General features: G+C 47.8%; 3 protein-coding genes across 5 annotated transcripts; all 3 read right to left on the reverse strand.

The window, feature by feature from the left end:
- Positions 1-15,037: 15,037 nt before the first annotated feature.
- BUB3 (BUB3 mitotic checkpoint protein) lies at positions 15,038-30,711 on the reverse strand. 3 transcript variants are annotated; one of them, XM_048219059.2, is made up of 8 exons: positions 30,494-30,603; positions 29,831-30,025; positions 29,217-29,286; positions 27,266-27,417; positions 24,522-24,680; positions 22,712-22,889; positions 22,043-22,259; positions 15,038-16,941 (listed from the first exon to the last, which is right to left on the reverse strand). In XM_048219059.2, exons 2-8 carry the CDS (start codon positions 30,023-30,025, stop codon positions 16,815-16,817), a joined length of 1,098 nt encoding a protein of 365 aa, XP_048075016.1. In that variant the 5' UTR covers positions 30,494-30,603; the 3' UTR covers positions 15,038-16,814. The 3 variants fall into 3 exon arrangements, with proteins under 3 accessions (XP_048075016.1, XP_026350117.1, XP_026350118.1); XM_026494332.3 differs by lacking the exon at positions 15,038-16,941 and adding an exon at positions 19,476-21,065 and having other exon boundaries at positions 30,494-30,711; XM_026494333.3 differs by lacking the exon at positions 15,038-16,941 and adding an exon at positions 19,476-19,822.
- A 4,077-nt stretch (positions 30,712-34,788) lies between these two features.
- Positions 34,789-36,520, reverse strand: HMX2 (H6 family homeobox 2). Its single transcript, XM_026494331.4, is given in 3 exon segments — positions 34,789-35,382; positions 36,252-36,276; positions 36,278-36,520. Coding segments are annotated over 3 exon segments (822 nt in total). The 3' UTR covers positions 34,789-34,828.
- Positions 36,521-46,829: 10,309 nt separating this feature from the next.
- On the reverse strand, positions 46,830-48,711 carry HMX3 (H6 family homeobox 3). The gene is made up of 2 exons (XM_026493669.3): positions 48,312-48,711; positions 46,830-47,689 (listed from the first exon to the last, which is right to left on the reverse strand). Exons 1-2 carry the CDS (start codon positions 48,709-48,711, stop codon positions 47,016-47,018), a joined length of 1,074 nt encoding a protein of 357 aa, XP_026349454.1. The 3' UTR covers positions 46,830-47,015.
- Between the last annotated feature and the right edge of the window lie 22,084 nt (positions 48,712-70,795).

Here is a 70,795-nt window from a genome sequence, read left to right on the forward strand (position 1 = left end):
TCTCACTTAAGGAAGAAGAGTCTGGTTCCCTGATTGACCCACTAGGATCACACAGCTAATAAGGGTGGACCCAGAATCAGAACACAGATCCACCTGCTTGCAAAATCCTTCCCTTGGGCCACACTGAACTATCTCCTCCAATGAGAATTGCCGAGGAGTATTAATAATAACACTGTTCACTGTGGCAGAGGACTTCCAAATGTTTTTCAAAGTGCTTTCACTCCTACAGTCTCCAGTGAAGTAAATCAGGAGAGCACCATATCCACTTCACACCAAAACAGAAAATGATCTGGAGGAATTCATGCTGCCAACAGCAGCCAGGACAAGAGACACTTCCTCCTGACCTGTGGTCATACTGGTAGTGGTGGGAAAACAAATTTGGAGGAGATACACCTGGCCTAAGATGTGTAAGTCCAACCCCTTGGTTCATTTCACCGACCAAAATTAATCCTCTCAATGTAGGCAATATCAGGAGACTGTAAATATTTGAGCCACTACTTTTATTTTTCTAATTGTTTTTTATCAGGTCATCTATCTGGTGCAAATAAAGCAAAATGTGTAAACCCCATGAGCCAGCTCATCACGAAGACACATCAAGTGCACATTCTGATCACCCTCTGCCCCAGACACCACATCAATGAGGGCTAAATTATAAGAGAAACCAAAATTACAGATTTTGACCCTAAAGCCAGAAACCGACATTTCCGTGGAGTTGAACAGCTGATCTCTGGGACTGGCGGCAGAAAGCAGCAGCAGGGAGTTTAGCATCTGCTGGGTAAAGGGAACTGGTAGACAGGAAGAAGGAAGTATAAAGAGAGAAATACCAGCAGTAACAACAAAGGGCCAAAATTAAGAACCTCTACTCAAAACCTTGATGAGGGAATTCCTGCCACAATGTATACATACATCAAATCATCACCTCGTACACTTTAAGTATCTTACCATTTCATTTGTCAACTGTACCTCGATAGAGCAGGGGGAAAATAAGCCCAAAAAACAAAATTATAAGTCAGCCATCAAAATCAAACTGAAACATATATTTACTCCAGATGACATTAATTTTATAGCTCTGTCAAACAAAGACTTTATTTAAGTCTAAAATATTCAAGGAGGTCAAGGAAGGCATGACTTCATCAAAAACAATTCAAGAAATTACGTGTCAAAAATAGGCAAATATAAAACAAGAAGAGGCAGATACAAAAAAACCCAGAAATCCTAGAAATAAAACACACTTACTGGGTGGAATAAATTCTACACTAACTACAAAGAGAAAATTAATATTGGAAAGCGTTCTGAGGAACTCCCTCAGAACACAGCACGGAGAGAAAACACAACATCCAGTAAGCAGGAGTGCCAGAACAAGGGAATGTAATGAATTTGGGGCAATACTCACAAATATAAATGTGGCAAATTTTCAAGAATTTAAAGTTTGTACACTTTGAGTACCAAGCAGATATAAATACAATAAATCACAGTAAAACTATGGAATACAAAGGATCAGGAGACGATCTTAATAGCTCCCAGAGTGTAACAGTTAATTTTATGTGTTAAATTGGCTGGGTCACAGTGGCCAGATACTTGGCCAAACATTATTCTCAATGTTCCTGTGAAGGTGTTTTTGGATGAGATTTATATCTGAATTGGTGGACTTCGAGTAAAGCAGATTACCCTCTATAAAGTGGGTGGGCCTCATCCAATCAGTGGAAGGCCTGACTAGAACAAAAGGTTGACCTCCCCCAGGCAAAAGGGGATTCTACCAGCAGATTGCCTTCAGATTTCATGCACAACCTCAGCACTTTCTGGTTCACCAGAAGACTGCCTTTGAAGTGCTCTCTTTCCTGAGTGTCCAGCCTGCCAGCCTCCCCTTACCATTTTGGACTCACAAGCCTCCACAAATGCATGAGCCAATTCCTTACAATAAATCTCTTTATATATACATATACATCTTATTGATTCTTTTTCTGGAGAACCCTAATATACAGACAGAAAAAAGACAGATATTCTATATAGAAACAATAGTTACACTTACAACGGGCCTCTCAACAGGAAAGTACAGATGCTAACAAAAAACAGGCTGAGGGGGTGCCTAGGGGGCTCAGTCAGTTAAGCATCCAGCTCTTGGTTTCAGCTCAGGACATGATCTCAGGGTCATGGGATCGAGCCCCGCATTGGGCTCCATGCTCGGCGGGTTGTCTGCTGGAGATTCTCTCTTCCTCTCCCTCTGCCCCTCCCCCCACTCTCTGCCTCTCTCTGTCTCAAATAAATAATTTTTTTTTTTAAATAGGCTGAGAGGCGGCGCCTGGGTGGCACAGCGGTTAAGCGTCTGCCTTCGGCTCAGGGCGTGATCCCGGCGTTACGGGATCGAGTCCCACATCAGGCTCTTCCGCTATGAGCCTGCTTCTTCCTCTCCCACTCCCCCTGCTTGTGTTCCCTCCCTCACTGGCTGTCTCTCTCTGCCGAATAAATAAATAAAATCTTTAAAAATAAATAAATAAATAAATAAATAGGCTGAGAGAAAATTAACTGTCAACCTAGAATTTTATATACAGCTAAACCACCCTTCAAGAGCAAGAACAAAAGACATTATCTGGAATACAAATAAATACTCATGCTCACTACGGGCAAAGATTTAAAAAAAGTTAATATATGTAATTAATTAACTATAAAAAGAAAATAACTAAGTTTGGTATTTTAAAGTTGACTAAAACTAAAATTAAAACTGTAAACATCAATTAAAAGATAACGGGAAGGAGTGGTCAGTGAACAGGTAACATGTGCAAGACCACTGCTGTTGGGAGGAGGCTAGCGATACTGGTAACTATAGAGTTTGATATAAAGTTTTATATTTATGGTGCCTCGCTCAGTGTGACCCTTGATGTCGGCATTGTGAATTCAAGCCCTACATTGGGTGTAGAGATTCCTTAAGAATCTTTTTTTAAAAAAAGAAAGTTTGGGGCGCCTGGGTGGCGCAGTCGTTAAGCATCTGCCTTCGGCTCAGGGCATGATCCCAGCGTTCTGGGATCGAGCCCCACATCAGGCTCCTCCGCTAGGAGCCTGCTTCTTCCTCCCTCACTTCCCCTGCTTGTGTTCCCTCTCTCGCTGGATGTCTCTCTCTGTAAAATTAGTAAATTAAAAAAAAGTCTAAAAAAAGAAAGTTTTATATTTAATCATGAGTATTTAAACTTGAAGGGTAGCTATCAATCTATAGCCTTCAAACCGAAGTGAAATGGAGGAGACAGGAATATGAAAATCTTTATCAATCCACAGAGAGCAGAGAAAGAGAAAAGAGAAAACAAAAGCATGGTAAATAAAAATACTCAAATTAATGAAACTATAGAAATAAACTCAAATAAACTATAGAAATAAACTCATATACAAATTAATGAAACTATAGAAATAAACTCATGATTACATAAAAATCTAAATGGATTAAGCTCATCAATTAAAAGACTGAAATTATTAGACTGTATTTGCATTTTAATCGAGCTGTATGATGCTTAAAATATACATAAAACCCACAAGAAAGGCTGAAAATACTGGAATATAGATATATATCACATGCAAATGCTAACCAAAATAAGCCCACAGAGTAATATGACATCAGATAATACGTAAAGCAAAAGGTATTCATAGGGATTAAGAGGCATACTTTGTAATAATCAAAGGGAAAAAATCCACCTAGAAAATATAATAATCACAAACTTGTATATACCTAATAACATAACCTCAAAATAATGTAATTCATAAAATATATAAAAATATGTAAAGTAAAATTTACACAAAGCAAAAACAGAATTATAAGCAGAAACTGACAAATCAACTTAGTGGGAGAGCTTAACACATCAGAAAATTGATAGCTAATGTAGTTCAAAATTTAATAAGAACATAAGAGATTTGAACAACAAAATTAACAAACAATCCAATAAATATAAAAATTGAACTCTACACCTGACAGAGAAAATTCTTTGCAGATGCACATGAGTCATTTATAAAAACTATTTGTGTCACAACGGAAAACATAACAAATCACAAAAATTGGTATCATTCAGACCACTCTCCCTGACTACACTGTCATTTAGTTATAAATCACCAAATAGTCCACATGTTTGGAATTTAAAATGTACATCTCAATAATTCGTGACTAAAAGGAAATTCTCAGTGGAAATTATAAAGTATGTGGAACCAAACAACTATGAAATAACTCATATCAAGACTGGTGAGATATAGCAAAGAATATACTTAAAAGTAAACAGTGTATAGCTTTATATATTTATTTTACATTGAGAAAGACTGTGTATTAGTGAGCTTTGTGTTCAACTCAAGAAGCGAGAAAGACAACCAAAGAGAAAACCTAAAGAAGTTGGAAGAAAGGAGAAATTAATGAAATAGAAAAGTATCAGAAGACAGGAGCAGGGGCGCCTGGGTGGCGCAGTCGTTAAGCGTCTGCCTTCGGCTCAGGGTGTGATCCCGGCGTTGTGGGATCGAGCCCCACATCAGGCTCCTCTGCTATGAGCCTGCTTCTTCCTCTCCCACTCCCCCTGCTTGTGTTCCCTCTCTCGCTGGCTGTCTCTATCTCTGTGAACTAAATAAAGAAAATCTTAAAAAAAAAAAAAAAAAAAAAGAAGAAGACAGGAGCAACAAAACCAAAAATGTTCTCTGGTGGGGGCAATTAATAAAATAGACATTCTTGTAGCAAGGCCAGTCAATAAAAGTCACAACCAATATTAGGAATAATAAAGTCGTAAAGACTTTTTTAAAAAATCATAAGAGAATGCTACAAACAATAAATTTGGAAATTTACATGCAACGAAGTACTTACACATATATTACCAAAATTGACACAAGAAGAAACAGAAAACTGAAATAAATCGAATTGAATTGCCAATCAAGTCTCCCCACCATGCCTAGCACTTAAAACCTACAAGGTCCAGATGACTTTCTAGGTAGCTCTTACCAAATCTTCAAAGATCAAGTAATTCTTAAATTTTTCAGAGGCTAGAAAAATAGGGGAAGCTACCCAATTTGTCTTAGAGGATGAACAATAAACTTGTTATTCCAACTGGACAAGACCCAGGCAAGAAAGAAATCACGGAGCACATAGGAATGGCACTTTAATGGAGGGGGGCAGCACAGGCCAGGAAAAGCACAGAGAACCCACAGCATCTGGAGCCCCCCAACCCCAAGCCAGAGAGGTTACACCCTACCAGCTTTGTGAAAACTTCAAGTAGAAATCCAGCAAGAATTCAGATTCTCTTTTTTTTTTCCCCTCCTGTACAATCTAGAAGCCATGTTTTGCTTGCTCTTCAGAACAACTGGGTGAAGTCAGGTGGTTGGGAAATCAGTCAAACTCTACCCAGAAAGCTACCACCCCCATCGTCATGCACACCCAGAGGGACTTTGGTTTTCTAACAGCCAGTGTTTATTCAGACTGTGTGCTGGGTGCTATGCAGACTTGTGTGTAGGGTGTGATTGTGGTAAAACATTCATAAAATTTACCAGTTTAGCCATTTTCAAGTACACAGGTCAGCAGCATGAAGTACCTTCCCACAGTTGTGCAACTATCACCACCATCTCCAGAACTTTTTTCATCTTCCCTGACCCAGTTCCCATCAAACAACAAGCCCCAAGCTCCCCCTCCAATGGCAACCACCATTCTACTTCCTGTCTCTCTGTATTTGACTACTCTAGGTACCTCAGGTGAACTGAATCACACAGTACTTGTCCTTGTGTGACTGCTTTATTTCACTGAGCATACTGTCTTCAAAGTTCATCCATGTGGAGAATGTGTCAGAATTTCCTGACCGAATAGTATTCCGTCGTACGCGTAGACCCCATTTTGTTTCTCCGTTCATCCGCTGATGGATGCTTACTTGCTTCCACCTTTTGGCTATTGTGAATCATGCTGCTGTGAACAGGGGTGTACAAACGTCTCTTCAAGTCTCTGTTCTCAATTCTCTTGCGTATATACCCAGAAGTCGGTGTACTGGATTACATAAGAAGTCTATATTTCCTCTTCTGAGGCTTAAACCATACTGTTTTCCAGAGGCTGCACATTTTCCATTCCTACTAGCAGGGCACAAGGCTTCTGATTTCTCCACACCCTCGACAACACTTGCAAGTTTCTGGTTTTTTTTATAACTGCCACTCTCATGGGTGTGCATGGCATCATTGTGGCCAGAGAGATTTTCACAACACCAGACACATGGCAGGCATCCTTGGCAGAGGGCTTCTGTTCCCACAGTAACAGCTCCGTTTAGAGCTCAATTTGTGTTTTAAAGGAGTCTAGGAAATTAGGCAGGGCTAAGGGGGGATGCACGGCCTGAAATAAAAGTCCTTTTAGATTAGAAAGAGAATATTCGATTACTGAGTCCCATTAGAGTTCACCACTACACAATGGCACTCCTATGGACCAAAAGAAAAAATAAAAGGAAAACAGGAATTTGTGTTTATTTTTGGCTTTGTGGGTCAAAGATCACCTTCCAAAGGTATGTATTTTATATAATAGCCAATGTAACATAATATTACCATATTATATATTATGGAACTAATTAGCATGAATTGAGTCCTCACTGTATGTCAGGCACTGGGCGAGGCAATTTTCATATCTTTTCATGTCATCCTCCTAATAACCACTTTTCCAGACAAGGCGGGTGAAGCCTGAGACCTAGGAAACTTACTCTGGATCACGTAGCTGGTCACTTGCAAAGCCAGGATTTGAGTCACAGGCTGTATGGTTTGGAATGTTCCAGCCTGTAAGTCGTAAGACCTCAGGACTTCTTTTCTCCCGTTCCAATTTTCTCTCTTATAAAACTTAAGTTTAAGCTCAGCTTTGCTCAGCAAGTTAGCTGCCACACACTTCAGAAAATGGGAGCCCCTCTGAAGAGGAAGGATTTTTTTCAGCCACGCCGCAGTTCTCTTACGTACTTGCAGCTTCCTGGGTATCGACAAAACTCTTCCTTCAGTGGAAAGCATGGATCGCACACAGCCAACTGCTTCCCTTTGGACTATGGCACGTGTTAAATGCTGAAGGTTCAGGATTGGACCACCTTACAAACTCACAAGGCAGCTGGATAGGGTTTGAACCTCCAAAAATAAAGTGCCCGATTTCTAAATGTAATAGCATTTATCTGACAATCAATAGTCAATTGATTTATAACTACACTGCAGAACAGAAAAAAAGGCCTACAGATGAGCCAGTAGAACTTCACCCCAGAGACCCCCACAAAGTTAAGGACGCAAGAAATGCAACAGAAGACACAGCCTAGATGCCACTGAACAAATGTCTCAATGAAGCAAGGTCTCCCTTTCTCGGGGGCTCCACGGTCTCTGCTCCTCAATGCACACCTATGCTCCCTTCTCCCCACTTACTTACCTGCTTGCATGTGGACCAGAAAGCTCTTTCCCAGCCGCCAAATGTACAAGAGCCTCCATCCAGCTGCACAGCCCACCACCAACTGGCTCAGTCTCTTTAACGCCCTAGGAATGAATTCCAGTTGATCCAAATCATCTTTCTTGAGCAGGACAATGAAAGTCCAAGGTCACTACCCTATTTCCAACCAGAAAATCAGATGCCCTTGGGTCAAGTATCCATCTCAAGTCCACTTAATGTGCCAGGAAGGAGGGGGAGGTGGTGTATATAGTTCTGTCACTTTAGATACCATCCCAAGGAAGGGGACTCGGTCTAGGACTGAAAGAGCAATTGTGCAGAAGATATGTTGGGGAGGTGATCATTTGGGAGACTTTTTTGTTTTAAACATGATTATGATTATATATTTAAATATGTCTGTAGCCACATGATGCTTGTCCACATACACTTTCAATTATCTCTAGGCTTAAGAGAAAAATACCTAACCCTTGTCCCTTTCCTCTCAGCCTCAAGCCACTTTGCTGGCTTATGTGCCTGTCCCACCCCAGTAAACTGTAAGTTTCTTGAAGACAAAGATTCCATGTGATTCACTTTGATTAATAGTAACAGTTAATAGATCAATTCCATCTCAATAAAGCTGGGGAAAAAAATAACAGCAGTTAACATTGTGTACTATTAACATACCACATACTGGCACAAATCACTTTACGCCCATTAGCTCATCTAATCTTTACGACTATTCTATAAAATAAGCACTGTTATTATCACTACACAGACTAAGGACGTGAGGATCAGAAGTTAAATAACAACCCCAAATTCCATACTTAGTGAGTTACAGCCTCTGCATTCAAACCCAACAGGTCTACCACAGAGCCCACCCAATGTTATGTCCAGGGCAGGTCATTCAGAAGGATTAAGATCAGGAGATGGATGGATGGATGGATGGATGGATGGATGGATGGATGGGTAAGCGGGCGGGTGGTTGGATGAGTGACTTTGTTAGGAAAACAAAAAAGTGACCCACAAAGGGAATACTCTGGTGGCTGATGGGCTTAGCAGCATTAAGACATGTTCCTGAGTGAGGTAAAGGGCATGGATTTGCTGTATTTCTAGCCTTGCTAAAACTTTAAATCCCCACCACTAGTCCTAAAAGCATAAGAGGTCATATGACAAGGAAAGGAGGCATTGATGAAGGACAGAAATAAACATGTGAGTGTCTACTCTCTCTCATGAGCTTTCACAAATCTGAATTTGTCTGGATCGGCATGAACCTACCTTCACAAATGGTAGTGAGTCAGAAGGGTCATCTTCATATGAAAAAGGACATCTCATTATATCCCAGAGACCACAGAAGGAAGGCAGAAAGGTTTTAGCACTTTTGTCCACCACTAAACACTTGCCCTTAACAACTTTAAAAGCAAAAGGCTTTGAAAGAAAGAGAGCCCTTTTGAAAAAAAAGACTTCACACTTGCTTCTAATTTTCTTCCTCCTTGTGTCAGTCAGGGTTCAGTCAGGGAGCAGAGACACCACAAAAAAACGGAATGGGATTTTATTATAGGAATCCGACTGTATACAGTTGTGGGAGAAGCTGAGAGGGGGGTGTGAAGGTCCAAGACATGCTGGCAGATCAGCAGTCACCAAGCAGTCAATCAGAGAGGGCAGGCATGTGCAGCCACAGAAGGGACTACAAAGGGGAGCCCTCTGTGCAGCTGCTGTCCTCAGTCTACAGCCACACAAGTGGTGGTGGGTCTTAGGCGCCAGTTGGGCATCAGGACCAAGAGCCAGGAAGAAATGCTGGAAGCATGTCAGAAGAGAGCAAGGACAAGCTGGCCACCCATTAGACACCTCTGCTGCCATCCATCTCTGCACCTGACAGACAACAAAGCTTGAAGAATAATGGCCATGTGTCTAGTATGTGTACATTCCTCTTTGGGCCAACTCTAACCCGGAACCATACAGACAAGGGGATCCTGGGAAATGTAGTTCTCAGCTTAACCAAGGCAACCTGCATAGTCCACCAGACTCCTTTAATTAAATATAGAATACTTAACGTTATTATTCATATCTTTGGGGAGACTGTACATTTTAATCATAATTACATGATAAATATTTCATGGTATATATCTTTGTCATATAATTAGGAATAAAAAATGTAATCTCAAAAAGATGCTAAATAATTCAAATGGCTGAGGATGTGATTAAAGCTATGATTGAAATATGGTCAGAAGGTAACTCGAGGTCTTCAAGTATGATCTCCCAAGAAACATGTCACAACTAGGTGTTTTAAAAAGTGCATTGAAATGGAAATGACCCAAAAGGAAAAAATTTGTATGGCTGTTTGGGGTAAAAACCTAAAGAACCTAGCCAGCTCACATTAAAATCTGGCAAGAAATATTTTAGCCAGTTTATGAATAAAATCAATATCTATTCTTCTCTGGCCATTGCTAAGGCAGTGGTAATCATTTCATTCATTGTGAAAATTATCTTCTTTTTCTCAAACCCCTTGAGGTTATGGACTGTGCTGTTACTTCTAAAGGCCCTTACAGCACCTAGTGCCAGGAAAACTGGCACTGGGGATATATCTCCTGATGAATTTCAACCCAATTCCATATTTACTGCACCCTACTTCATACAGCACTATGTTTGATGCTGGGTTGCTGCGAACTAGTGGGGTTCCTGACCTCTAGGGGCTCGTTAGCCAGTACAAGAGACAAGAGACTACTCGTGCACAAAATTTATTCTGAAACGGAAACAAATTGAACTTTGAAAAGTATAAGAAAACATGCCTTGGAGAATTTGGGAAAAGGGGAGATTAATGTGATGCGGGAAATCTGGGAAGGCTTCTAACAGGAGGTGGTGGGAGAAGACCTTGAAGATTAAAACATCAAAAGAAGGTATGTGTGTGAGAGACAGGTAAAGAGACAGATAGGGGAGGGAAGAAGGGAGAAGGAGGGGTATAGCTGAAGATAAACTGAAGAACTTGGGGGGGGCGGTACATGGGGGCATGACTTACCAGTAGATCAGTGAAAACATTCTAAGTGTCTCCCTTAACCTACAGCAAAGTGAGTGTCCACGGCTTCCACCACTAAATCTCAAACACAGTAATAAACACTTCTATCAAGTGTTACATCCTGGTTTGGTTTTGTTTTTTTTTAAGATTTTATTTATTTACTTGAGAAAAAGAGAGAACGGGAGAGCACAGAGGGAGAGTGAGAGGGAGAAGCAGGCTCCCCACTGGGCAGGGAGCCCGATGCAGGACTCAATACCAGGACCCCGAGATCATAACCCCAGCCAAAGGCAGACACCCAAACAATGGATCCAACCAGGCGTGCTACAACCTGGGTTTAAAGAACTCATGCCTATGGAGGAAACTCTTGGATGGATCAAGCAAATTCTTGTACCATGACCTATGTCCACCCTTGCAGGCAGTCATTCATGTAGCATACACAGACTTACTGAGCACCTACTCTAGTCCAGAAACTGTAGAAAAAATGAAAATCAAGACACCATCCTTATCCTGAATGTACTCCCTACCTAGCAGAGTCTGGAACTCAGTATGGGCCAATAAATATTTATATAGAGAATGAATGAATGAATGAATGAATGAAAGGAAAAATAATATACATCTTCATCAACTATATAGAGAAACAAAATAGTGTAGCAGGTTAAGTGCTCAGGCCCTGGAATGAGGCCAGGTATGAATGCTGGTCCTACAGATACTAGAGGTATGACCTGGAGGATGTTGCTTAATCTCTTATCGCTCTGGTTTCCTTGTCTATCGAACAGGTTAATAATATCACCCTCGTTGATTTGAGAGGTAACACTATGCAAGGAAAACTATGATCCAGTGTCATTTAGGAGATGATACAATCACTGAAGGACTCTGAGCAGGTAGAGGTAAAGCACTTCGGTTCTTCTTAACCTTCATCCACTCATATACTTAAAAACAGTACAAGTCCATACCTGTAGAAGTTGAGAACCCCTGCCTTTCAAAGGCAAAGGGACAGCAGGTCAGGCCATGTCAGCATGGGTAGGAGCCTCAGAGAGCCTTTCAGAAAAAGCTGGAACCTCAGGTCCCCCCCCCCCCCCTGCACCCCAAGGCACCCTGCTAAGTGGGCCAGAGGCCTGTTCTGCTAACCAGGAGCCACGCTGAGAAGCAGGAATGAGAGTATCTCCTAAGCTACTGCCTGGCAGAATCCCTCCGCAATGCTTGTGTTTTTGTGTTTGAACGGACTGAAAGTCAAATGTGCTCTTTCACTGTGCCCTCAAATGGCCCAACGATTTCACGGCATAACGCATACAGTGGGCTGACTTACCCACTGCCACCCACTACCGCCTGGACCAAATGGCACAATGGAGTCTTGAGCGTTTATTTCAAAAATCCACCAAAGGTCTTATTTTCCTAAGTCAACTTTTACACAAATACCTTTTACTATCTGCCCCTTGATTGAAGGAAAGAAGGGAAAATGAGATGGAAGTGAGAGAGGAACGAGGGGGGGATGAAGGACTGTATCCCCTGGATTACGGATCTGCAGGATAGCTCTATGCAGTGGCCAAGAGACCTTGAATGATGTGCCATTCGAACATGCAGCCTGGCATAGGCTTCTGATCTCTGAGGATGAGGAGACTATTGTCAAAGACCCCTGACATTTTTTCCAGCAAGTACTTGGCAGTGATGGATGATTCCATTAGAATGGCCACGACTCAGTGTTTCCTATGAGGCCCTCAACGTTCAATAAGAGGCCAGACCTGAAGAAGCTTTTCAGCTCTCCATTCTCCAGATGCCCAAGGATTTGGGATACCCCTCATTCAGCAAGTTCTGACATAGGTCGAAGGAGGCTTGTTTCAAACTGATTCCTTCAGTTTCTAATTCCTGACCTTTGTATATCTGGAGGGCTAAGAAAAACAAAGACGAATCCCCTTCTGCCAGAAGTAATGACAATTCCACCCACAAATATTATAGGCATAGCCTCTGGCACAGCTGTCACCCCTTCCCTCATGTCCCCTTCCCTCTGTTGCCGCATTCTTCTCCTGAGTTGCCAAAAAAAGAGAACCTTTTATAGGCATTTTTGTCTCTTTAATTCCAAATCTACAATTAGATATGCTCAAGGCAACAAGAATTCAAAATAACTTTCCCTAATTTTTTCTTCTCATCCACTCCACCAAGTTCTAGTCAAGGAAAAACCATAAAAAGATGAAATCAATCAAGGAAGTTGCTGAGAGGGGTCTAAATGCTGTCTAAAGAGGAACGAGAAATAATCCTCTCTCCTGGCTTTCATCTTTTCTAAAATTTTCTCTGGTGGCCAAATTAAAATTTTGCCTTGATAGCCCAATTTAAATTTCGGGTTAGTCCTGTTTGTCAATTAATCCCAAGAAGCCGGTCTCTGCATGTTTCCACAGGTTTGTCCCCAGTCACCAGCTTAGAGGGCTCAGGTAAATCGAACCGTTTCACCGTTTTCAGCCAAAAAGTGTTTAGAAACATTAAAGGCGCCCAGCCTCAGGAATGGGGACAGCTACTCGAACTTCTCCAGGAGGAAGCCCTGTTCAATGTATAGATCAAATATTCCACTATCTCTAGCAATGTGCTGAATCGTCATGAAGAATTCACCTTTCAGGAGTTAAATATCCCTCTGATCTCATTTGCTTTTTCTCCTAAGTCAAGTGAATTGATCACAAATTCTGTTAGTGAAGTCCAAATAAATGAGAGGCCTCTTCCTCTTCAACAGCTTCAGATTGGAGCCAAAAATAAAACCCTGGATAACGGTGGGCAGCACAAGCGTGAGATGTTTTGTCATAGTACATATTATCGCAAAGCAAAGGTGAAGTCCAACCTTTCCAAGTGCATTTAACATGCTATTAACACCGGCAGAAAGCCAGGCCATTAAGGAAGGACCAAGCTCACAATGAACAGTACCCGTTCTCGACTTCAGCTAGTAACTGAGTCAGCGTTCACCGGACAGACGACGGCAACAAAGGGCAACGTGCTGAGAGGCTGTTAACGTACTTGTCCCTCCACGTCCGGGACGACCGTTACGTGGGTCCCGTATGGAAAGCTGGGCTGGCTCCATAGTATCCCCAGCGATCTTGATGAACTAACAGTGAACCCGGCGAGAGCTGCTTCCGCAGCCGAAGCTTGAAGGCGTACACGGCCATTATCCCAACCAAGGGTATTTCTGTAAATGGAGAATGCTAATAACGGACTGCCATGTTAAGCTGTGAAATAATGGAAGAACCGAGTGCTTTTTGTCAGGCGCTTCAGTAAGAATGTTAGGTCTTACCGGCTGAGGAGATATGGCTAATAAAACACCGAAGACAAATCGTCTGGCCTCTTTAAGAATACATGGCTGGTACTGAGAAAATCTTCGAGAGCCAAGTATTTTGAGAATTATAAAGTGATGTTATAACAAGGTCAGGAGTCTAGGTACATAGGGTTTAAATTACTACAATAGCCTGTAACACAGTCCTATAAAGGGGATGAAAGGTACTTCATTACAACATTGGAAAAGCAAACTTCGGTGCTCGAGAGACCAGTAGGTATAATTTGTACGGCTTCTTCAGCTTTGTTGGCTAGGATGGTCAGAGGTGAAAGAATACTTCTTGGGAAATTAGTTAATGAAATAAACCACTGGAAATGAGCCTTCAATTACTTCAGCGTGACACCCTGCTACATTAAAGCTAAGGAAAGCAAAACATTTCTTTTTCCATTTCTCTACTCAAAGTCAGGTGATTCGGAACGTCAGACCACCAGTGGTATGTTCACGGAAGGCAAAACAACAAAATAAAACCAATTGCTTTTCATTTAAAATAAGTTCTGAGAGCTGGTTGCCAAATCATAAGTTATACGAATAGGGCAAGCTAACTTGTGTTGTATTTGCTCAATGACAGCTCTCCATAAATCACAGTCCCATTTTTACCTTCAGATTTCTTCCCTCAGGATATAAAATACTTCCCAACGAAGAAGCCAACGCCCCACGACAACCCCACAATTTCTGTGGGTATCCTTCAAATATGAAAGCAATGTTGGGACGCCTGGGTGGCTTCGTCAGTTAAGCCTCTAATTCTTGGTCTCAGCTCAGGTCTTGATCTGAGGGTCCTGAGTTCAAGTCCCATGTTGGGGTCCACACTGTATGTGGAACCTACTTAAAAATAAAAAATTAAAAAAAAAATGAAAGCATTGTTGCAACACACCCCTCATCAAGGGACAAGTGCCTTTATACTCAATGGTCCAATGGGTATTTGTGGGCACCAGGCTTGGCAGCAAGTTTCTCTTTGTGCTAGTTCCGAAGCAATGGAGCCAGCCAGGTGCCATTTTTTTTTTTAAGGAAACTGCGGTAACTAGACCTAATAGCTTAAAGTAAGTTCGTTCCCAAGTGAAAGATAGTGGCTGATCTCACTCCTAGGAGAAAAGGGGCACTCAGTCACTCTACTGTATAACATTGCTGCTTTGCTGTTTCCCTACAAATGATCCTGTCTTTGTCCTTTTCCTTCTACATCTTATGAACGACGCTTGATGAAAAATAGGGGTGGACTCATTCCAGGATAGAAACAGTATACCATTTCTGCAACTTTTAAAAACACATATGCGGACACCATATGAGCCTAAAGGCATAAATGGGTACAACTCGAAGAAAAGTGGGAATGGGGTGAGAGAGGTACAAATGAGGCCTCAGGTATGTGCAAAGCTTTATTGTAAAAATAAGCAATTAAGTAAAGATGGCAATATTAACTTTGTAAAATCTGGATGGTGGGCTTCTAAGTGTGACTGTTTTTCTGAATGCTTGAAGAAGCTTATAAATTTTTTAAAATGATATATACATATACTGGCAAACTTAAGAACTAGGAATCCTACAGACCCGTGAGAACTACCTTGATCTACTAAAAAGAAAAAACCTAAAATAAAAGTCAGCTGACTAATAAATAAGAGCAACAGATTATTTTTTTATCCAAGGAGAGCGAGGATTTGCTACTCACTGACTGTGCCAGGCACACCCTCAGAAACGTGCTACACACTCATTTGTAACTCCATGAATTAGGTATTTTCTCCATTTACAGATGCTGAAGCTGGCTCAGAAATTAACTTGCCCAGTGACACAATGGATGAATCAGAAAGTGAGGATTCAGAGTCAGGTTCAAAGGCTAGACTCAAGAGTCAAGCGGTCTCGTCATGCTGCCTGACCCACTAATCTAGCAGACGCAATTTGGGAGGAGTAACAGGCACAGAAGTGACAGGCTCTAAGACTCTGTGCTATCTTGCTACTACTCTTTCCTCTTTTAAGTATTAACCAGCAGGTTCTTGAACAGGGGCTTTCTGTCCAAACCGCTTTTTCTGGTGCCCAGGTTGTCACAGTATCTGCATCATTAACCACCAGGGGCGTGACCTTAGATTTAAGAGCAATCACGCAACTTAACAGCCCCCTTCACTGATAGGATAGTGGATGAGAGGACCAAAGGTCAGCCAAGTGCTTAAAAGCAAAACTTAGTCACACTATGGCACCGTAGCATTTGTCAGTTCCAACTGTCTGCATGCTCGTCATTACCAGCCATAATCCCTGCCCGATTGGAAACCCAGGGAGAGCAGGGACTGGAGCTCAGCACCTAGCACAGTGCCTGGCATACAAACAACGGTCATTAAATATTTGTTCAAAACCTCAGACTAGGAGGCAATTAAAAATAAGGCAAGAAACAAATGAGAGAATTTTCCCAACACATTAAGTGTATAAAGCAAGGTTCTTCCTTATGACCCAAATTTTATAAAATCACATATACTATAGCCCGAGTACTGCTCAGGGGCATCTTAGCTGCAGGCCCCTGCAGCCTCTCACTCTCGAACAGCCGAAAGAGTGAGGCCATGTGAGAAGCAGCTCACTTACGAACTGTCACCAGTCATTTGGAGCACCTGCCCAATAGGACACTTGGGGGGTGCAAATTGGAAATCTGTGTCATGAATTCTCCAGGGCCAGGCTCCTCTCAGCCACCGCCATGAGATCTTTTGCATCCGTGCTTCGAACGCACTAGATAACCAGCCACCCATTCCTTCAAAGTACACCTAGGATACCTCCTCAAAGTAAACATCACAAAGACACATGGCGTGTACCATACATCACACCATCCCGATTAACATCTCCAAATACGTTCACCCAGGCATTTTCATTTGATGTGGTTAACAAAATCGGTTATTCACAGAAAATTCTGAAGGATGGATTCTGGATAACCAAAATGTTATCTCCTATTGTAGGATTGTGTGACAGTGCAATTCACTTTTTGCATGCTGTTATCTAAATGTTTCTACAATGAACATATTCATTCCATAACAGTTACTAAATGCTTTTTGAATTAACAAAGCTGACGGTTACATGTCCAGTACACTAGGCACTATTCCAAAACTGTATTGATGGGGCGCCTGGGTGGCTCAGTTGGTTGAGCATCCGACTCTTGATTTCGGTTCAGGTCATGATCTCAAGGTTGTGAGATTGAACCCCGCATCGGGCTCTGCGCTCAGCGAGGAGTCTGCTGGAGATTCTCTCTCCCTCTGCCCCTCCTGCTGTTCGCGCTCTGTCTCTCTAAAATAAATAAATCTTAAAAAAACAAAACAAAAAAAATTATATTGAAAACTGCTTTTGAAAAAGAGATCACTCTACCATCCAGCAATACCAAAGTGACCCAATGCTCACGTGCCAGAGTATACAAAAAGATGTGGTCCCTGCTTTTGATGGAATGTAATATGGGAGCCAGGTGTGTACATACAAAAATGGTAAAATGCCAGGCAGTATATGCTAAAGGTATATAAACAGGAGGTGCTTCATGCAAGTTTTGAGCTCTTGTGAGCTGGAGTTATGTTGGAAGGCTTCATGGCCAAGAGGATCTTAAACAGGACCTTGCAGAAGGATTCAAATTAAAACTGAAAGAGCAATTCAGAAAAGGGAAAAGCCTAAGCAGACTGAGATCTGGTAGTCAGCCCGTGTATCTGAGCAACAGTAAAGCAAACAGCCGGCACTCACTCACAGTACAGAACCCTAATGTTTTCTCTGGGAAACGGTAAAAAGAACAGTATTAGGGATGGGGCGTGTGGAGGGTGCGGGGACAAGGGAACGGGGCAACGCGGTGAGGCTCAGGGACAAAGAGATTTGGGAGAACTAAGTTTAACAAAAGTAACGGGCACGTCTCTCCTGCTGGAGTTCTCCAAGCTCTTGGCAGGATGACGTGCATTGCGCCTCCTCCCCCTGGGGAAGAAATCATCTTATTTGACCATGCCATCCTATTTCACTTTAGAGACTCATGAAGAGCAAAACAACTCAGAACACACCCTCTTTAACAGAGAACAAATCAATAATAAAGGGCTTGAATACGAAAGGCAAACGGCGAGGTCTGGCCTCAGTCCATCCGGCCTAGATTTTCCCCAGAACAGAGGAACTGCTGATGTACCCTTAAGTTTCTACACAGAACTCAAACCAGGTATTGCTGCCCCCACATATCCATCTACTTGTCAGAATCCCCAGTGCTCAGCCCCTCCCCCGTTCTTCTGAGCACCTGGACAGTCAGCAGTGGCTTCCTGGTGATCTGCAGGCCTTGGACACATACCTTCTCGTAAAGTGATTCAGGGACTTCTATGAGCAATGGGGAGCACTGGACAATCCCAAGCACAGCATGAGAAAAAGAGCAAGTGTTTTTAAAGTCTTGTGTGGTACAGAGCAGCCTTCTCAAATTAGAGGTAGCAAGGCATGTGTTATGAAATCAGTTCGGGGGGCCATAACCAGCATTTAAAAAAGAAGAAAGAAAAGAAAAGAAAAGAAAAGAAAAGAAAAGAAAAGAAAAGAAAAGAAAAGGAAAGGAAAGGAAAGGAAGAAAAGAAAAAAGAAAAAAGAGAAGAGAAGGGAGGAGAGGGGAGGGGAGAAGAAAGAAAGGGAGGGAGGGAGGAAGAGAGAGGAAGGAAGGAAGGAAGGAAGGAAGGAAGGAAGGAAGAAAGAGAGAAAGAAAAACCAAACAGATGCACCACATGTACAAAGGGCAAGGAATACTTTAAGAACATGTCTCTGTTACACATACTAGATTGACCTCTGTGTGTTCTGAATTGCAGCTCAAATGTTTGTCCTACTTGGATCACAGCTAAAAGGTCTGAAAGTCACTGTTCCAGAAGACGCAGAACTCAGGGCAGAGACTGGAGGATGCTGCACTCCCCAGAGGGGTGAGTAGCAGCAGGAGAGGAGCAGCAGAAAGAATCATCATCAGAAGAGACACTTAAAAACAGCGAAGAGAATACGGAGAAAGGAAATCAAGGAAAACATGAAGGTATTACCCCTGGGTCATTTGGGGGAAAGGTGGCTGCAACCCTAAACAGACAAACCCTGAAGGAGAGCGGGTTAACAGGTCCACGAGGGAGGCAAGGAGACACATTCAGGTTGAGAGACATCTGGTTTCAAGAGACAGAGGACACCCAGATGGAAGTACAAAAATAGCTCCCCCACACCACGAACTCAAAACAGGCCCCCAACATTGCTTTAATTTTAGTCACCTTTTACAATACTATATTAATTCCCTTTCAGTTAAACAATGTTTTAAATTTATGCTTTGTCCTCGACCAAGTGGTTATGACTCTGAAAAGCACGTATCGCACTAAAGAACCAATGCCATCAGTTAGTCTCTGGCTATTACGTTATTTACCAGCCCAAGGGCTTCACTTTGATTTAGCGTTTGATGGATAAGTACAGACGGGTCTGTCATTTGGCTCTGTGTGTGCGCGTACAATGACGGCATCAGCACAGGGATGTGAGAGCCGCATGAGCCCTACTGCACCAGCACTGGGAGAGTCACGCCAAAGGGCGCCCGTCAGCTGCCACACTGTCTGTGCCCACCCTGTGAAGCCACACAGTTGGCTCAAGGGCCCTGCTGATCCAGCAAGAGGGCACGAGGGAAATGGCAGAACTCCAACAGATCACTTTAGCCAGGACTGAATCCCCAACGTACACCAGAATAGACATAATTAAACGAGGCAGTGTGGACTTAAAGGTAAAATGTCATCCCCACCAGGCCCTTGATGAAACGAGTTTGGCTTTACAGAAGCCTTTTTATGAAGTAAATTACATTAATTACCAACATTTAAAAACATCCAACATTTAAGGGTTCTGAATCTCTGATTTATTAGACAGCATGGAAATAACAGGTTTAGATTATTTTACAAAAAGAGCTCAAGCTGCTCATGAACAGCACCTGGGCTCTCTGGGGGTAAAAACAATTCTTCAGACTACCACACAAGGACACAAAGACTCCTTATCCTACACGAAGTCAGCAGGAAAGGGCACACAGACAAGTTTTTTGTAAGACAGAAAACAGAGAAATCCACATACTAAATAGGTGTCCACAATGACTATAACACATCCCTTAGGGGATAAGTATGTATTTGTAGGAAGCAAAACAAAGCTTGCCATAGAGAAACCACTTTCACGAGATGATTAGGTGGACCTGCAATGAAGAAAATACATTTCAAAAGATGGGTTCAGACTTACTCTAAGTTTTCACCGAAACACTTACAAAATAAAAGCAAGACCTTTCTCTGTACCAAAAGGATTATTTAAAAAACACGTCGTGGGTAAATTTCAGTAAAAGTCCAAGGCCCATTCAAAGACATACATTTGCAAATAATATAAATAAAACACCAAAGTTTGACCACATAAATACTATTTGGAACTAGCTAGAATAGGCCAAGCTAAGTTCGTGTTCTGCTTCAGGGCATTACATTAAAGTGAATCTCATTCTCACTATAATTTTTTTCTTTTTAACCTTAATCACCAGCGGCTGGGCAACTGAAATGGACATGAGAACTATATAAATGTCAGAGAAATATGTAAACCTCGTTAATGTTTCCAAAAATTCATTTAGAGATAGAAACAGGTCCAAATAGATGCCTGTCTAAATGTACTGCAATTACGTTACAATTATTTTTCCAAATACACAGATATGCTCTGTCTTTTCTCAGCTCATTACTGACTCAAACAATTTGCCCTTCTGGGATCAATTGTTTGCTAATAAATAATTGTTTACAGTCACAAAATGAAGTTAGGAGGTTTTCTTATTAGTTTTCCTTCTGCACCCTAATAAGATTGAAAACTAGCTGATTCCCAGGAGTCTAACCTTAACCTTGCTTTGTTGAACAGCCCAGGAAACGATGAACCATCTGCTTCGGAAAATAATGGACGGCCAAGAGGAAATACTGTTTAATTGTAGATTAACCTCCTCATGAGGCAGTCTGAAGCAGCTTTCGAATTAGCAACTACAACCAGCAAAAGAAACAAATGGCTCAAGAGCCTTTTCCTCCACCATTTAAGGTCCAGAAAGAACGCAAAAGGATTTTTATTACCTATATTTATTTACAAACATGTATTTCCACAGTGGGAACAAAAAGTATCAAGGTCAAAACTGATTCTCGAAAGTGCAATCACTGCCCTCCAATTTCGTGTGCCCAGAATACCTTTAATGCAACAACCATCAACCGTCTCATGCACTTAAGAGTGTTCGTTTAAAAAAAAAAAAAAAAATCAATAAAAACCTCTTTTCCATTATTTTCAGGTTCTTATAATATTAAAATTAATATATTTCCCTGGTTTCTTTGTTAATAGTAATAAATCCACCATTGGGGAGTACGAATTGTTTTATTATCATCAACATGGCACTTAAGTAAATGAAATCTTGTCAAGTACATGGTGACCTACAAGTTCAAAAGAAAAAAGAACAGCATGAGATCAAAATGGCCGGCCAGGACAAGAAACACAAAAGTGAGAGATTAAATGCAAACACAGCCCTTTATCCAACAGGCTTCACATGCTAAGTCTTTGCTAAAGTCAAACCTGTAAAAGTATGCATGATATTGAATATTTAATATTCTGCCCTCTTTCAGGGACTCAACCAATTTAGCAAGGGTGCTAAACCATTCTAACTCAGACAAGCAGAAGAATCCTGAAAACATTCAGTTATTCCATATTTATTGAGGCCTGGGTAGAGAGGGACAGAGAACAGGGACAAAGACCCGTTGGGGTAGGTATTTTATGGTTTAACAAGAGCCTAAGTATCGGTTTTCCCTTAGGCCTGGTGCAGGTAATTAAGTAAAGAGCTTTGCCCTGCTAGTACCAAAAAAATGTAAATTGTTCCTCTCTGTCAACAGTTACAACCAAGAGCCAAAGACAGCTATGAAAATTTCAAAACTACGGAAATTTGCTATTCCAGGCAAGGCCATATTACTCTGGGTTTCCAGTAAGACCTGAAGGTCATTCACTCTGTGTAAATATTAAAGAAACAACCTCTGTGGAGAGGAAAGATTTTTGGCAGTTCAGATTCTTAAATATCTTAAATAGAATTTGAGAAAATAAATTATTCTTGAATTCCTCAACTTAATTTTGAAGCAATGAGCTAGTAATAACTCCAGAGATTCAAATAATAGTGCCTATTCAAGAAGAATGAGAGTTTGACATTCTTCTCTACCAAACAACTAGGCACAATTTTATCCATCAGACGTCTATCAACCTACGGATATTGAAAGCTTGGGAGAACAAGATAAAATCAACTCCAACCCTACAGTCAGCCGTAATATCGAGCAGGCATCAACAATGCTATTCATGAATTTAGAAAAATTAATAAATCCTGGGTTGAATGCAAGAAAAGGCTCAAATACAGGTGAAGCATACTCACTTGGGTTTTGTTTCTGCATCTGTCACTTGGCGAATGAAGATACCATCTTCAGGATGTTCCGTGTCATCCATCTCATACATATACGACGATGCTATTGCAAGCGTGGTCCCGTCATTACTGAAGGCCAGGGATGCAATGCTGGTGGGGTACCGATGGAACTGGCACAGTCGCTTTTTGTTAAATGGATCCCAAATGTTTACAAATCCATCAGAGCCACCTGCAAGTCATTTCAAAAGAGGTAAAATGGTTCTTAAAGGCAGGTACAGAAAAAACCATTATCCTTAATGGTTAATTTTTAAGGTTACAGAAGTTACATGTTCCCCACAGGCGACTGTATAAAATTTTTACTCCCTAAATATCAGAAAAAGCAAGCACAATTTTTTAAAACTCTGCCTAAGTGTAACTGTCTGTGTTCAATTAAAGTAAAACTGTCGGGGCGCCTGGGCGGCTCAGGTGTTGGGCGTCGGACTCTTGATTTTGGCTCAGGTCATGGTTTCGGGGTTGTTGAGATCCAGCCCCATGGTGGGCTCCACGCTCAGTGCACAGTCTGCTGAGGATTCTCTCTCTCCCCCTCACCGTCTTCTCTCTCTACAATTAATTTAGCCAAAATAAAATAAAGCAAAATTGTTATCTCCATGATGTGATGTAGGTGCACATGCCATACCATACCTGTAGCAAATGTATTGTGGATGTTGTGAAAGGAAATGGCATTGACTGGGTAAATCTGCTCAATATTGTTCTCCTTTAGTCTGTGACACTTGAAGGCATACTTCTTCTTCTGTACCTCAGGGCTTGGGTCCAAGTACTCAACTGCCACTCGCCCTTCGATGGAGCTTAATACATAACCCTGCCAAGAGGAAACCAGAGAAGGACAAAAATGGTGACTCCAGCTTCCAAAAACAAGGCACTAATTCCAAAATCAACCCACACTAAAGAGGATTATTTCAGAGATGAAAGATAATTACAGCCAGGTTTTAACCAGGTACAGGTTTTTAACTATACTAACATAGCTACGACCAGTCCAAGAGTTTAAGAACATTTATACCTGTTCTATTAAAAAAAGAAAAATAAGGCTATCGCATCTAGTAATTCTGACAAATCTAGACAAGAATTTTAAAATGCTTCAGTATCATTTATTTGTTGTCCTGTCCAGAGGAGTTCAAATTTGTTCCATCACTTGGATATAATCTTCTGTGCTCTGCCTCTTCACCTCCAACAACTCTTAAGAACCGTGTGTCCTTCAAGGGGGGTTTATCAATAATCCGAATCAACTGGAACACCAGCCTTCCACCTCAGTCATTCTGCCTCTTGCATTTAACTACAGCAAGTTGAGTTCACACGCAAACAGCAAAGATTTTCAACAATGTTCAAAGTGGATTACCGTTTCAAACCTCTTCTCACTTTTCCTTGAAATGACAACATGTCAAAGAAACCCAGGGATAAGATAAATATGAACCCTATATTTTATTTATTTTTTTAATTCTAAAGATATGAAAAAGAATTATTCCTGCAAAACTACTTAGGGATAAAAAAAAAATCAATGAAATCTTAAACTTCCATCATCAACTAGAAACATATTCTAACAAAGTTTTAGACATAAGGCATAAAAATAATATTTATAAATGCAAGGATATCTTATAATCACATAGTCAAATCTTTAAAAGTCACATAACTGCAATGCCTTATCTTCAGTGGATATTTACAATTTCCTGAGAAAAAGAACTGTGATCACCATTTGAGGTACCAGCCTTTTGAGATAAGGGGCCAAGAGAACAACTGACATAATTGCATCCAGCTCCTCAACCACTAAAGGTCAGTGTAAGATTTCAAAGACATCTGCCTTTTTTAATGACTTTTCCTCTCGTAAAATTCTTACAGCAGCTGACCCCACCACCAACTCTCCTTCAAACTTTAAGGATTTGAGGGAAAAAGAGGCTCACTAACAGGGCAGTCTTGGTTAGCAGTGATGATGGGCAGGGGAACCCACCCCATGCTTCAAGAGGTAATCATTACGTAAGGATTATCGCCTTCTCTAAAAAGAGAATCCAAGTTCTCCTGGTCAAACCAGCTAAGAAACTCTATCGGTATCAGGGTTACAGAGAACAGCAAATTCCATAATCCTAAATGTCCAAATTTAAATTTGAATTCACTGGTTTGGTAAACTGAAATATGTGCAAAACTCTGATTACCATATACCCGTCAAGCATCCTAGACCAAGGAAATCAGAAGACCTCTATTCAAACCACTGGTAGATTACTTAACCTCTCTGAACATCAAGATCTTCTCTGAAACTGGATTAATACACTACTCTATAACACAAGGCCGTTGAAAATGTAACTACAACAAATTCCAAATCACTACTCAAAAAATCTTTTAAAAAGCAAAGCTTTAAAAGGCGTTACCAATGAGATCCTCTTCTTTTCAAATTCACAAATGGGGGGGGGGGGGGAGTGGCAGGGGGCGAGGAATAGGTCAGTACCTGCTTGTTTGGAAATGCCCGGATGCAGCGAGTCTGGTACTTGAGGCTGGACTCCCGGCGCTGCTGCACATAGCCCATGTTCCGTAAGTCCCACACCAGTACTCTGCGGCCTGCGGTGCCCACAATCAGCCGGTCTCCAGACACTGAGAGGGTATACACCTTTCAAGAAAGACCAAAAATTACTAAAATCCACCTATTTGCCTAAACAGGCCATTTTGTCCACCAAAAAGTCCACTAATTGGGAAACCATAAAAAAGTTAGCTGATCAGGTTCTCAAACACAGGTATTAAATTTTAAATACTACAGTTACATAAACCAAGTAATGTAAACAAAATAATCAACCCAAAATATTCTTAATACTTAGCCATGCATTATATAATGTACACTCTAATTCTGCAAAAACACTTTTGAAAATTCTCTTGGTTACTAAAGCAAATTCAATTATTAAGCAATTTCTCCAGCCTTGTTTCATTTAGTACCAACATAAAAGCGTAAGAACTACTCAAAAAGGAGATAATAAAGGCATAAAAACAATTCAAGATACCTCTCAATAGGCTTCTAGCTTTTCATAAAATAATCATCTTCCAAGTTATTTTTCTATGACCACCCTTTAAAAAAAGATTTCATGTTCTAACTCTAAAAATCTAACTGCCACACAGTGAATAAATAGGCCTTTCCAAGAAGAATGAAGGAGCCATCATTAATTAGCTGCTTAGCTGCTTTTGGTGGCATATGTACTCAAAATTAAAATACAAGGACAGTGGTCTGGCATGTGACAAAGCACATTCTTGTGCCCTGACGTCCTACTAAACACTCAAGAGAAAGTTCATCTTTAGCGAAAATTTAAAAAGCATTTTCTCCCTTAAAGGCATTTATTTCCCCCACATAATGCCCTTTTTACAATATTTTTAAGATTTCCATAAAAAATTCCTTTATAATAAATCACAGAATTTCCTGCAAGGAAGTATTTCAACTGGTTTGTTTTCAAATTCAAATAGCAAATTCATGAAAATGGTGCCAAAATGTATTTTCCTGATCATGTTAAATAACAGACTTCAGGCATAAAATTGTACTCTGGTTATTACTTTCAACTAAGAAGCAACTCTAATTTAATCTGATTTAATATTTTAAAACCTGAAGAATCACTATTAAAAAATGAAGATAGCCCATGGCCTAGTAAGACATCTCTTTAACATTCAGTAACTAAAGCACAGGGTTAGTAATCACTAATGTGTTAACTACGTACCACCACCCCAAAATACCAAGTTAGGTTTAGCAATACAACAACCCACGAGTCTCAGATTTCTGACCTTAAAATTCAACAACTAATTTGACTAAGGGAAAAATTAGGAATTAAAAAGATTCAAAACAGCAGATTTAACATAAGCATATTTAAATAAGAGAAATGCAAGATCTACACCAGTTTATTCAGAAAACACGTTTGCAGAAAAACAGAAATCAACCTAAGACATGTGAAACGCCAAACTTAAATAACACAGAATCCAGAAAGAGATCAATTTATAACAGTACAATCAGACTGGGAATTTTATCTTAAATCTTTACTATACAGGTGACATACAAGCTTCTAATAGGGCTTTCTATCCCCACTGATCGTAAATCATGTGAAACCACTGTCATGCTACTGACTAGGTATATACATTTATCAAAGAAAGTATTTAAAAAAGTGACATAATGAACCTTGCTGAACCAATAAGCAGCTTGATTCAGTGTGGCTGTCCATTATACAATATTCTGTCAGCAATTTATCACAGCTCTTAACATGTTACATACAACCATAAATCAAAACTAGAAACAATGCAATTATTTTATTCCGAACAAAGGTCTTGCCAGGAGTAGATTCGACTGTGATGTGACAGAAATAATGGCTCTTTGGATGCACTACAGTATATGATGATGGCTAACAGGAACTGAATAGTATATTTACGCTAAGGAAATAGACTCAAGCGAAGGATACCTTTAAACTGCTAAAACAATCAATCTTTAAAATTAACTACCACCTGATAAAGTCTGATGAGGACACAGCAAGAATGCTCAATTACACTTTCATTGTACAGTTCAAAAGGTTAGAATAATACACAAAGTTTCAGTTTTAAAAAGCTTTCTTCAGGAGAGCCTTCAAATGACACCTGTCAACATTAAAAATAAATAAATAAATGGCAAAACCCAGGGAACATAGGACACCCTTCTCACTAATTTCAAGTGATAACCCATTCCACCCTCTTAACAGCCCACTCAAATGATACCTCAGGTCATAAGTGAAAATGAGTGATGCTCTGTCCCACTTCCTGGTTTGGGCATGTCAAACCCAATTTAAGGCAATCCGACAGTCTTTGCTAAATGACTTCTCTGAAAAGGCACTGAGTTGTTTCTCAGTCCTGGGATTTAAAGCATTAACAATACAGAGCAGTGGGTTTATTTAAGCTACTACTATCCAGTACAAAGATGACAACAAACAGGAAAAAAAAAAAAAAAGTTGACCCAAAATCCAATCCCTTTGCTTCAAAAAAATCAACTTTTTTTAAAGTAACTTCTACACCCAACGTGGGGCTCAAACTCATAATCCCAAGATCAAGAGTCCTGTTCTCTATTGACTGAGCCAGCCAGGCACCCCCATCAACTCTTAATTAACTTTCAAATTCAACACCATATTCATCAAACATTCACCAAATCAAATCACCCCAAAGATTATAATTCCTACTATGAAATTAATGTAAAGAACCTACCTTTTCAGGCTGAGAGAAGGTCCCTGCATTACAAGGCGTTCTGGGATCCCACAATTTAACTGTCTGATCCCAACTCCCTGTCACCATCACATTCACTTCTGGACAGTATTCAACACATCTGATAGGGGCATCATGGGTTCCAACGAGATTTTCTACAGGGGGAAAAAGAAAAAAAAAAAAAATCACCCAGCTTTATTACCTCCACTAAACAAAGATTCCTCAAGTGAACGATAGAAGGGAACATTCATTAAACTGTAATGAATCTGCTTCCACCACCTCAATGAAAATGTATGCATACAGAAAAATTTCTCCATGACTACAAAGAGTCATCCATTCCTCTCTGTTCACCTTACAATGCATAGTTTGATTCACTAACATGGCACATACCAAAGGCTGACTTGAATTTCACATTACATTAAATTGGCGGCATATCTGGGTTTTTTTCCTCACTTGATTCTTGATTCCCTAAAATCAGAAACCTTGTTGAACTCTATAGTTCTGACTTTATCTACTGCAGGTTCTGTCTGATATATGGCAGGTACTCAAATACCTGCTGAATGAAAGAAGGGTAGAGAACTCTGGTCTCCTGGATCTGGATAAAACTTACTGCATTAAAGCCAATGTTTATAAGAAACTTATTTACATAGTAACAGGGTATCTGAAAGCTGGGGGATAAGGAAGGCAGAGAGTCTTTTGATTAGCCCACTTGGTTTTCATGGTGGGTCAAATTTCCAATAGACAATTTTCTTTCCTTTCAATTTCAACTCTTCACACCATCTCATCCATTATTCAGTGAACATCTACTAAATGTCTAGTATGTGCCAAAACCTATGCCACATGCTAAGGATACGACAAAGAACAATATGTGGTCCCGATCCTCAAACAGGAAAACTACCTATTTTAAAAACATATCATTTAAACAAGAAAAAAAAAAAAGGACCTCATGAAGTTCAGCAATGACCTCCTGAGAATAAACAGCTAATTCCCTTAACTATGGTCTCCGTATCAAAAACCTTTGTATTTCAATGTTTTCCCTAAGTTTTCCAACAAATAGGCCCCAAACCTGCAAGCTAACTTACTATATAGAATAAGCTAACAAAACCAAATAGTTCTGCAGTTCCAAGTTACATGACAAAGTGACTTTCATGAAATAGCCTCTTCTAAGGTTGTTTTTTTTTTTTTTGACAAAATACTGTGCTCATCTTCTTTCCATCCTCCCATTGTCCAGCTCATCCTCTGCCACTCACATCTGGGCCTTGCTACCTGTTTCAAGCACATCTATACCTAATGTACGCATATACAAAAAAAAATTTTTTTAATGCTCCAAGAGCTCTGTGCATTTGAGTTCCATCCCATTTCTGCTCTGCTCCAAAGTTCACCATTGGTTAAGTCATTTCCTATCCTCCTCTAAGAAATTTACTAAAAAAAAAAAAAGTCACCTTACTATTCATTCAATAAATGTAACTGAACCATATTCTACGTTAAATCATCACACAAGCAGAATATAGTAGCTGGACACAACTGGCTATTTTATAATATCAGATTTTTAAAAACCTATCATCCTTCAGTCTGAACTAAATAAGCTTCTGAAAAGAGAACATTCAAACATCAGCACTGTCCCGGAAAATCTTAATGAGCAGTAGACTACTATGGGATCCAGTTCACTTCTGAGGACAGGTAAAGGTCAAATACTCAAGGATAACTTCATATAAACACTTAAGAGTGGTGATCTTAATGGAACTGCATTTACTGAGAAAGTACACACGTAACATTTTGTAATCAGTAATTCAATGGTTATCATTTAAACAAAAAAGTCCAAAATTTAAGCCACTTTTACTTGTGAACAACTTGGGAACTAAGCAATTCAGAAACCACTCTTCCTAAATAAACATTTACACTTTAATACCCTAGGTAAGAAAACAATAAACTGGTAAAAATGTGGCCACATTACCTTGATCAGTGTTCAAATCATGCATTTTCAATTGATGGTCTAATCCCCCACTCCAAGCATGTGTTGGATCCTACAAAATAAAAGTTTCAAGTCATTCAAGAGTTCAAAATTGCTCTTTCTAAAGCCAACTGTTCACTTTATGCTCAGGATGATGTACGCTGGGCGCGCACGCGCGCACACACACGAAATATAGCAAGTAAGTGGTCACCAAAATTACATCAGCAAATTAAGGAAAAGACTGTTCACCACATTGGCTGAGAGCACATAGGCATTCCTATTTCCTAATACACAAAAACAAAAAACAAACAAAAAACCATCCTTTTGATAAGGCAACCAAATTTTACTGTCTTGTTGCGAATTTGAAATACAAATGTCATATATCCACAAAGTTTGCACAATTACTCTTTTTGAAAGAGGAGACCATTTACGACATCTGCATAACACCAACCCCCCAAAAAACTGTATTTGGCTCAAAACAAGCGTTCAGTTAAATCTTAAGAGCTATCCAAATAACTACCGACATAAGCTTTCTCTACCCGATACTGGTAGAAGGACACTATCAACACAGGTATCGTAAAACAAAGAGGTCAGGTGCAAGAACTGAGGACACCTACGTAGAAGGCGCAATCCAGGACGGCGCCGGTGTGCTGGTACTTGAGCCGCATGGAGTTGGCCGGCACATCGTAGAGGCGCACCGACGTGTCCCAGGAGGAGACCAGCAGGAACTGGGAGGTGTTGGGGCTGAACTTCACCGATGAGATGCCGTCCTCGGGTGGCTGGTTCAGTTTGAACTCGTTAGAACCGGTCATCTACGGAACAAGGGGCCGGTCAGTCCCCAAGAGTCCGGAATGGAGTGTTGGGCTGACTGCAGGCCGAGCATTCAGAAGGGCTTCACCATGAGGGGGTGCCTTACAGGAGGTGGGGGACTTTCTTGCGGGGGAGGAACCTACAGAACGTCGGCGATTCGGCAGTCTGCGCCTGCGCACAGCCTTCGCGCCCGCCGCAGTCGGGACTCACCCCCCCATCCCCCACCGCCCCTTCTAGGCGCCCCAACCTGCCTGGCTTGCGCGGGGGCACACCTAACTCCAGCCCCCAGCACAGCCCGCCGCGGGCTCCCGCACCCCAGCCCCTCCGCCGGGCCTACCGCCTCGGACGCTCCTAAAATAAAGAAAAGGAAGAGAAACGAAACGGGTTCCCCGCGGATGGCTCTACCGGCTCCGGGCCTGGGAAGTCCGCAAAGAGTCCGCCCCAGCGCCCCGTCGCCTCGCCCCTGCTACCTTGGGTTTCCCTCAGAAGCAACTTGGCCGCCGCTGGCCGCCGCCACCACCTCCTCGCTTCCCTCCGAGCACTCGCGGGCTGGGCGAAAGAGGCGGAGAGGAAGCTCCAGCGTATGACTGCCATTGGCTAATTTCAAACGCCAACGTCTCGCTCGAGGCAGCCAATTGGTCCGCTCGGAGGCCCGGCGACGGTGAACCCAGCCATCTTGTTCCGGCTCAAAGGCAAACCGCGGATTTTCCGATCACGTGGGCTCCCTTTATTACACAACTGAGGCACCGGTCCTCTTGAGGGACGAGTGGAAACTGCAATTCCCGAAGTGCATCGCGCCAAGGCTGAGCCCATTCTCTCTCCCGCCTCTGTGCAGCACGCTGGGAAATGTAGTTTCGCTGGGGCCAACGCCCAGCGGGTCTTCTGAATAGTAGGCGGGAACCAGATGCTCTTTCCAATTGGACCGGTGGCGAACTTCCCAACTCAGTCTCTCAGACTCAAGAACCCCATTTCGGTCAATACTTCTATAGAGCTAAATTATTCTCCCTTTCACTGGGAGAATACATACGCCCATGAAGTTAACCAATAATTGGAGTGGAAATATTTGCTCTAATCAATTGCATTACTTTGCCCTGATTTATTCTCATTTTCCTGGCATTTCCATCCCTGATCCATAGTCTCACATTTTCCATTGTCTTAAGATCTACTGATATCATAAAAACTCATTCTTATTTATACTATGCTGTAGCCCTCCATTCCATCTTTCTGCAAACATTTATTGGGTACCCACTGAATACCAGGCCTGGTGAGAGCCTCTGGGAAGATGCATTAATCAGACAGTCCTTGTTCTCAGGGGGAGCTTCCTGTACAGAGGGGTGGACAGACTGGAAAACAATTACTCTGCAGTGCGTTAAAGCTCAAAAGCTTCTGTATGCTTAAGCAGGGTCCTAAAATGACAGCTACAAGCTTCTCCCCATTCACCTCCCCAACCTAGAAACTCCCTAGAGTTGCAGGCTCAGTTTGCTCCCATTATCTGTTTCTAGACTCCTCCAGAAATAGGAGAATCGAGAAGTTGCTTCTAGAACTTACTTGATCTCCATGACAGAAAAGTAATTCTTAATTTATAACTAGAATGCTGTGATTCAGTTACTCTTGAATATCAAAAACTCATGGACAATTTTCAACTTAATCCATACTGTAACCTCTTTTTCACTGCTTTTTGTGAAAAAAAAAAGTCTTATTATATGATTTTGTATGAAGTGGAAGGAAATTGTTGGAGTTAAAGTGTTTACCTTTTAAGGTATATTAATAGAGGAAAAGTGTTGTTGGTCTTTACCCATTCACAGACCCTACTCAGGTGCACTTCTTTTTAGGATTCTTGAAGCAATAAACACACACACAGTAACCACCCTTCTGCCCACTGTGTTGATACTACTGCTAAAAGAACAGGTTCTTGCCCTCCCTCATTGCCAATCCTCGTACTTGGTTCTCTATATTTTCTCTTTCAACAAGTTAATGGTGAGGTTAAGAATTTTAAAATGCAGTGCCTTGCCTCCATTCTAACTTTGGCTAAATAATTTTATCTCCAAATAATTCTATTTGGTTCCCTCTCCCAGTTGTTTATTTAATTCTATTAGAGTTTCAAGATTCTGAGCATGAATTATCTGCTAATAAAATCTAAGTGTATTTCATTATACAGTGTGTGTATGATTCAGGTCCCTCTGGGCATGCAGTTGCAGCTGGACTCTATTTGAGTTTTAAGAAACGTCAATCTTTTAAATCCAGTTTACAGCCTGAAAAGGAGGCTGATGATTTTGCTGATTATTCAAATGAATTGATAGTCTTGAGACAGAAGATCTGGCCACAATGGAATCTTGAACATTTTAAATCCAAATGCAAAGTCGTGTGTGTGTGTGTGTGTGTGTGTGTGTGTGTGTGTTGACGCTCAGTTACCTGTAGGAGCGGGGAATTCCTAGAAACTAATTACAGTGTTGGATTACCTTTGACTGCTAATTTCTGAATTAGTAAAAGGATTGAAATATCCACTATATGATAAACCAGAAAAAGGTCATCCCTGAAATCTTAAAGGCAAAATCATTCTGCCATTAAGAGCCTAGAGTGGCTAGAGAAAACCACTTCCTGTAAGAGAAGTAACCGTAAGGAGGATATAGTGACCCAATACTGTTAAAACCATCACCTCTTGACAAAAGCATAATCTATTGAAATGCAGACAATGAGATGGATGGAATATTCCTATACAAGTAGGTCCTTGAGCAAATTGGTTGTTTCAACATGGAATATTCAAATAACAACTTTAAAGGACAAAAAGAATTTAAAGTGGGTCATCTGGAAAGAAAAAATTCTTTGGAATAAAATACATGTACCAAATAAATCGAAGAAAATGGATCCAGTGTCACTTTTGTTTTCTCTCTCTGTCTATACAATATTTAGCATAGTTCTCAGCAAGTTTTAGGGCTCAGTAAATATTTACTGAATTGAACACAGATGGAATGAAGTAAGTGGACTAGAACTAACTTAGCATCTGCAGATGTGTTCTTGGATAACATCCCTCTGACGTCATCTTGAAAGAGATTGTAATTTTCATGAAATCTTATATGAGAAGAATGGACAAGAGACCAAGCACTTCAGACGGAATACCGCGGGTCACATAGACGGTTTACAGATAGCTTCTACATTTCATAAAATGCTGATAATTTCGATGCCTCTCGGCTGAGACAAGTCCATCACGCAAATGTTTTCCTTCTAGAGGATGAGGTCCGACCTCCTCACTGCACACTCCCAGCACCCTTGGCGGCTAAGGGGACCTGGGGACCGGAGGCGGGAGGACCGGGGAGTTCTCCCCACGTGACAAGGAACCATCGTCCTCTTCTAAGTTCCAGCCATCTGGAACTTAGACGTTTTACACAGAACTGGCGACTGCGAGCAAACGTTGCAAAACTCTGCGATTTGCATGACACTCCCGCTGTTATTCTCCGGGTGCCGCGCCCTCCCGTCCCGCGCGCGGCGGCAGGTGTTACCGCGCAGAAGCCGCTGGGCATGCAGGCCCCGCGCCGCGGTTCCGTTCAGCGCGACTGGCCACGTGCTTGCCCTTGACCCCGCCATTCAGTCCCGCACAACGCAAACTATAAACAACAACAACAACAATTAAAAAAAAGGGGGGGGGCGCGGAAGCGCCTTGGCCGCCAGCGCTTTCTTTGCCTAGTGTCCAGCCTCAGATCCCTCCTCAGCCGAAGTGCCGCCTCTCCGCGCCCAGATCCCGCGCGGCGCGGGACGCACAAGTGTGCCACCCGCTCGGGAACTGTGCGCGGCTGCAAGCCTGTCGCGCCAGGCTGGGGGACAAGCAAAGTGGGCTCTGCACCTGGTTCGGGCAGCGCCATCCCGCCTGACCTTCGCTCTTGGAAGGAGGTGCGTGGCATAGGCTGGGCCACGTCGCACGGCGCCCTGCTGCGGCTAAGCCCGAGGCGCTTCCAGTGCTGGGAAGATGCTCGTTCAGGGAAGGCAGCGCTTCAGCACTGAGGCTCCCCGCCTTTGTCCCTCTCCGCGCGGGCTCCGGAGCGGGATTCCGGCCCAGGTGCGCCTCAACCTGCGCCAGGTCTGTGGGCACTAGGGAGTGGAAGAGGGTGCCGCTTTAGCCCACGTACCGCCTCGGCGGCGCCATGGTCCCCACCTTTGACCCCTGACCCCAGCCCCACCCTTCACGTGGGGCAAGCAAGACGTTTACCGCCGCACGCCTCCACCGAAAATCGAGAAAAGCCGCGCGTTAGCACGCTGGGCAATCAATCTCACCAAAGTTAGCAACGATGCTTAAAATGTTTTATTTTTTCCTCTTTAAAAATATTTACAGATCTGGAATCTCCTCCTTCCCGTCCTCGGGACGAGGAAAACGAAAAGAGGCGTTGAGATCATTGTCCGAAGCCCCCGCTGGCTTGGCCGGCTGTGTGTGCATGGACATACATACAGGTGTATATATGGGGAGAGGAGGGTACCTGGTTTTGTTGGTGTTTTCTGTTTTTTTTTTCCCCACCAATCAAAGTAGATGTGGCCGAAACTCCCTTTCCCACCACCACCCAAGAACATCCCCTCCAAAATGGTTTTCAAAGCGTATTGGTTTGTTTGGGGTAGAAAGCAGGCGATCTGGCTTGAGAACTGCCGATAAATACCCGAAACAATCAAAACCAAAAATAGGGCAGAGGCCATAAATAAGAGATAATGAATACACATGGTGTATTTCTTAATATTTCTGGCAGCACACCGCCCCCGCTCCGGAGCCCCGGGAGGGGGCAGCTGGAGGCGGCCCCGAGAGCGCGGCGCGGGCCGGCGGCCGCTCAGTAGTCGAGCTTGTTGTAGAGGTTGTAGAGAGGTAAGGCCGAGAGGTTGCTGCCGGGGTAGTACAGCGGCGCGGGGAAGGCAAGCGAGCGCGGCACCGGCACGCGCAGCAGCGAGCTGTCCCGGAACACCAGCGGCATTCCCACCAGAGTCTGCGCCGAGGCGTGCGCCATGTTGGCCGCCTCCAGCTCGGCCGAGAGCTGCCGCTTCCACTTGTTGCGGCGGTTCTGGAACCAAGTCTTGACCTGGGTCTCGGTGAGCTGCAGGCTGGAGGCGAGGCAGGCGCGCTCCGAGCTGCTCAGGTAGCGCTTCATGTCGAAGGTGGACTCGAGCTGGTACACCTGGCTGCGCGAGAAGACCGTGCGCGTCTTCTTCTTGGCGGCGCCCGCCTGACGCTCGGCGCCGCCGTCCCGCGGCCGCTCGGGCCCCGGCGACGGCGAGCCCGCGGGCAGGAGCCTCTCTTTCTCCTCCTTAAAGTCCGGGTGCGAAGGAGCGAGGAAAGGCGTGCGCTCCGAGCTCGCCGGCCCCGCGCCTCCGCTGCCCTTGGGGGTACCTGCGGAGGGAGAACAGACAGGAAGGCATAGAGTTGGGGAGCCTCCGAAACCCCCAGCCCTGGCCGAGACCAGAGGGGGAAATGGCAGGAGGCTGCAGCCTTGGCCCCAACCCCTTCCTCTTCTCCCTCTCGCTGGAACCCAAAGCCCAGCATCCTAGCCTTGAAAAAGCAAAGGGACCCAGCTACTTAGAGAGTATGGGGTCTCTGTGCCCCCAGCTTCGGTGAAAGGACATGTGGCAATGGGGAGCAAGTCTGGGCGGGGGGGGGGACATTAGCATCATTTTAAAAGGTGATTTTGCCTTGTAATAACAGAGCTGGAAGAGTTCCCCGAGCTTTATATTGTGGCATCATTTCACAGGCCGTTTGTTCGGAAATCACGCTAAGGACTAACGCGGGGCTCCCCTTCGTCAGTGTTGTAAAGAGGAACCATCTCTGAAAGGCACCATTGTCAATCATCTTGGAGTGGTAATCAGGCCGGGGGCGGGGAGAGGGAGAGAGAGGAGGAAAAAGAAGCTGGAAGAGATTGCGATAGAGACAGATGGACCGCTGGGACCCGACTTCTAGACCTCTTGTTCGGAAAGTATCCGGCCAATGTACAAAGGGGTATTGAGGGCAGAGCCGTTGAGCGCGGCCCGCCCTGTACCAGCCCGCTGTGGTATATTCTCCTTACAACCCAACCTTCTCCAAGACCGTTCCCGTCACCTCCCGAGCCCCCTCCGGGAGGAGGAGACAACAACGCGCGCGTGTCCCCTCCCCTCCTCCCTGGACCCCGGGCGGCCGGGACTCTGGCCAGAAGGGGCCTGGACCCCGGCACAGCTTCCCTCCCCTAGAGCTTGCTCGTGGCCGACCCGGCGGCGTGCGATCCTTACCCAGGCAAGGAAAGGGGATGGGGGGGGTGATGCTTGGGGCCCGGCTCCTTGGGGCCGTGAGGGTCTGGGCAGAAGCAGGCAGGTGCCTTCCAGCCGTCGTCCGGCTCCTCCTCCTCCGAGGACACGGACAGGCTGCGCTTCCTGGCCGGCCAGCCGGCGGGCTCCCGTGGCACCTCCGAGGGGCCCCCGCCCAGGATGGACTGAATGGTGAAGCTGGAGACGCCGCCGGCCGCCGGACACCCCTTGCCTGCATCTTCCTTGCTGCCCATCCTGGGTTCATAAGAAATCGGAGGAAACCAAGAACTCCCTTTAGAGACGATCTGGGTGGAAGGTGGTGCAGGCAGGCAGGCGGGGGAGGGGCGGGGAGGGGAGCCGGGGGGGGGGGGGGAGGAGGCGGCGAAGGTGGTGAGGCGTCCCCTTTGCGCGGGGACAGGCGGGCACGGGATGGCTGCGCGGGGATCCCTGCCTGCCCGGCTCTGGGTGCGCCCGCCCAGCCCCGCCGCGAATGCCCCTTCCTTGCCCGCCAGCTCGCGGGGTCTCCGCCGGCGCGGAGGTGGAGCGGCCTCATTTGCATAGAGGTTTCCGGGACGCGGCCAATCGCAGCGCCGCCGAGCGGCCCCGGAAATTTTCAAAAAAGCCCAGGCCCGGCACGCAGCCACTGTGCTTCCCGGAGCGCGCCGAGAACCCGGCGGGCATCTGCTGTATCCAACCAGGGACAGCCGGGCCGAAAGCAGCATAGATTCCAGCCCACGTTCCTAGCCTCTGTAGCGACTGCCACCTCTCGGACTCCGGGCCCCTCGAGGGGCAGGGGCAGCGCGGGGCTCCGAGCTGCCGTGGCCCCGACGCCTCCCTCAGGCGATGTGTCCTCGCACCGTCGGAGGAGCTCGAACAGGCTGCTCCAGGACCGTCTCCTAGCTTCCTACCCCTTCTCCCCGGGGTTCGCGTGCAGAACTAGCACCCTGCAGATCGCTGCGTCCGGCAGGGGAGGGAGGGGGGTTAGGATCATGCTCCTCCGAACTGATGCCCTTCCTTGGAGCTTAACTGTGAGGCCCGGGAGCAGACAACTTCTGCCCATCCCAGCCTACAGATCTCACCCCTGTCACAGGCCCAGCGGGCCTGTGTGATCCTTGAGGGTAGGGAGGAGAAACCTAGATCTTGTTGCAAGAGTCTTGGTTCAAGTCCCAGCACCACCACTTAGAGACTGCGTGAACTAGGAGAAGTCCAGCTCCAGTTAGAGCCTCACTGTCCTCACAGGTGAAATGAACTTTTCATTAATATCTTCCCCTTTCTCCTGTTTTAAGGATGGCATTAGATAGGAATGGAAAAGGCACCGAAAGCCCAGAAGCACTAGGAGCTCATAGTAGGTACTCTGTAAACTTTTGCTGAATAGCCCATCACCCACCCTCTGTTTCACAAGTGATTTTAGGTTTTTGGCAAATACGGCAGGCCAAGGAATTGCTGCAGAAATAGAAGCGCTTTGATGCTGGGAAGAAGAGGAGAAAGAGGTGAGAACAGGTTATGGTTTTAGAATTAGGCAAAATCGATTCAAATCTCACCTGGGTGACCTTGGACATGATACTAAAACTTTCTGAGCATCGGTTTCCTCCTTTCCTAAAATAAGAGGAAGCAATGCTTACCTCGAAAAAGTTAGTTTAGGTCCAAGTGGCCAACTCCAAGGTGCGGGTAAGTGTTCAATAAACCGTGGTTGGTTCCCTCCTTGCCTCTGCCTCTAAGCCCTTGGCTCTCGCCCCTTTAATTCCCAGATCGGCTGTTACTGGATCTAGAAGCAGCCTGGTGCCGACAAAATGGTACCGGGGCACAGTTGTCTACCCAAGCATGGAGGAAACGAAGGTGAGGTAAGGCCCCAAGGCGCTCAGACAACGCCACCCCACCCCCCCGGGGCTGCGGCCTCGGCACTGCTGGACCAAGAGCTCTTAAGAGTCCCCTGCTCCTAGGATATTCCCCCCAAAGCAACCAAGGTGATAGGAGACTCTGGAATCAGCCCCCACAAATGTCCAGACACTGCACCATGACGGTGCAGTTCCCTCCTCGCTCGCGCCGCGCGGGGTTATTGAGTAAAGCGCTTATAATATCATTAGCCGCGGTGAGTTACCGACTGCAGCCCTACCCGTGGCAGAACCTCTCGCTACTTAACTCCTCGAAGGGCTCGTTAATGGGCTAATTGATTAGGAGTCGGCGGCGCAGCCGAGCAGGGGCAGGCGAGCGGGTGGAGGCTAGGGGCTGTGCGCCACGGCCCGGGAGGCCGGCGAGGGGCAGGTGCCGGCCTCCGTCACCGCATTAACCTCTTCAGGGCTCGGCGGCGGGGTCGAGACACATTACAAATGGTCAGCTTTAATCATGGTGTCAGCTCATTAACCCGGAAGGACCCGGCGCTGAAATACAATTTGTGCGTCCTCTGCACGGCCGAGGCGCAGGCTCGGGGGCCACGTCGCAGCCTGTCCCGCGTGCTCCCGCATGGCTAAGGAATAGAGGGGAGGTTCCTGGAAAGACACAGCCGACTCTCTCACCCGCCTGCAGCCTCTCCGCCTGCCTCAAGCACCCTGAGTGGGCGCTGTCTCGCGGCCCATGGGAAATGGGTCAACCCGGAGAGCAGAGCCCGCCGCCCTCTGGGGAAGAAAACAGTGTTGGGCGAGGAGGTGAAGGGCATTGGTTGGACCCTTCCTAATTAGTAAATACTTGGTGCCGGTAAGCTGGAACTCGCCGGAAGCATCCCATCACCCTTCACTTTAATCCCCATGGCAAACCTGTGGTGCAGACCTTTACCCCCATTGTACCGGAGGGGAAACTGAGGCGCAGTGAAAAGTGACCAGCCCGAGCACAGTAAGCAAGATTGAAGCTCAAGGTTGTTCCACTGCCAATTATAGGCCCTTGGGAGGGGGCGAGGAATAGAGCAGGCTTTGGCACAGAGTTTGGGGAATGGTTGGGGGCAAGACTGTGAGGACCTCAGCTATCTCGTGACTGCGACTGCGGGGGCAGATGTATGGGTGGGGTCAGGGACCCATGGGTTGGCCTCTGCCAGAGCGGGCACCATGCGAGGTGGCGGCCAGGCCTCTGGGATGGGCCTCAGAGAAGCAACTCCAAGGCTCAGAGCAGCGAGGGACTGCAAGTGGGCAAAGGGGTGTGAAAGGGGTGTGTGCTGAGGTTTGAGGACTGGTTTGAGGACTCAAATCTAGGAAACCACGCAGCCCCGCGACCCCACAACCTCGGCCCATCCCCCACCCCAGGCTAGTTTGGGAGGTCAAAAGGAGCCATCTGGCCTCCCTCGTACTCCATTTGCTCGCTACTTCTTCTCGCATTGACCGTCTGGTCTACACAGAGGTGCGCTACAATTGAGTCCTGCATAGCCTCCACCATCTCCGCACCCCACACATCCTCAGACGGGCACGCATTAAGTCGCATGCACGCACTTGCATAAACGCTTACGCATTCACACGCATTGAGTCAGCAAAAGTTCGCTGAGCTCCGACTAGTGCGCGCGCGCACACACACGCACACTCACATTCTACACTGAGCCAGGAAAGTGATTGTGGGCGTAGGACGGAGGCGGGGAGGCCATGGCAGAGACCAAGCAGGACACCCGGCTCTGCAACCCAAAGGACTCTCCTCTGGGCTGTCCTCTGCAATTCTCAACTGGTCGCCGGCGGGGTCTCCTGCCCCTCGGGCACTGATAGCAGTCACACCGCAGGGGCCCGAAGGCCAAGACTTGATCTTCCCGCCATCCCTTTGGGGCATCCGGGGGTCCCTGAGACCTCACTCAGAGCGCAAAGGCCCAGATGCCCTCTCTGGGCCCACCACAGCTGTAAAACACACTCCCAGGAATCGTCAGCTCTAGGAACCACCACTCACAGACACCCCGTCTCTGTTCTCAAGTGTGGCAATCTTTCAACTCTGTACCACCTCCCGCCCCACCCTCCTGGTCTAGGGATAGCTCCGCCCCTCCCTATACCGTTCAGATTAACAGCCGATACTCGGGAGTACGGCCCCTCCTCATTTTGGGGATCGACCCCTCCCTAGGAATCAGACACAACCGGGTTCCAAGGAATGATAAACTTTCTGAGATTGAAAGGACGCTTAAAGTTTAGGTCTCGAGATTATGCCACTGCTCAATATTAAAGCGGCCCAGAGCAAACTTGCCGAGGAGCCTAATAAAAATTGATCCTCTCTGCTCTGCAGCAGTTGGGAAATAGGCTGGCTGAGCCGGGTAATAGTGGAAGAAGGCTACCTCCGAAATGACAGATGAAGTCATAAACAAGTTTGATCTTGGAATCAAGCTTCGATAAATATTAAACACAGTCTGCCCCCCCACCTTTACGGGAGTGGATTATGATATATGGCGCGTCCAAACTTTAAAATAAGGAAATACCAGAGAAAATGATCTCAATAAATTTTCTAAGTATAAACGTTGATTATGTTTCGATTTTCATTCAAGGACCTCTGCTGTTCGTTCTTTGGTGCAAATGACATCTCACAATAGGCTTTTGGGGAAAAGGGCTCCCTATTTGAAAAAGAGAGCCCCAGAGGTGTACAATTTATGTAATCTGCAGCTGGAAAATGAATTGTGTAATTTATTGGAAAACAGAAAGTCATGAAGATTGGATCAGCATAGCCGAGTCCCGACACCGCCCCCCCCCACATCCATCAAGTTCCAATTAACAGCCTAACCAGAGAGCTTTAATGGGTTTCCAATCTAGTGGCCTGATAGACTCATCAATTCCTCTGGGAGAAATTAAGAAAATCGACCGCCCCTTGGCGACGCAGTGTCATTCCTTTCTGCAACTATATGTCAAATTAAAAACACAATTAAAATTTAAACTGTTTCAATCAAAGGGTGCCCTGCAACCTATGTTTCACTTAATAGAACTTTGATGAAAATCTGATGCGTGCACTCCATCACCAAGGGGGGCGAGGGCGGCGAAGGAGCTCAGGAGAGAAGGGGATTCTTTCTATTTCTTTAAGACATTAGCGCTTGGGTGAGGCACACCAGGTGACTCCACCTCGCCTCTCCTGACTAAGTGATGGGCGCAACACGCTCTCCTGGGCGCTTTTCGCTTGCTCTACACCTCTACCCCAGCTCTTTTTCCTCTCTTTCCAACCGCAACCAGAAGGAATTCTTTTGGAACCCCAGCGACTCAGATTTGGGCCAGTTTCACCCCGCAGACTCATTGCCTGGAGCAGCAGCCAAGAAAAAGATGTAGGCGAGTACAACCCATGTGCACTGCCTGGGAACTCTCCAAGGAGGCAGGCAGCCTCCAGCCATCCCTGGCCTCAGTCTCTGAAACTGCCCAACGCTCGAAGGAAGGTCTACCAGACCCTAGAGGCAGAAGGGTGGGAAGAAATCCCAGGCGATTAAATGGGCCCCAGAGAGCGCTAAGGCTGCACTTCAATCTGAGACCTGATTCCCCCGAAGCTGCCGCTCCCCGCCCAAGCAGCCCTTAGGGTACTTCCACAGGAGCGCGGCACGCCCAGGGACAAGTGCACCGAAATCTCAACTCAAGGTCCGAGCACCTGTCTGGGCTCCAAAGTACAACCAGCCTAGTTATCTTTGCAGCCCTTTCCTCTCTTCCTCTACCCGCCACCCCCCCCCCAGTTGTTTATAGGTCAAAGGGTCAACATCCACCCAGCACACCTCGACTGGGCGCCTGTGCACACACAGGCGTGCACACTTCCAGAAGCTTATGCCGGGACGCACGGACCACTGGCACCCAAGCCAGAGAGAGCCCGCACGCAGGGCGAGGTGGTGGGCAGAGAGTGGGCGGGAAACCTGGAGGAGGAGCCTGGCAGATTTTCTCTGCGGGGCCACGTGTACGCGCCCTGGCAGGAGTAGTCCCCTAAGCTTGCCCAGCTGCGCTCCGGATCCTAAGAGGGGATTTCTGTGGTGTTCATGGCTCTTGCACCCTGTCTCTGTCTTGGCGACCCAGTGGAGAGATCTTTTCCTTAGCTGCTTGGCGGACTCTGGTTTTAGATCGCTAAAGGGGAGAGGCCCCCTGGATGGGTCGCTGGGCAGCGGGGCGTGGACAACCGCGAGAGGTGGGGGCAAATGGAGTCTTTTGGAGGCAGGCAGTTAAGTCTGCACCCCCCCCCAGGGCCCCTCAAGGAAAGCTGAGGTGTCCCACGCGCACTCTGGGGAGCATGGCCTTGACCCAGGAAGCCCAACAACTCGGGGGCCTAGCCAAAGCTCCCAAATGCCAAAGGCTGCTCAGCCCTCTGGGCCCCAGTGCTCGGAACCCTAGCCACATCACCCAGGCCCTAGCTGGCTGGGCATGCATCCACCCGCAGAAGAGAAGGCAAATCTCACCTACCTTGTCTTCTCCTCTTTCTCCCAGCTCCACCCTCCAGCGCGCTCTCTGGGAGCGAGGAGACCAGAACGCTTGGGGTTCTCTCCCAGAGGCCTCTGGCTCTGGTGTACCGGGAGCCTGCCAACAGGACGTCCCAGTTCAGAATGAGCGCCCAGTGGCAGGGAGGGGGGGCAGTTTATATCTGTCTTACCATTGTTTGATGTACACACACCCGCTCTATTTACTATCAAATAAAAGAAATACATCTGTGTTGCCAACAGAAACAGCTCACGCGCTGACTCCACCATCTCCCAGGGCCCGGAGGCGATCCAGGGCCACTCAGAGACCCACATTAGGGACCTCGGCTCCAAGTTAGGTCCCGGCCCATAGGAGTATGGGAGTCCACGGTGGGGTGTTGGCAGGCTCCCCTAGTTTGTCGCAAGTAGGAGAGGAGGAATGCACGAGGCATTTCTGCTGGACGGATTTCAGGCTCAGTTCTTTCCACAGGATTCTACCCAGCTTGCCTTAGCCTGGGGCCGTCAGAGAAAACCAGCTGCCCATGGTCATCTCAAACAAAGTGTGCCTGATTTTGTGTGTTAGCAATAGCTGTGATGGTAAACACATATGTGGGTGGGTGTACTGCGAGCCCCTGGATACGGGTCTGTTAAGATCTATCTCAAGTGTGTGTGTGTGTGTGTGTGTGTGTGTGTGTGTGTGTGTGGTGAGTATGTCACACACGAGTGTACCCTATGTGTGTTTGCTGGTGTGTCTATTTGGATGATGCAGGAAGGATTTAGCCAGAAAGACATGTCATTTGCACTGACTTGAAGATTAGTAGGGGGTGGAGATAGTGAAGGATCTGAAGTTAGGGTAAGTGGAAAGAAATCTAGGTTCTATGATGAGAGGGGAAGGAGGGTGAATGTATAAAATTCAAGGTGTTGATCCAGTGTCCTAGGGTAGGGGACAGGGGGCTGACATCTCACAATGGAATGTCCTGGAGGAATTGCACAGAAGCACCCTCACCCCATCAGATAGCCCCCTCTGCTGCATGGTCCCGGCAGCCCCTGGCAATCCCTGCAGAGGCAGGGGTGGGGAAGGGCGTTCTTTGTAGGGGAAGATGACCCTAACCAGCTCTCAGGATGTGACAGTCCCACCGAGAGGTTTCTTGGGTTCTCCAGACACCAAGGCCTCAGAAAGCCCTGGAGTCGAGCCTAGGATGCTTCCTTGTGGGCAGTGACGCTTGGTGCCCCCTCACTCAGGCTCAATTCTTTCTCTTGCATTGTGAGAAATACTACCACCCTGACTGCACAGGAGGGAAGCAGAAGTTTCCCGCCTGGGCCAGCTTCTAGGCTCACACAGCCGCCAGTCCGTGGAGGCCTGGCACCACCCTTCTCCCCTAGGGCAGGCACCTTGGCTCCAGTGAGAAACGTACTGGTGCAGGGCAGCAGGGTTCCCCAATAGGAGGGAAAGGGCGGCAGCGGGGAGCAGGACAAAGGATAAACTGTGCGGGTGGGGAACCAGTTATTACTTGACTTTGTAAAGACTGGGTCAGTCAAGAACCGTTTTCTAGAATCCAAACACAAATAAAGAAGTATTTTCTTAGCGTTTGATAGCATCATGTTCTGGCTGTAAAATCTAAGGACATGTTTGCTATTGCAACATTATTTTTAATGAGCTGTTATTGGCCTGTCCCACAGTTAGTATTGCCAACAGTAAAAGGCATCACTATGTTTGCAGGTAACACAAGGAACAACATATTTTGACCCCGAATTTCTGTTTATTTTTCATTTACGACACATGCCCTCGTTTTTATTCCAAACCACAGGGAAATAAAGGGAGATCTATCTTCACTGAGGTTCAGGCTAAAATTGTGCCATAAATACGCATGCCAGTTTATTTGGGGGCAGTTTCCCATCAATAGAAAACGATACTCAACATTTCAGCCAGAGTAGACTCTACTGTGTCGATTGGGTTTGAGGAACCTAGCAAAGCACTGAGAGAGGGAATGGGAGCGCGTGCAGGCGCTCCCCAGCGGACGCGCCTGGCGGTGTGCTCTTCGGAATCCTGTCTACAGGTTCTTCATCTCCCCCTTCTGGTTCCCCAGCTTCAAACTTGCCCTGCCAGGAGTTGGGCGTACAGACCCCATGCTCTAAGGCAGGCAGCCGTGTGCTTGGCGAGGAGCGCGCAAGCACCTGCTTCCGCCGGCCGACTCGCGCTTCCCAGCAGCTCCCCGCGCGCCGTGCCTCAGCCAGCTGCCCACCAAGCTCGTGGGAACCTCCAGCGTTGCGCTTCTGGGCATGGGCCGGACAGGGACAGCAGACCAGAGAGGCCGCTGGGCGCCGGTAGACAGAAAAGGCCTTTCCAGTGGCCGCTGCCACAGTCGGGGGGTCTCTGTTCCCCGGCACTCGACACACCCGGACCGCGCCCTTCCCCGAGCCGCTACGAAAGCCACAGCTCCTCAAGGCCTCTGGATGCCTCCCAGTCCGGTGGCTGGTTGGCCTCCCTGGGTCGGCCCTCTCTGGATCTGGCTTCTCCCAGCGGGACTTCACCACCCGCCTCTGGCCACAGCTAAATTCTAAGTTCACTGCCTTCTTTCCTCTTCCCGTCCCCGACCCTAGAGGCAACGGAGACCAGCACACTCCAGGCCCGCTGTCGAGTGCCCCGAAATGTCCTGCCCAGAAGCTCGCGGCTCTTGAAGGAACCGTGGCCTGGGAACGGGTTGTGAGGCTGCAGCGCCGCGTTCGGAAATTTATCAGCCATCTCTCAGCTCGCGGCGGCCGCCTCGCTCAATTTCTCAAACTAGATAAGCTTAGGTTCTCGCCCCTTCCGCCCCGCATTCTCTCCCGAGCGCAGGGCTTTGCAAGCCGCAAAAGACACTGGGGAGAGAGCAGCTCAGGTTGCGAACAAAGCCGCCTCTGTCTCTGCTGCCTCCTGGATTATGGGGATGTGCGTCCAGGTCGCACTCGGCGAGCGCAGAGGAAGCCAGAGAGAAAGGCAGAAAAGAGTTTCAGACACCTGCTCTGCGGAAAATCGTCCGAAGTTACACACTGTGGCAACACGAAACGCTTCACTTTTCTTTTCTTTTTAATTAATTCAATTTCACGACAACATTAAATGTAACAATATTTTGTGGGCTTTTTTCTCTTTTTCTTAAAAAGGGACTGAACCCGGGCAGTGACGAGGGAGATGGGGGGTGGGGAGAACAACAAGCTATCGTTAAACAACAGGTGTAGCTGACAGAAAGAAAACAGACTGGGTGGCAGAGCGAGAAGCCCTGTGGAGTTGAGGGTGAACTTTACAAGAAATCTGTACATATATCAAATAAGTTAAAATTCTCCTAAATTGATTGTCCTTCACTTAAAGCGCTCCAGTATGCCCATCTTACTCCTTTGAGCATTGCTACCTATCCTTGTTTCTTTCCTCCCTCCCCTTCCCCCTTCTTAATTTTCTCCTCCCAAACGAATGACCAGGATTACACAGTGAAAACGTCTGCTTCTCTCCGTGGAGAAAGAGGCAGGGCTCTCAGGAAATTTTGTACAATATTGCACAGGTCAAAATACAACAGTTACTGCAGAACAAAAAGGGGGAGAGGATAAAAGACAGATCTTTTTTTTTTAATATTGAAATCACTCTCTCAAAACAGGGAACAAAGCAATAATAGTAATAATTATAATTTACCAACAAATGAAATCCCCCAAATAAATGCTATTAATAAAGAAGAACACTCACACCGGGCCAGATGTGGAGTTGTTTCAATAATCAGAAGTCTAATTTAGGGCTGTCTTGTCTTTTCCCTTTAAACACTTAGAGAATTCCTCAGTCACAAAGCAGGACAGCTGAAGAGGTCAACTTCGACACACCTCTGCGGGAAAAGCGGCCTGAGTCGGGGTTCCTACCAGAGGTTTCTCAGATTCTGAAAATGGGGGAGGATAGCTGGGGCTGGAGAGGGAGAACCACACCCAGAAATCCAAGAAGAAAAGTAGGATCCTGTGAATTATCTCCTTCACTCTCTCTCTCTTTGTCTCTCTCTGGACTTCTGAAAATAGTTCTATAGAAAATGAATAAACTAAAGGGGTTTAGGTTTTCGCGGCTTATTTCTCTTCTATAAAAATAAAACCAAAAAGCCACAGCGCAATGCAAATTTGGGGGAAAGAGTTGCACCTTTTACAAAAGCTTTCAGATGAAATATTTGACCAGGGAATGTTGTCTTTTTTTCCTGCTCTTTCTTAACAGAACCAAAACCAAAAGTAAGAGGGGAAGCGCCTCAAATCCGTTAGGGGTGAATTGCACGAAAATGCATTGCAAATACTTACAAAACGCTACCGATTGGGGGAGGGGAAGCCGGGGAGGCGCGCCGAAGCCCCGGTTCCCGAAGGCCGCTGGACGTCTCGGCGCCCTCGGCCCGGCCCAGTCTCCTCCGGGATCTGGGAAGGCGGCCGGGCGCTCCCTCCCCCTCCCCTGTCGGGCCTCAGACGGGCCGTAGCAGCGGCACAGAAGAGACCACCGGGTGCGAGTAGTATACGGGGTGCGGGAAGGTGAGCAGAGGCTGGCTGACAGGCACCGGGGCCCCCGCGGCCGCGGCCGCGGCGCCCTCGGCAGCCGAGTTCTCGTGGTAGAGGATGGGCACCCGCACGATGCGCTGCGCCGCGGCGTGGCTCAGGTTGGCCGCCTCCAGCTCGGCCGCCAGCTGCCGCTTCCACTTGTTGCGGCGGTTCTGGAACCAGATCTTGACCTGCGTCTCGGTGAGGTGCAGCGACGCGGCCAGGCCGGCGCGCTCCGAGCTGCTCAGGTAGCGCTTCATGTCGAAGGTGGACTCGAGCTGGAAGACCTGGCTGCGCGAGAAGACCGTGCGCGTCTTCTTTTTGCGGCACGCGGGCTTCTTCTCGGGGCTCTCGGCGCCCTTCTTCCAGTCCTCAGCGCCCGGCGTCGCCGCCGCCGCCCCCACGCTCGCCCCGGCCGCTCCCGCAGCTGCCTCGCCCTCCTTCTTGCCTTCCTCCGAGTCGCTCTCCTCCAAAATGATCTCGTCCGGGCTCTTGGAGTCCAGCTCCTTGTGGTCGGGGTCGGCTTTGAGCAATGGCTCGGGGGAGTCGCGATCGGTTCCCGAGGCGGGGGAGGAGTCTCGCAGGAGGGCCTTTTCCGAAGCTGGGGAGAGACAGACAGACGGACGCACACACACGCACACCGACACAGCCTTCAGCGAGGCCTGGAGCCTAGGGGCCGAAGGCTCAATCCGCGCTGGCCTCTGGGCCCCAGGCCTCGAGGCCTCACCGTCCGCGTGGGCCTCCTTCCTGGCTGGGGCAGGGTAGGGACTCCGCATCATCTGGGATCCCCTTCCTCCCAGGGCTGGCGAGAGCCCCGGACGGTGGCAGAGCAGCCACTTCCTCTCTTCCCCTCAGATCTCCCGCCAGGGGCCCACGGAGAGATTCGCCCATAGCTTGGGCCCACCGGGTCACTGCCTCCATCCAGGCCCTGCCCCCGGTCCCAGCCGGCTGAAGCCTCCCCATTTATACCCCAGGCCACTTTCCCCGGGAAGCGCCGCGCCCTGGGCTCCAATTCCATCTCTTTTTCTCACCAAGTGGGATTGGATTCCCGGGCAGCGTAACGGAGCGCGCGGGTAGTAGAGGCAAGCCAAGGGCCGGAGGAAGTTGGCCAGACAGCGGGTTGGAGGGCGCGGGGGTCTCAGGGTTGAGGTGGGAGGCGGCGTGGGGCGGGGATGGTGGTGGCGCGCGGGGAGGACAACGAAAGTTCAAAGAGAGGTCGGTACCTTCAGGTCGCGAGAGGTGGCCGCCGGCGGGGGTCAGGGTGTAGGGGTACCACCAGGCCGGGGAGCGCTCCAGGTAGTGCGCGGGCAGGGCAAACCTCTGCGCCGGGATCTCAAAGCGGGGGAAAGCCAGGTCGCCCACCTGCGAGAGCGCGAAGCCCGCCGCACCCTCCAGAGCCCCCTTCGCCGCAGCGGCGGCAGCAGCGGCGGCGGCCGCGGCGGCGGAGGCCGGCGCAAAGAGCGTCCGTGGGGGCGGCTGCGGCTTAGGGGGCGGCCGGTGGTGGTCTCCGTTGAGCAGGTTCTTGATGGAGAACGGGGACTCCTTGGGCGCGGGAGGTGGAGGCGGCGGCGGCGGGGGCTGCGCGCTAGCGGTGCCAGGGGCGTCCGGCCCGGGCTCCGGCATGGTCCCCTCTCCTCCGGGTCCCGGGGAGGGAGGGATCGGGACAGGCGGGCGGCCGGGCGAGCAGGCGGGCGGCCGGAAATCAGACCATAAACGGAACTCAACTACCGGGCGCAAAGTCGGGGGCCGCCCCGGGCGCAAATCCAGCGGCGGGAGGGCGGGGTGAGGACCCGGCCGGGGCGGGCTTGCATGTGGGAGGGGTGCTGAGGGGCGGGGAGCGGCCCAGCCGCGGCACAGAGGGAGCGAGGCGGCTCGGCGGCGGCTGCAGCTCCCGGGGAGGAGGCGGCAGGAGCAGTCCCCGGCTTGGGGCTGCGTCAATCCGGCGCCGGATGCTAATGATGAAATCAAAATGTCATCCAAGTTAAATGCGGGGAGTATACAGCGATTGGGCGCGTACAATGGCAAATGGGATTAGGCAGGCGAAGGCGCAGCCGAGCCCGGGCCCCGCAGCCGCCTCCACCACCGCCCCCTCCTAGCCTTCGCTCGGATTTTGGCGCTTTGGCTTCGGGCTATAAGAGCCTGCCTGTTATTGGCTTTATATAGTCCAATTAGGCAGCAAATGAGGACAAGCCTATTAGCACAAAAGGATATTGGCTCCTGCTAAAGAGGCACTCGGAGCGCTCCGGCGAGCGCAGGAGGCGAGCGAGGGACGCAGAGCCGGCGGCGCCCCCGGCCGGAGCGCACTGACAGCCGAGGCGCCGGGAGCCCGCGCCTTCCTCTCCCCCCTGCAGTTCGGGGACCCGCTTCCAGCCGCCAGGCCTGCGGGAGGGGGAAGGGGCGGGCCTGGCCCGCCCGGGTCACCTCGGGGTTACCCGCGCTCGCAGCTGCCGATCCCCCGCCCCCAGGGGCTTGACAGGGTCCCGCCGCCCCCACGCTGCTGGAGAGCCACGCAGCCCTGGCCCAGGAGGCAGGACGCGACCTTCCGCCCGCGGCGAAGTCAGCACTTTCCTACCCTTTGGGGTCCGGCGGCCTCAGCATGTTCCCCAAAGCCTGCTAAGGGCGCGGCCACGAGGAGGGGGATTTGGGTTCCCATCTAATCGATAGGGAGGGAATCGGGGTGTAAGTCCTTGCACTGCGTCAGCGGGCTCAGGAATCAGCGTGGCCTTAGCCTTTGGCCCTGGGAAACCGAAGAGTGAGTCTTTCCTCTGGAGCAGGAGTGGGTGTGCGTCTCGGCGCGCCCGCGTGTGCACGCAAAACGGGCTAACGCCCGCGCGTCGCTTGCTGGGGCTGTTAAGGCAGGAGCGTCGCGGCACCGACGGCTACGCTCGGAAGGGCGCTCTTCTTCTCGGGCCGGCGTCCCCGAAGACAGCACTTTCTCCTGGGAAGTCTCTCCTGCCAGCGTTTGGAGCTGCCTAAAGCTTTAAGAGGGGCAATGAGAATCGAAGGCACAGCGGCGGGACCTTCCTCGGCGGTGGCCGTGGGAGCGGCACCGCAGCATATCCCCCAGGGCCGCCAAGTCCCTAGAGAAACCTGCTGGGCCTCTGAGGGACAGCTGGGCGGAAGGTCACTCTACTCCGTCGGCTTAAAAAACAACTCCCCAGGTTTTAAAGAAGCCCATAAGGCAGGCATTTAAGACTCCAAATTTAAGCATCAAATAAAGTAGGATTGCTTGTGGCGTCCCTCCCGAGAGACAGCTCCCCGGTCAGAGAAAGGCGGCATAGTGGCCATCACTCTCCTCCACCCACTGTGAGCTTCCATACACCCAGGGTCTTTTCATGGCCCCTTCGCTTCCCCATTGCCTTTTTTCCCCGTTAGAGCCATTCCTCGGTAAGTCAAGGCCGTCCTGCAGGTACAACCGCTTTGGTTCCCCAGTAGAGAAGTGGGTATGTATTATTTTCTGATCCGGGTGTTCAGACCTCACCCCACCACCAAATCTCGATGGGCGCATTTAATGCTTCTTTTAGCAAACATTCGTCTACAGTAGTGAACCCTATTTTTGCTTTGGGAACCTGGAAGCACTGTAAATGGTCCTTCCATAAACAATCATTATTCTCATTATTATTACTCCCTTGAGTTTGTACAGAGCTTTAATGGAATGCAAAACGCCAAAGCGTCCGAAATCTGAGTTTGAAATCAATCACCGCCCTGAGATCAAGCAGGGTGGGTCTCACACTCAGGTTTTATAGATGGAACAGAGCTCCCGGAGAGGAGACTGGGCCAAGGTCACCCAGTCGGTACTGGACACCCAGAAGTCACTTTCGCCCCAATTGCAGAAATAGCTCGATGCCGCAGGTGTACGCAAGTTGGGTGGGCTCGGCCGGGACGCGCCCCCAGCGCGGCGGAGCCTGTTAGAGAGAGGCCCCTGCTTGTGTTCGCGCGTGCTGTGGGAGCTCTCCTCTCCGGAGCGGACGCGTGCGAAGTTGGCTAAAGTTCTGACGCAAGGAAGCCGCCTTAAACGGAGACAAGCAGAAAAGTCGCTCATCTCCCGGGAAAAAGAAGCGGCCGGCAGACGTCGCTGAAAAGTTCTGGCTGGGGAAGTGGGCTTTTGGTTGATCCGCAACTTGAGGACTAGACCCAGACGGCAAGGGGTCCAGGCTGGCAGGACAAGAGTCCGGGACAGTCGCCCCCGCACCCGAACCTCACTCTCTCTTGTCTTCCCAAGTTCTCCCGGTGTCTCCCCTCCCAGGGGGCACGCAGGTGCGCTGCTGTGCGTGTGTGTGTGTGTGTGTGTGTGTGTGTTAACCAGAAAGAGGAGTTTCTCGGGTGTCAGCACCCTCGGCACATACCCTGAGTTTCAGGGATGCTGGGTTTGAACAGCCAGTTACACAGAGCAAATCTTTCCTTTCCGCTGCCAGAAAAATCGTGGATGTGGTGCCACCTGCGCGGACACAGCCCTTCACTCGCCCTCTGGCGAGGGGTGTGGCTTCTGCTTACGCACGCCCAGCACTCCATTCAACGGCAGGCAAACAGCGCCCTCTATGGGACGGCCTCTAAACCAAACTTGCAGGCTCGGCGGGAGAAACCACAGTCCCCGCGAAAAGCGTTTAAAAGCCCCTGCTGTCTTAACCTTCCGGCCAAGCTAGAGAACAAAAGCATTTTTTCCTCTGAATTCCTGAAGAAGCAGAGAATGAAATCGACTGCAGATCACTGCTGATCTTTACCTGGCCACCATAGGAAGTGGTCTCATATCCCTTTCACTCTCCTCCCCTTCTTTCCTGCCCGTGTTTTGGGGGCCATTTTTCTGTTCCTGCTGGTAACTGATCCCTGAGGTGCCCATCCTGACTGCAGGCTCGATGTGAGCCCCTGGAAGGGCCCGTTGTGCTCAGCAAGCACTTGCGTTCATGTCTGAATGCCTGAGTGAATGAGTGAATGAATTCGCAGTTCCCATTTCAGAGGATTTGTCTAGTTGGTCATGGTTCTTCAGATAGCCTGCTCCAGTAGCATTTTTCAAAAAAATTTAATGAGAACCTGAAGTCCTTTGATAACACGTTTTACAAAATCTAAAGGAGCGGCAGCGATAGGGCTACCGGAGGGGACGTTCACAAGCTGATCCCGGGGAGGTGGGCTGTTGAGAACAGGGTCTCTGCAGCACAGTGGGACGAGGGCAGAGGGGGCCTGGAGAATGCTAGTAATTAGCACCCAACTTTTACAAGAGAATGAGGCCTGGCAAAGGAGTGTTTGGAATGATGTTCTCACCTGCCTCCCTGTCTACCCCCCCATGACCCCCACACACCCAAAACAGCTATACATAGGCACACTACAAGGGGAGCACTTCCATATTCTTCAGAACTTCACCTGCTTTCCTCCACAGGGTCCTCCTTAGATGTACAGCTTCCTGGGAGAGCCCACCTGCTTGCCCATGGAGTGGGGAGGGTCTGCTCAGGGTTTTAGCTAAGGCTGCCAAGCTCCCAGGCATGGGGTCTCCCCACACGGCAGTCACTGGCCCTGACCACCACACCTTAGCACTTAACTCTTCTGACCAAGCAGGTAGGCCCTTGATTCATAGGCAGAATGGATAAAAGTCTTGGGGTGCCTGGGTAGCTCAGTGGTTAAGCATCTGCCTTTGGCTCAGGGCGTGATCCCAGGGTTCTGGGGTTGAGCCCCGCTTCTTCCTCTCCCACTCCCCCTGCTTGTGTTCCCTCTCTCGCTGGCTCTCTCTCTGTCAAATAAATAAATAAAATCTTAAAAAAAAAAAAGAATGGATAAAAGTCTGGAGTTATCTTCTTGGGGAAACTGCCCCAGTCTGTATGTGCTTTGGCCCTCTTTACTGGAAAGTTCTCTCATCTGTTCCAGGGCTGCCAGGAATGCTGCCTAAGACCCCTCCCTTTGGCTAATGATTGGGACTCTGAGATGGGTCACATCTGCATCCTGAGTCAAGTATAATTTCCTTAGAGTGGCTGAATGTCTAGCTCTTTCCCAAGAGTTAAGGGTGATAATTACATGGAGGTAATATTAGCTAACAGTCATTGAGTCCCCACTGGGGACTGGGGAGGTAGGTGCTATTATTATTCCTCTTGGACAGATAAGGAAACTGAGACACAGAGAGTATGACAAAGGCAAGGTAGAGAGAGTCTTAAAGGATAACGAGCCTCAGGGCATTGTTATAAGGACCATACAGGCGTACAGCAACGCTGTGTAAGCGGTTGATGTTATCCTTTATTCAGTTTTTAGGGTGAGCCCAGAATGGACCAGAAATCCATTCTTACAGGATTTCTCCAAGAAAGCTAGCAGTCTTACAAGGGAGAGATACCCCAGGAATTGCTGCCTTGCCCCAAGGAGGCCTTACTCTACTATCAAGGAGCCAGCTAGGGGTGCCTGGGTGGCTCAGTCGTTAAGCATCTACTTTTGGCTCAGGGCCTGAGCCCAGGGTCCTGGGATCGAGCCCCACATTGGGCTCCCACCTCTGCTGGGAGCCTGCTTCTTCCTCTCCCACTCCCCCTGCTTGTGTTCCCTCTCTTGCTGGACGTCTCTCTCTCTCTGTCAAATAAATTTATAAAATCTTAAAAAAAAAAAAAAAAAAGGAGCAAGCTAGCTCTCCCATCCCTGACCCCTTTTCTCTTCCTAGTTCCCTTGTCTTCTTAAAAAAGCCTTTCTCTCCAGGGCACCTGGATGGCTGCCTTTGGCTCAGGTCATGATCTCAGGGTCCTGGGATGGAGTCCCACATTGGTCTCCTGGCTCAGCAGGGAATCTGCTTCTCCCTCTGCCTCTTCTCCCCGCCACCGCTTGTGCTCGCTCTCTCTCTCAAATAAATAAATAAAATCTTAAAAAAAACAAAAACAAAAAAACAAAAAACAAACAAAAAAAGCCTTTCTCTCCAAACAAGAATCTCTCACATGTTCTCATTAGGGGAAAACAAAGGCTTTTTTTTTTTTTTTTTTTTTTTTTTTTTTGGCATTTTGCTCTACCATATCTTACTATTTATAAGTGTCTGGATATTTTGTGGATTCCAGTTAATAATTTGCTGTGACCTTTGACAAGACTCTGAACTTCTCTGTGTCCCCGCCTCTCCATCTGGAAAACAATGGGGCACACCAAAATGACTCTATTAGGAAAACAAGGCAGGGCACCCCTTGTGCCTTAGAAGAAGACACTCATTGTAGAAAAGGCTTCACAAGCTATCAGACCCCACCCTTGGGTCTTCCCCACTCCCGGGTCTGGCCCTCTGAGAACACTCATGCTCTCCACACCTCTGCTTGGAGGGAAACTGCCATCCCTGACATTGCGTAAGGCCCCACAGTGGACACAGCCACTGTTCTTTGGTTTCTCCCATGTTGCTGAGACAGGCTGGAATTTCCAAAGCAAGTCTCGCTGGATACTAAGAATATCACCATAATGAATCCAGTGAATGTTTGTTGAGCCCCTAATACGAACCAGACTCTGTTCTAGGCACTTGAGATGCCTCAGTGAACAAACAAAGTTCCCTGCCCTCGGAGAGCTTACATTCTAGTAAGGGGAGCAAGTAAATTATAATACGTTAGGGGGTGATAACTCTCATGGGAAAAACTTACGGGGAACAGGGCACTGAGGTGGGGGTGGGGAGTGTTGCAGCATCAGATCAGGTGGTCAGATGAGGCTGCCTGAGAAGGTAGGGTTTAAGCAAAGACTCTGAGGAGGGGTGGTATGAGGCTGAATGTTCCAGGCAGAAGGATGTGCTTAAGGGCTCGAGGCAGAAGGATGCCTGGTATGTCCGAGGAGCTGCACGGCCGTGTGACCAAAGGGAACATAGTAGGTGAGATGGGAAACATCAGAGTGGCAAGCACATAGAGGCCACCTCTGGAGGCCTTGGTAGGAATTTTGTCTTTATTCTGAGCGAAATAGGACCATCACAGGGTCGTAGGTTTTAAAAAATCAGCTTTTGGGGTACCTGGGTGGCTCAGTTGGTAAGCATCCAACTCTTGATTTCAGCTCAGGTCATGATCTCAGGATCGTGAGATTGAGCCCCATGTTGGCTCCACACTGGGCATGGAGCCTGCCTAAGAGTCTCTCTCTCCCCCTCTCCCTGTGCACCCCCCCCAAAATCAACTTTTTTGAGGAGAATGTACTGCATAAAGAAATGCACACATTCTGAGAGTATGGTTAGATGAACTTTGACAAATGAGTTCAGTCTGGTGGTATGGTGTAGTCAATGGAGGCTTCCTGGAGGAAGTGTTCAGCTAGAGTCTTCATGAGTATGTTATCCGGTAGAGAAGAGAAAAGGACAAAGAGGCAGAGGACACAGCCAGGACATGGCCATAGAGGTTGGAAAAGAGCTTAGTGTGCTGGGGAGGGGGCACAGAAGGCTGGAGGGGCAGGCTGAAACCTGACCAGGGGAGCTGTTTCCCTTGCATGGGCCCTTGACTTCCTGCATCAAAATCAACAGGACTCCACCAAACCCACTGAATCACATGGTGGTGGTGAGTCACGGGCTCAGGAATCTGCCATTTCTGTTAGCTGGGGTAGGCAGACTTCTTGCATCATCCATGTATTTGCTTCCTAGGGTTGTTGTAACAGAGTGCCACAAACTAGGGGGCTCCAGAAATGTATTCTTTCACAGTTCTGGAGCCTATAAATCTGAAATTGGGGAGTTTGCAGGACATGCTACCTGTGAGGTTCTAGAGAAGAATCCGTCCTAGGGAGGAGGGCCTCTCTCCTCTCTCCTAGCTTCTTTTTTTTTTTAAAGATTTTATTTATTTATTCAACAGAGATAGAGACAGCCAGCGAGAGAGGGAACACAAGCAGGGGGGTGGGAGAGGAAGAAGCAGGCTCATAGCGGAGGAGCCCGATGTGGGGCTCGATCCCAGAACGCTGGGATCATGCCCTGAGCCGAAGGCAGACGCTTAACCACTGTGCCACCCAGGCACCCCTCTCTCTTAGCTTCTGGTGGCATCCAGCAGTCCTTGACTTTCCTTGGCCTGTAGCTTTATCACTCTAACTTCTGCCTCTGCCTTTACATGGCCACCTTCCCTCTCCTTGTGTCCCTGTGTCTTTACATGGTCTTATTAGGACACCAGTCCTTGGATTTAGGGCCCACACTAACCCAATATCATCTAATTTAACTTCATTTATATCTTACACCCGCAAAGACCTTATTTCCAAATGAGGTACCGTTCACAAACACTGGGAGTTAGGACCCCAACATATCTTTCTAGGGGACACAACAGCCCCCAGTGATCCCTGCCTCCTAGCATTCATGACCTTGTGTGATCCCCTCCCCTTGAGTGTGGGCTGGGCCTAGTAGCTTGATTCTCACCAAGAGAATACAGTGAAGGTGAAAGATGTCACTTCCGTGACACCTGTCTTATCAGCTAACTAACCCTATTGGCTTCTCGGCTTGCATGCTTTGATGAATGAAGGGCAGCCTCTTGAAGAGGTAGGCAATGGGGAGCCATGGAAGGATTTTCAACAGGATGCAAGAGGATACAATGAGGTTTAAGTTCCAGAAAGATTACTTGAATAAGATGAAGGATTTGTCAGAGGAGGGAGGGACAGAAAGCTGGGAAGTCCAAAATCAAAGGGCCAGCGGATTTGGTGTCTGGTGAGAGCCCTCTTCCTGGTTGGCAGAAGGCCACCTTCTTGCTGCATCCTCACATGGCAGACAGAGGCCTCGTGGCCATTATGAGGGCTTTGTTGTAATTACCTCCCCACGGCCCCATCTCCCAATACAATCACACTGGGGATTAGGGCCTCAACACATGAGTTTGGAGTGAGGGAGGAAGACATAATTCAGGCCATAGCAACAAGGAAGCAAGGATCCAGGTAGGGTCAGAGCTGAGGTACCACAGAGATCCTGGTGCTCCCAGAATTCTCCAGATCACTCCAGCCCGGCCTCAGATGTGCTGCACTCCGAAAAGCACTTTCTCACCCAGACTTCCACATCTTCCTCATGACTCTGTGGTCAAGGGTATTTACTACTCCCTCTTGGAAAACAAAACAAAACAAAAATACTAAGTCTCAGGAAAGTTGACAACTTGCCTTCCTCTGCCTCATCGGTTTTGCTGAGACTTTACCCTCCCTGACAACTTGGCACAAATCCACTCATTAGAAGTTAGCCCCAGGCCCTCAGCTGCTGAGAGTCATGCCAGATTGAGCTAAGGTCTTCACACAGGGCTCTGAGTTTTCCCATGACATCACAAAAGAAAGTTCTCTCCTCTCGATGTAGTTATAATGGGCCTGACGGGGAATGGGAATTCAGCTGGGAAGTGGGGAGCAGCAAGGAACAAGTGGTTTAGAACCTAAAGCGAAGCAGACCTTACTTTCATCCCAACCTGGCTCCGCCTGGGCTGTATGGATTTCGGCAAGCTGTCTGCTTCCCTGTCACCTTGGTCTCCTCATCTGGATGGCGGCCATGACAGTGCCCACTTCTTGGACAGCTGTGGGGCTGAGATGAGGTCATGAGTGAGGAGTGCTTGGCGTATTATCTGGCTAGTCCCTGTTCAGTAAATGGTAGCTGATCAAATGTTGGGCATGAGGACAGAGGGCAGGAGGGAGGTGACAGGGTGTATTAGTCCGTTCAGGCTGCTACAACAAAAGTACCATAGACTGGGGGTCTTAGACAGCAGATATTTGTCTCTCATGGTTCCAGAGGCTGGAAGTTTGAAATCAGGGTGTCAGCATGGCCGGGTTCTAGTGAGACCCTGTTCCTGGTTTACAGACAGCTGTCTCCCTGTTGTACCCTCCCATGGCAGAGAGAGAAATCTCTCTCATTTTGTGCCTCTTACAAGGGCACTTATCCCATTCATGAGGGCTCCTCCCTGATGACCCGGTCACCTCCCAAAGGCCCTGCCTCCAGAGACCATCACCTTGGAGGTTAGGGCTTTGACATATGGACTTGGGTGGCTGGAGAGGGGGACAGAAATACTCACTCTGTAATGGGCGGAAGTACTTGAGTCGGTCCTGTGTGTCACTGACCACCTGGGTGGCGTGGCTGAGTCATCTCTTCTCTGTACTGCTCAGCTATCCCTGTTTCCTCATCTGCAAAGTGGAGGGTTGCACTGGACAGATCCAGCTCAAACCGTGATTTTGCTGTGTCCTTTTCTCACTACCCTGAGAAGCTCCTGCAGGTAAAACACAATGGAAAAAGAAGAGCATTCCCACCCTCGCTGTGCACAACTGACCTTGGATGAGGCTGGGTCTCAGAAACGCCAGCCAGGGGGCGCCTGGGTGGCTCAGTCGTTAAGCGTCTGCCTTCAGCTCAGGGCGTGATCCTGGCGTTCTGGAATCGAGCCCCACATCAGGCTTCTCTGCTGGGAGCCTGCTTCTCCCTCTCCCACTCCCCCTGCTTGTGTTCCCTCTCTCGCTGGCTGTCTCTCTCTCTGTCAAATGAATAAATAAAATCTTAAAAAAAAAAAAAAAAGAAAGAAAGAAACGCCAGCCAGAAGGCAGTCATCCCCGGACATGAGTTTGCCCCAATTTTCTCCATAAATAGGAGGGCCTAAAGTAACTCCAGCCCTGGAGATTCCTCCCTGAAGGGTGTCAGCATTTTCTAAAACTCTGGAAGGGTTATAATGGTTGATCAGATAAACCGTTTCCCCTGAAGTGTGCAGGCTATTGTGATTCGTGTGGTTTGCATGCTGACACTCCCGGGGGTGTATGTTGTTTTTCTGCAACACGGGCTGTCTAGAATGCTGAAAAATTGAATTCAACTTGACACATGTGTATTAAGCAACTACCCTTAAAGGGGCACGAGGTTGATCAGGATGTGGTCTCTGTCCTCTGGGAACTTACTGTCCAGGGCAGGAAACAGGGGCCACCACTAGGTATAAAGTCAAGTTGGGACAGCATGAGTGCCAGCATGGAGACAGAGAGAAAGCAGCAGGTGATGTCTGAGAAACTGGAGGTGAATTCTGAAGAGGGAGCCCTGGGGCAGCTGTCTTGGAGAGTCTCATGGTGAAGGGGAGGAGAGGAAGGTGGCATGGAAGCCTGGTCTTCAAGGTGGAAGGGATTTCAACAAGCATGGACGGGAGGGCGTAGAGGGCATTCCAGGGAGAGAGGACAGCATGTGCCGAGATCCAGACACTTGTAGATGGAGGGTGGGGTTGCGTGGGAGCAAGAGTTCTCTGAAAAGGCAGATTGGGTCCAAGTCACGAGAATCCTAACACCCAGTTAGGGAGCTAGGTTATTCCTGAGGCAATGGGGAGCCAGAGAAGGGGTTGGAGCAAGAGCACAACAGGATAAGCGCCGTGGTTCATGAAGATAAATCTGCCATCAGAGGGAGGCTGGGTGGGAGCAGGGAGAGTCTGGCGGCTGAGAGCCCAGGCAGGCAGTCGTGGCTACAGTTCCGCAGAGAGATTATGAGGGTCTGAACAGGGAGGTGGCCATGTGATGGAAGGAGGGACTTGACTTGAGATTTCATCAAGAAGGCAGAGCCATCAGACCTGCTAACTAATGACACACAAAAGTCAGGGAGAGGAAAGAACTGAACGCGCTGGTGAATGCAACATCCGGGAGGACGGTCATAAAGTACTGAATTTCCACAATTCTCAGACACTGTCAATCTTAAAATACACCATCAATTTCATAACAGCCTTTTAGCTTAAAAAAAAAAAGCATGAATTCACTACAATAAATATACACACTAATTGTCATTCATATCTCAATTTCAGAAATATTAAGTATAAAAGCATATCTACCTTAGAATCAAGGAAGTACCATCATTTAGGGAACATAGAAGAAAACCTGGTTTGAGGAGGTGGGAGATTAAATTGCTGTTCAAGGGGCGCCTGGGTGGCTCAGTCGTTAAGCGTCTGCCTTCGGCTCAGGGCGTGATCCCAGAGTGCTGGGATCGAGCCCCACATCAGACTCCTCCGCTGGGAGCCTGCTTCTTCCTCTCCCACTCCCCCTGCCTGTGTTCCTTCTCTCTCTGGCTGTGTCTCTCTCCGTCAAATAAATAAATAAAATCTTTAAAAAAAAAAATAAATTGCTGTTCAAAACAGTCAGCCCATCCATGGGAGGCTCGCCTTTCCCACTCCAAAGACATCCACCTTGGCCCCGGAATTGCTTTGGCTTTATGACGATGCGCACACTTGCTGGTCCCTTGACTTCAGGTCTGGCTGTCTGCTTTGGTTAGGCTGCGCTTTTAGTTTGGGCCCCAGACTAGACAGACCAGAGCCCAACCTCTGGTAAGGCACCAAGTCTGATCAGACACACAGCTTCAAGTAGAGGTTCTCAGCCAAACTGAGGCTCCATCCACCAGCTCACGTAATAAATGTGATTGATACCGAGAGGGATTATAATGAACCTGGGTTTAGACTGGTTGGGTAAAGAAGCACCATCAGAATAAGAGAAAACAACAAGACAAGAGGGAACAGTGGCTTACCCACGATATTCTGGGCCTTGCCCTTTCCAGCCTAATAAGAGTCCTGGAGTTTCAAACACGATGCTGAACGAAAATGACCCGATAGTACGTTCCCCTATAGGCGCATATGGATTATAATTTCGAAACTTTAATGCAGTTGTGTTCTATCCAAACATACAAATGTCCTAAAGCTGTAGTGGTCTGTGATATTCCCGTGTCCAATTCCACCTGGTTTCTATTTGGTCAGCCAGATCCCTGTGGCATCAGTATTCGGTGTTTCCACGGCCACCGCGAGTTAGACTTGCGGGACACACCCTCCAGCAAGATTAATACTTCTCAAGTACTTTCGGAGTGCCTGGTGCCAGCCTATGCTTTGGGGACACAGGGATGAACAGGACAAAGGAGGACCCTGATCTCCCCACACGCTGGTGGGGAAGCCAGACTAGTAAATGAAAGAAACAAGATTTTAGACTTTGAAAAAAAGAAGCAGGATAATGATATGACTTTTTAATGGCTGACAGTAAAAACGATCCTCTTGTTGGATAGTTCTAGTGGTTAGCCTCCCAAATCATTTGACTTTGACTGTAGATTTAATTTCCAGATGGCCAAACCTAGAGATTAAGCCCAGTGATCAGGGCAAAACTTTAGCAAGAGTGACATTTTTCTCTGTCACCCTCTCATCAAAATGTCCTGGGCATCTAACTCCAGGGCTGGCTCTGGTTAGGCGCGTGTTGAATGAATGTTTTCGCATTCAATCCTCTCCCTTCTGCAAGACTACACCCGGGGAAGCAGAAGTTGATCAACCTGCCCAAGGCCCCAAAGCTGGGAGGTGCGGGACCGGGGTAGGAATTCCAAGCACAGCATTTTTTCTCACAGACCCCTGCTGCCTTCCCTTGTGCCCGTGGCCTTATACTCACTCCCAGTGAAATGGACCTCGGGTTATTGAGACACCTCCCTGCCTGGGGATTGTCCCTCTCCTTCCCTCCCCACCCTGCATTCCCAGGAGCCATGCTGGTAACACACGGCAGTGCCCACTGCCTGGAAGTGTTTGGACATGTTTTTCTAGCCACATGCATGATGAAGAGTAGGAAGTAAGTCTGCCGAGGGAGAAGCAAGAGGTTGCCCAGCGGAGCGAGGTGGTCCTATCCGTGATGATTTTCTTGTCCCTGGTTGCACTCACTTCCTGAGGCCTGACTGCATTTCCATTTTAGGTTCAATGTATCCTTATGCTAAGTTTCCTTCTCTGCTCAGGCTAGCTTGAGAACTTATTCTCACCTGTCAATTGAGAAAGAGTTTGACTGATTCTTACTCAAGTGTGCATGACTAAAAAAAACTCCCTAAGAGATTTATAGCATGTGTTTATAGAGTAGGAGTCAGTCGTGATGCTAAATGCCTCATGTACCTTAGCTGACTTTAAGCCCATGCCCTTAAATTTGTGCTGTACCATGGCCCTGGTAGAGAATACCTGTAAGTAGAAACCCGTAAGCTTGGGATGTGGACCCGAGCAGTCAGCCTGGGTTTGGAGGGTCGGGGCGAGTCTGGGCAGAAGCAACCAGCAAAGGCTCTTCGGCTGACCCAGCTGAGAGGCCTGGGGAGGTGCAGACGCCTCATGAGTGTTTTCTCTCAGTAAATCTTCGATGTGACTTTAGGACATGACCATCACCCCCTTATGTTGTGCAGGTGTTTAATATTTTTTTTTAAAGGAGGCTCTACACCCACTGTGGGGCTCGAACTCACGACCCCGGGCTCAAGAGTCTCATGCTCCGCTGACTGTGCCAGCCAGGTGCCCTAGTTGCACAGGCGTTTTAATCCACAAACAGCGCAGGCTGGCATGGCTTCTCCAGGAAGCGGTGTGTTGGGTCCTTCGAGCTAGGCAAGAGCCTCTTAAGGCGGGAGAAGCTGTGGGATTTGGCTGGGGGAGGCATGTTTCTGCCTCTCCCTGTAGGACCGTGAGGTCTGCACAGAGGTAGTAGTGATGTGGCAGTGCCCTTGACCTGGGCAACCTCCCTCCTCTTTCTCCCTGGGGACGAAGGAGAGAGGAGTGTGGGGGTGAGCATCCCGTGTGCTGGAGGGATCCATAATTCAGTGTGGACCAGAGCGCTGTGGGGTGGGCTGCACTGTGCGGGAGGGAGGGGTGAGGGGGGGTGGTTCTGCAACTGGACTGCCTGGGTTTGAGTTCTATCCCTACCACTTACCAGCTGCATGAATGAGGACAAAGTGCTAAACTGCTCCATGCTTCAATGACCCATGTGTATAATAGGGATCTTCTTCCTAGAGCTGCTGAGTATCTTCTTCCTAGAGCTGCTGAGAGGAGCAGATGAGAGAATGTGTGGAAGTGTCTCACGGAAGACTCCTGGCACGCACTCCATCAACGCCAGCTGTGGGAACAGGTGCAATGAGTGTTGCGATTTCATCTACTGCACAGGTGATGGCACTGAGGCGCAGAGAGGCAAGAGGCCTGCCAAGGTCATTCAGTTACACAGCCATTGTCCCAGGTCGGGGCCCCCCAGAGCAGACCCCGAGGGAAGGATCTGCTTGATGATGGCAGTGGTCCTCGGGGGGCTGGGAAGGGGTAGGGAGAGCTGGCCAGGGAAGACAAGGAAGCCAAGTCAGCTGCAACTCCAGGTGAGGTTCTGGAGCAGGTGGGCTCATTCTGATCCCGTGGGGGAGCCCCGATGAGTCAGTTATGCCTCCCAGTGCCCTAGTCAGAGGTGAAGGTGCTGCACCCGTCATGCTCCCACTTCCCCGGAAGCAGTCCGGTAAGGCCACCCTAGGGGGGGACACAAAGTCCCGGGCACATCCTTGCGGCAGCCTTACCGTTCTGGCAAAGTGGCTCCAGCAGCCCCATGGCAGGCCTGCAAAAAAGTCACAGGTGTTTGTAGCGGGAAGCAGAAGGCCCCAGAGCAGTACTGGGGTGGTGTGGGGCGGATGTGTGTGTGTGCAGGATCTGGGGGTCTGGCTGGAGCACCAGCCCCCATCTATTCAGTGGCGGAGGCAGCACCCCAATCTATAGCTTCTGGAGTTAAGTCCCCTCTTAGTATTAACCTTCAACCTTAAACAACCCCATCCAGCAAGACTGCACTAAGTCAGACCCCATCCTTCTGTGTTTTCCCTTTGGGGGCTCTCCGCTGACTTTCCCCCAGTTTGGTAGCAATATTGAAACGATGGGGAAGCACCGCCGCTCCTTGGACAAAAGAAGGCCCTCTCTTCAATTCGTGCCTTGTCTCTGCAAATTTGTGGCAACCATTTCAGTTGGAACGTATGACAATTAAATCGTTAAGAGTTCCGATGCCGGATTAATTACCCAGTAGAAAAGGGATCAATTGTGTAAATATATCATTTATGTAATGAGTCCTGGCTGTGATTTAGATGTCCAGATTGGTTTTTCTTCCAGCTTCTGTTCTGAAAACAAGCCTAGCCTTTGGGCTAGGGCCAAACAAACAGCCTCTATTAGGTCCGAATCCAGAGCATTAAGTGGCCCAAATAGACAGGTGGGGGCAGGTGATACAGGGGGCCGAGAATGCGGGAAAATTGGAGCAATTTGCCAAAATGAGCCAAGTTCCTCCTATTATTCTTCATGTCTCTGCAGAAAATTACTCTTCAGAAACAGGGAGTGGAAGTTCAACATCCTCTTCGATGGTACTTCAGGCACGGCCCGTTTCACACCCCTTCCCCTCCCTTCTCTGGCCACCGTGGCCACCGGCCACCGCAGTCCCGTTGTGGCACCCTTTCCTGAAAAAGGGAGCCACTCTGGGTTCCAGGAGGTGGCCGAGGCCCCCCAAACATTGAACATTCCTGGGATCATCAGAGCTGGCCGGCTCTGCCTGCCCAGCCCATGGGCCAGGGAGCAAATTCCCTTCCGTGCTGCCCCCAGCCAAGGCATTAGGCAGTCTCCGGGTGGGGCAGTGGCTGCTTCAGTTATGTTTAATCCACTGAATACTCTTCTTTGAGCACTCACTTTGTGTTATTGTGTCCCTCCCTCCCTCTACTCCCCCCCCAGAGGCGAGAGGATTCCCCCCCCCCACCCCACCCCATGCTTTCCACTGTACCCAGCCCCACGGGAGTCCCCAGCAACTGCCCCAGCACCTATGGGACACGCAAACATACTTGCAGAATGTCAGCCAGCCTCTGGGGGCTTGGAGTGGAGAGAGGGCCATCTCAGCCACGTGCCCACCACCCCCGGATCTCCCAGGGGGCCTCCCTTCTCTGAGATACAAGCCCCTGCGCCCAGCGCTTTCCTTCCCACCTTCCTCCCGCATGAGGAACTACCCGGCCTTGCAGTTATGAATCGGTCTGGTGGAAAGTGAGCTGGCTTGAGTTCCATCCCCAGCTCTGATCCCGGGAGGTGGGGGTGGAGGGACCCTGGACAGGACTTGCAAGGCTTTTGCCTCCCTGAGACTCAGTTTCCTGACTTGAATAACAAGACCACTACTTTGTGATGATAAGATCCCCCCCAGCCCAGCTCCTCCTGGGTGGGATGTATTCAAGATATCCATCCTGGGGGAAAAGGGGTGGTAGCTCAGGCTGGATTTCAGAGGGTGAAACAGAACATAAATGGTCCAGGAAGCCTTGGCCTTGGGGAAAACAGGATTGGAGGGGGCAATTATGCATCAAATGCCATGTATTTGTCACGATTTCATTGCTTAATTGATGTTTTATTGCTCCCACTGACACGTGTGATCGAAATGAAATTGCATCTACAGGAGGGGAAGTGAAATTTATTTCTGCTTGTATCTTAATGGGGGGAATAAAGCGTCAATTAAACAATGAAGATGACATATATTTGACGTATGATCTGAAGAAGGAATATTACTCACTAAAATGTTATTTTACAATTTACAGTAATGGAGCACCTGGCAATAAGGAGAGGCACAGTTCACACATTTTCCATTATTTAAAAATAGCAAAAAAAGTATCATTATTAAATAATACAAGAAATTTCACTTTTAATAGCATAGTGTAAGAATTGTACCAGTAGATGCCTTGCTGAGTTACCCCGCTAACAAGTTACAGGTCTGGGGCAGAGGAATGGGAGAGGTGATCTTGAAAATCTGAGCTCAGGAAACTACAATCATAACAGGAGCTGCTACTGAGCTCCTGTCTGCCAGGCTCTGTGCTGAACTTGACCTTGATCCTAAACCCTACCCTGCTTTACGGACAAGGAAGCTGAGGCTCAGACACCTTGCCTGAGGTCATACAGCAAATAGGCAGCAAGTTTAGGATTCGAACCCAGGTCAGCCTGACTCCAAGGGTCCTCTCCTTCCTTTGTAACAGCGAATACTTAACGGACACCTGCGGAGAACAGAACAGTTTTGTGACAGCAGAGACAAAGGTGAGGGAGGAAGGAATTTAGTTAAATCAAAGGCCATCAGAGGGGAGTGGAGAGGGAGGAAATGGGAATCACAAGGAAGCATATGGAAAATTCTGGAAAAAAAGAGAATCAGCAGGGCCATATATCTGAGTTATGTGCCTTTCATAAAGATCGCCTTTAGTTCAGAAGTTAGTTTATGGTAAGGAACAGATTACACTTTCTATCAGTCAAACAAATACAAACGAAAACATCAATGAAATACCTTTTGATTGTTGAATTAGCAAAACTAAGGGGGAACGATAATGCTTGAGCTGGTGAAGAGAAAGAGACATATTCTTGCATCACTGTTGGGAATTTACATCCCCATGAGTTTTCCTTGTTGGTGTGTTGGTATGGGCTTCTAAGGACAAGATGATTGTCAAATAAATTCAAATAAGTTTATTTGAACATATAATGGTAGATTGCGAATTCACTTAATGGCGAAGCTGAAGGTTAAGAATAAATTAAACTGGCCGTGTCCTGACATGACCAGCCAGCTCAGTCCAACGATGGATGAGTCTATCCCTGCAGACTCCATCTGAATATCAGAAGTGGGTTTGTAAGTGTGCAGAGTATTAATATTATTTTGGTAGCATGGTGGTTCCTAGCTAAATGCACAACTGGATTTAGAATTTGGCTCATTTTTAAACGTGATGACCTGATGGTCTCTTTTTTGGTAAGTTACTAATGTGCATGAAGTGGGTGTTTTGTTTTTGTTTGGTTGTGTTTGGTATTTGGCAGAAGGAAGAGCAAGAATTTTGTTTTATTTCAATTTTATTTAACTTGAAAGAACAATGAGAAGAGAGGCAGAGAATGGCACAGTGTCTGCCCCCTTCTTCCCAGCCCCGTGACCTGGTTTGGAGCCCTGAAGGGGAGAGAGGCTGGGGACAAAATGTGGAGGAGCCATTTCTACGCAGAACCGAAGAGAGTCTGGGTTCAGGTACGGAGTCAGAGGCCAGTCTCGGACTTGCTTTCAGAGGTGACATCCGGCACCTCCAGGTACAGGCTCATGCCAGGGCCCAACGGAAGTGGCAATGGGATTCGGCAGAGAGAAATCTTTGGAAGGTTACGGGGCAAGTCAAGAAGAGATGGGAAGGCTGGAGACCTGGCTCAGAAGAAAGCAGGAGCCAAAGGAGTCTAGACAGCTGTGAGCACACAGTCGGGCCAGAAGCACTTCCTAGTCGGAGCTTGGCTGCTGCAGAGGCTGCCAGTGTGGGGGTCCCCCCCAGCAGGGCCACCACCCCCACTGGGAAGGACCACCAACTGTCCCGCTCCCACCCAAGATGCAGAGCATCTGATTGGCCAAGCCCAGATCACGTGACACGTCCTTGCTGCCAGGGGCAGGAGGACAGGTGGTTTCTCCGCAGCTTCCAGAGCAGAAGTGAGCCTCTGCCTCCACCTCCAAGATCCGAGCCCCGGTTGGGGTCCCGGTGCGGGTTCCCATCTTGGGCTGCCAAAGCACAGCAAACGTCCGCTGCTCCGTTTGAGGTGGTGTGGAGAGCATTCAGGAGGAAAATGAGTACGAAATGCTTAGCACAACTCCTGGAACACAATATGAGCTCATTCAGGTCTATTGCGTCATGAATATATTTGTGATTATTTTAATAATTATTGCACATGAGGCTAGACTGGACAATCGGGATCCTGCCCGGAACTCTGAGTGCTGCCCGAGGGATGAAGTCTCATACAAAGAAGTAGCGGCAGGTGATATGTAATGAGCTTCTAAAGCGACAGCTTTTGCAGAGACCACATTCCATTCAGAAAAGAATTAATCAGTCATATCTAACTAATAACCGGTATCAGCAACCATGTGCTCTGGGCTCCGCAGAACAGGTATGTGGATTCTCTGGATCCTCAGATCATTCGGGAAGAAGAGCTATCTGGGGACAGAGGCCTATGGATGCCTACTCCAGCATCCTCGCCCCTCTCCCTGGAAACAGTTTTTAGGAGGGCGCTTTACTACCTGGAATGAAGGACTTCCTTGCAGCTGGGAGGACTGTGCCATGACAACGTAGCCGACCAGGTCTAAGCAGAAGTGTTGTAAGCATCTCCGGGAAATCCGCTTCAGGATTCTATTCTGTGCAGCCGGAATGAACCCTCCCCAGCACAACCTTACCATCCTCATCTCTGCTTAAGGGATGCAGAAGCTGGGGCTCGGAGGGGTTAAGCAGCGTGTTCCCATGCCATGCAGTGGTCCATAAAGTTGTGGGGCCAAGAAGGTCAGGTCCTCACACCTTGAGAGCATGATCTCTTCAATATGCCATCCCATCTTGCCTTGTTGAAAACATTGTTGGGGTATAATTTGCATGCCATAAAAATGTAGCAATTTAAAGTGCACAGTTCAATGAGTTTTGTCAAATGCATACACCCGTGTAACCACCACCACATCGAGAGAGAGAATTTCCATTTCCCCAGATAGTTCGTAGCCACTTCTTTGCAATCACCCTCCCTTCCGAGCCTCAGGCAACCACTGACCTGCTTTCTGTCAGTATAGATTAGTTTTGTCCATTCTAGGATTTCATATATGTACATGGACTCACGTGATATCTACTCTCTGGTGTCTGGCTTCTTCAGCTCAGCAGAATGTTCCGGGGCTCGATCCAAATTGTTGCTGGCGCAGTGGCTCGCCCCTTTTGCTGACTAGTGCACCGGTGCGTGGATGTACCAGTTTCCCTCTTCACCTGCTGAGGCATATTTGCGTGGTTCCCGGGTTAGGGACGCTACGGACATTTTTGTGCAAGTCTCTGTGGACCTATGTGGCCATTTTTGTTGAGCAGATGCTTAGGAGTGGAATTGCTTGGTCACGGGGCAGGGTTATGGTTAATACGTTACGTTTATGGAAAACTGCCAAACAGGTTTCAAAAGTATTCCACGGTATTTTGCCTTTTTAAAAACTGATTTTGAAAATCTAATTTATTTAGGTGAGTTTCAACATAGGCCCCTCTCAGTGACCCGCTGTGGGACACACAGTCCTTGAGATGCCAAAGATGAGTTTGAATTTGCTATAGACTGCATGCTTGTCTGTATGTGTCTTTTGTGTGTGCCCCCCAAATCCGTATTGAAGCCTGAACACCCAATATGATGGTATTAGGAGATGGGGCCTTTGGGAGGTAATTAGGTTTGGATGAGGTCATGAGGGTGGAGACCCCATGATGGGATTAGCACCTTGTAGGAAGACGAAGGGACCAGAGCTCTGTCTCTCTGCCGTGGGAGGACACATCCAGGAGCCAGGAAGAGGGCCCCCACCAGAACCCAACCATGCTGGCACCTTGACCTGGGACCGTCAGCCTCCAAAACTGGGAGAGATAAGTTTCTGTTGTGTAAGCTACCCAGAGTATAGTATTCCGTTATAGCCATCCAGGCTGACTAAGACAAAAATCCTTGTGCAGCCTCTAAACGTGACCTTGAACAAGCTCTTCAACCTCGACGAGAATTAGCTTCTTCAGCTATAAGATGGCCCATCACAATAATAATATGCACCTCATCTGTTTGTTGTTGTTAGGATTCGGTGAGATACTATTTGTGGAAATGCTTGGCACGTCATGGTTGCTTGTTATCTCGACATTAGCTTTAGGGTGGGGGATTCTCCTGCAGGACAAGGTATCTTTTGTGTTCTATAGCTGGAGCGCAATCTATCATCACGTTTTATAAGTCATAGAAATAAGTCCTTTCAAATGGATTTGCTTCAACAGTTCATATTAGAATTGTTGACACTTCTTGGAGTCATCATGGCCTCGACGGCTGTGTGTAATTCAGCAGGTGGGAAGGCTGTTGACAACATTAATTGTTTCATAAATAGTGTCAGGATGGGATTTTTTTTTCCCCTTTGGCTTAAGCCAAGTTACTGAAAAACCAATACTGTGCCATATGTTTATACTTTTCTTGGCACATAAACCAGATATTTTACGGACAGGGATGGGTAATAAAAGGCGAGTATTCACTCAAGTCACATGTTTGATTCTCCATCAAAGAAAAACAGCCATAACCATTCCAATTCCCCTGAAATTTTCTCAGAATTCGTTGTAAATCTCAGACGCTGGAGACAGCACGGTAAGTAGGAATGGCTACAGAACTCGGGAGCCCTTCGAGAGACACGACGTGTCAAGTGAAATTCTGAACACGTGTCCCATTTCCTCACTGGCTTTCAGGACAGCACATTCGTTAGGTGAAATCGATTTGGCATTAGCAAAGATAACCAAAGAAGTGTCACCGTTTGCCGCGAGGGTAAATCCGGTCACCCGCTGGCATGTTTAGTGGTTGAATGGTTACGAGTAGATGACCCCAACGAGGCCTGGCTGGCCTCCCAACAGACTCGGGTCATCTGTTGTCACAGACAAGTGTACGTGTAACCTCCGTTCATTCCTCAGTGGCCAGTGAGGGAGACGGGTCCTGCCGGAGTGTGTGTCCCCAGGGTGGGGCAGGGGGAGTGTGGGATCCAGGAGGGACCCAGCTCCTCTCTCTGCAGCCTTGTTTCTGTGTCCCTCTCCAAGTGTGGCTGACTGTTCCCTCAGAATTTCAAGTTCTGTCTTCTTCATACCACTGGTCCCTAAATGCCCACCACCCACTTCCTGATGGAGGAAAACCCTGGTACCCGAGCTGCGCTTGCCAGGAGGTGACGTGTCAGTCTCCCTGGTGGCAAGTAAGCGTGGCATGGGTACTACACTTAGGGCTGATTTAAAGAACTTTCCAGAGTGATTTTGTCCCTTTGCACCACGCTTATTTCTGACCCATGCCTTTGCTCCTCTGTCTGGAAGGATGAATTCCCAGGTGGAGCCCAAGTCTAGCCTTCGACTGGAGACTCCCCAGGGACCACAGGACCCTCCTCACCTCCACCACCCCTCCCTGCCTCCCTGCTGCAATCTCCTTTAGGGGCGGGCTAGGGGACTTCTCTGTGTGGGGGTGATGTGCTTTGGAGCTGCAAGAGCCCTCCTGTTTCACCACACTGCTTCCCACAGCAATGAGCCTCCCTTGTCTAAAGGTATGAAGCAGGAGAGGAGCTGCCCCAGAGGGGAGGGGAGGGGGGG

Source organism: Ursus arctos, unplaced genomic scaffold (assembly GCF_023065955.2).
Source record: "Ursus arctos isolate Adak ecotype North America unplaced genomic scaffold, UrsArc2.0 scaffold_7, whole genome shotgun sequence".
Lineage (NCBI taxonomy): Eukaryota > Metazoa > Chordata > Mammalia > Carnivora > Ursidae > Ursus > Ursus arctos.

Excerpts from the sequence above, each read along its gene's own strand:
- BUB3 (XM_048219059.2), bottom strand. The coding sequence starts at position 30,025 with ATGACCGGTTCTAACGAGTTCAAACTGAACCAGCCACCCGAGGACGGC. Across the intron at positions 29,287-29,830 it reads TCCTGGATTGCGCCTTCTAC|GATCCAACACATGCTTGGAG; the intron begins GTAGGTGTCCTC and ends TTTATTTTGTAG. Across the intron at positions 16,942-22,042 it reads GATGCAGAAACAAAACCCAA|ATTTATTTATTTTAGAGAGA; the intron begins GTGAGTATGCTT and ends TGTTTTTTTAAG.
- HMX3 (XM_026493669.3), bottom strand. The coding sequence starts at position 48,711 with ATGCCGGAGCCCGGGCCGGACGCCCCTGGCACCGCTAGCGCGCAGCCC. Across the intron at positions 47,690-48,311 it reads CCACCTCTCGCGACCTGAAG|CTTCGGAAAAGGCCCTCCTG; the intron begins GTACCGACCTCT and ends GTCTCTCCCCAG.